Raw genomic sequence first — 72089 nt, 5'->3', positions numbered from 1 at the left:
TTAACATGTAAATGAAGTTAAAATGACCATTGACCACTCGATTGGAAATTTTATAGATAGTTTGGGCATTTTCAACATTGCCCACAACATATGTATTATATAAACAACAAGGGATCAGCAAGAAAGTGTATTCCTATGTTTTTGGAAACAATGCAAGAGTATAGAATAACTTATTACTTCGTTATTTTTCAATACGAATACATTATGAAATCGCCAGGACGTATCAAGCGAGATTATGGAATTGACAGCTGACAACAAAATAAATAAGGTGTATTTGTGTTAGCTAAGTGACGCCGTGAAACCCCAATAAATTATGAAATACCCTGACGTATTAAGTCAGAGAAGGAATCAACAGCAGACAAAAAAATAAATAAGATATTTTTGTTCGCATGGTAACACTGTATTTTATACTTCTTATAAGTGAGCTCTCCTTTTCTCTAGTACTTATTCGGCAACTAGACGAATAGGTGAATTCCAATTGGTGTTACGAACGTTTATCATAAATGGTGATGAAGATCTGGTGTTTCCTCATTATTGTTTAACTCCTGAGTAGTGAACTTCCTTTTCTACAACATTCAATTATTTTAAAAATGTGCTTGAACATTCGTACGAAGCCATCAAAGGCGGCTCAGTAAACTTGAGGATTTGTTACGGAGTTCTAATTTACTTGTAAGTCATTGTTGGACTCAGAGTAGAATTGAGGATTGACATCGGAGTCATTTCTGCCTATATATAATATGTCTTACCAAAATATGGAGTGCAGAACTGAATAATGAAACGTCATTACAGCTAAGCTACTCTCCTCCAACATATTTTTCAAATTTTGGGGTTTATCACATTCATTTTCGGTTTTTCTTTTATTTTTCTAACATATCCAAAATACAAATATTTTCATCACTACTCCATTACATTTCCTAACCAGAAGTAGTTGTAGTGTCCTTAGACATAACTTGTGTACATGCTGAGTGCTAATTTATTACTGACTCTTAAAATACAATAACAAGAGATATACAAAAAAAGAAAGGAAGAATAGATTATAAGCACCAGAAAATCCCCCTATTGATATTAATATAAAATACATATATTACAGTTACTACATACTTCCCCCTTCAATCAGTTTTTGGCTTAAGGTTATATATAAAAATAGGTTTGGTTTTACCGCTAAATAATAAAACTTTTTCTAAACCTCCGAATGACTTTATAAGGTCTACTAAAGAAAGGTTCTAAGGAAGACTTAATAGGGGGATTCAAAACATATACATGAGTAGCTTTTAATAATTTTTTGTAAACAGAAAGGAAATATCTTTTTATGTATTGCTGATGTTATGGTCGGTATTTATTTGTTTTGGATGGCACTTCTCATGATGTAGTAGACCACCAGGCAATTGAATATCTTCTACAAAAACCAATTTTGCAGGGAAATAATTTTGGCCAGATTCAATTGTTGTTCTTATATCCAACAATATATTTGGCAGAACATCAACCGCACCACTACCTGTTTTCAGTATCTTGCAACGCATAGCCTCCTTCAAGGTTCGATGCTCACGTTTTATTACACCATTGGCTTGGGGATGGTGTGGGGTTGTATTTATATTTTGGATATTAAAATAATTTATAAGTTTGTCCCAAATTAATGCCCTAAACTGACCTCCTTGGTCAGTTTTTATGATTTTAGGATAGCCAAATCGACAAAGCCAGTTCTTTTTAAGTTGGTTAATGATGTTTTCATTAATTGTATTTGGTAAAGGACATACTTCTAACCACTTTTTTGCCCTGTCTATTACTGAAAGAGCCATTGTTTACCCTCTGCTTTTTAGAAATGGTCAATTAAATCAAGGTAAATATGATTAAGGTTTTTTGTTGGGGACTTGATTTTTTCAAACGTTAAATAGGCTGATCCTGTTTTCTTTGATTTGCTGCAAACGTCACAACGACTTATGTAGTCCCTTATGTCGGAAGACATCAGTGTCCAAAAAGACTGGCCTGGAATTATTCTTAATGTGTTTATCATTTCCCTATGTGACTCATTGTGGAACATTTTTAATAATAGGGAACTAAATTTTTGGGCACCACAGGCCTAGCAGACTTAATTCTAATCTCACTAAGGATATTGTCCCCATCAATTTCAACCTATTCTGCCATGGGATAAGCAGCTTGCAACTTTTTCTCCTATTGCTCTCTCCGCCGCTGCTCCCAGTCCTTAAAATTTAACTTAAGCTAATTAATTGGTGATAAAAAATCGGAGGGTACATTATTTTTACCCGAAATATGGGTAAGTTGTATGTTTCTTTTGCTCAGCTCAACAAAATACCGATAATACTTCATTGGCCATTTGGGATTCTTAATGAATTGGGACGACACCAAAAGCTTATGATCAGTGTAGCAAGAAGTACTCTTTCCTTAAATAACATGATCTAAATATCTTATAGCTTGTCGTACTGCCAGAAGCTCACGAGCAAAAGCAACCCCTTTCACTTCTATGTCACTCAAATCACGACTCTAAAAAGCTAATGGGCGTAATTTACAATCTTTCCCTTGTTTGAGCACTGCGCCAATTCCATAGTCGGAAGCATCCCCACAAAGCCTTAATTTTTCATTTGGAACATAGTAAGCAAGAATGGTAACATTGCCCAACCCACTTTCAAAATCTAAGTAAGCCTTCTCCACACCGGGATATTGGCGAAACTTTTTTCTTATTTTTAATTGCATGATAGAAGGGGCGTAATAGTTTTCCAAGATTGGGGACGAATCTTCTGAAATAATTTGCTATCCCAATCAATTTGTTCATTCTTTCCACATTCTTTGGTCTGTCAAACTGTTTGTCTGTTTTAAATAATCTAACTTAGTCAAATTGGGTCGTATTCCCCTATTTTAGAATGTAAATCCCAGAAATTCAATATCATTCTTGCTAAATTGGTTTTTTTCTAAGTTATAACTAAGTCCTCTTGGATAACTCCACTGAAAAATAAATGCACAGCCATCTGCAAATTTCCTAAACCAACCACACAACTCCAATCAAAATAATTTCTCGGAATGCTAAACTACTATAACCGTTTCATTCCAAATTGATCTGCTATTCTCGTTCCTCTCTATGATATGCTTAAACCTTCAAAACGAGGATAACACGTTCTACTCTCATGGAATTAAAGATCCAACAAGATTCCCTTCACAAAATTCTCCAACCTTTATTGGAATAAATGCATCAGCCGATGGCATTGGTGCAGTCCTTCAACAAAATAATGGAACATCATGGAATCCTTTAGCCTTCTTTTCAAAACGTATTTATCCTGCTGAACAAAGAACGGGTGCTTACGACCGAGAACTTCTTGAAATCTGCAAAGCTCTTAAACATTTTGCATACTTCATTGAAGGCAGAGATTTTCATACTTTAACTGATCACAAGCCACTTACCACTGTTTACGTAAGGAACAAATCTATTCATTCTCCCACAAAACTGCGTCACTTCGAATTTATTTCCCGATACACCACTTAACTGCGCCACGTGAAGGGTAAAGACAACCTCCATGCAGATGTGCAATCAAGAAACATAATATCTCTCTTAAACACACCTTCAATTGACTGCTATATCCAAAGGTCAAGCAACATCAAGTGAACTCGAGGAAATGAAGCCAAATCATTAAAACAAGTAATCATTCCTGGTACAGAAATCTCTATTTTTGCTGAAATGTCTTCCTCAGCTCCAAACCCTTTTATACTTACAGAGTTTCGTCACAATATAATGAGCATATCCACGGTGTTTCTCATCATGGCTTTTGTGCAACGCAAAGTAAATAAATAAAGATGTCCGCCAATGTGTTAGGACCTGCATTAAGTGTCAACCCTCTAAAGTCAACAATCAGACTGTCTCGTCACTGCAAGCTTTCCTCTAGCGTGTAACATCTACCTCGTTTGCCAGCAGCCGTGCCGATTAAAGGCATAACTGCCAAAACAGTCGCAATTGCATTCATGAGTAGTTGGATTTCACAATTTGGTATACCATTATCACTTACGAGTGACCGACACACGCAATTTGAATCGTCACTTTGGGGAAAGATAATTACTATGTTGGGCATTGCACACCATCGTACGACAAGCTACCACCCCTGTAGCAATGGTTGATTTCACCACCAGCTCAACTCTGTCCTCTACGCCCACTCTGATGCCACTCCAAGTTGGGCAATGTCTTTACCTCTCATACTGCTGGGAATACATACATCTGTGAGGGAAGACATTGGGTTTTCCTCCGCAGAACTTGTATTAAGGCTTTACAATTTGCCTGCCTGGTGAACTTTTAACAAATGCAGAACAACCCAATCTGGTTTCTCCTTGCAATTTTTCTCGCACCCTTCAAGGAACTTTTGTTAAGCTCCGCCCTGTACTCCCACGAAATCCAAAATTATTCAAGACCTTTTTCAGTAAAGACCTTCTAGAATGCTCCCACGTCTTCGTACGAGTCGATGTCATACGAAGGTCCTTACAGCCAACGTACCAAGGTCCCTTTCCGGTTCTACGCCGGGCTAGAAAAAAAGTCACTACAAACCGACATGGTAAACAAGATACAGTCTCCATCGATCTGGTCGAAGCAGCATATGTCCTAGAAACTCTTAAAGAAAATCCTCGTGCGGCACCATCGACAAAGGAAGGTGTCAAGAGAGTTTTGTTCCTCACTCCGATCGTCAATGGGGGAAGTGATGTAGTGACAAGAATATTTTTACTCCCTTCTTCTTTTTTTACCTACATATGAAGGGGTAAAGAAGATGAGGAAAGAAAGAAGTTTTTCTTTTCTACCGTTGAAAGGCGCAACATTCTCAAATTTTACAGCTATCACAATTAATTACATTTTATTATGAAATAATTAGTCTATTTGTATTTTTAACCTTTTTACAAATTTTAGAACCTGTTTTTTAGTCAATATTATTGGTGAAATTACATTTTAGGAGTAGAATTAATTTTGTGAGCCTGAAATGTTTTCTGATAAATTTGATGACAATACTAATGTCTTTTTATATAACGAAGATGTTTTTTTTATCAATAAATAATTCATTCATTCCATAATTGGAATAAAAGTTAGATCTAAGTTCATTTATTTACCGTAAGATCTACACAATCAGTTTGTGATGTTCTTTTTCCGTTTACGAATATAAGAGGATATTATCCACGTAAACAAAGCATCATTGAATGTTCCCTAAAGCCTTATCTATCATTCTCTGAAAAGAACTTGTGACATTTTCAAGCCCAATGGATATCCTAGCTTACTGGAAAAACCCACAAGGTGTTGATATTGTAGTTTTTCTTTGTCTTGTTCAAGGTACTCGATGATATGCTTTCAGCAAACCCAATTTATTGAAGAGGCATGCCCCTAAATTTTTCCATTGAATTTCATGATAGATGGCATTGGGTACCTGACAGGTTTGTTGACATTATTAAATTATCTGTAATCGTAAAGGACGTGCCATCACCATTTTGTTTCTTTACCAAATAAATGTGGGAAGACCAGCAAGAGTTAGACGACTCTATAATTCCTTTTTTTAACAAGTTATCTATTTCCACCTTTATTATTTTCTCTTTTTCAAGTGTGAATTTCCTAGGTCTAGAGAAAATGGGCATCCCAGTGGTTCCGATAGAATGGTATACAGGGTGTCCACCATAAATTGGAACTATCTTAAAATTCAACCTGCTTGATAAAAATGGAATTTGGAGTGTATTTGTTAATATGAAAAAGTTAGACATGATATTAAAAAATAAATTTATTCACCATGTCCTCCCTCAGCAGCCACCATCTCCTCCATCCTGCCCCTAAAGGATTTGCATGCCCTGATGACTTCCGTGAAATCGACAGCATTCACTCCCTCGTAATGGAGCCCTTCAGGGCTGCTATGCTCTTGTGGCTGACCTTGCACACCTCCCTCTCCAACTTCCCCTACCAGTAGTAATCCCACGGATTGAGGTCGGTTGAGTTGGAGGGCCAGGTGTTGCGATCCCAGAAAGTGATGTCGTGGGAGTTGAAGAGGTTAGGGGTCCTCATGGCGATATGTGCGGGCGCTGAGTCTTGTTGGAATATGAACTCCCTCCCAGGGGCCGTATCCTTCATCCAGGGGGTGACGAACTCCTCCATGACTTCGCAGTACCTTATCGTGTTAACCCTTTCCTTGGGATTGAAGAAGAAATGAGGCATCACCTCACCGGTACTGCAGATGACACCCAGAGTCATCACGGAGGCCGGGAACTTTGTGGTGAAGACCGCAGGGTCCTCTTCTCTCTCCTTGGCAAGCTACCTGTCATTCTGGACGTTGTAGCTTCTGTCAACAGTCCAGTTCTTCTCGTCGGAGAAGAAGATGATTCTTCCTCCATGGCTCTTCAGGTCATTGAGGATACGCTTACCGTTGGTGAGCCTGGTGACCTTCATGGATGCCGTGAGGATGTGTTGTTTGGCCATTCGTTATGAACTGTACCCAAGGTCTTCATTCACAGCCTTGGAGATCAGCTGCTTGTTCACTCCACAGGTCTTGGCCAACCGGGACAAGGAAGTCCCCAGCGAAGCCTTGATGGACTTCCGGAGGCCTTCAAGGAAGCGGGGAGTGCGGATTCGGTCACTTCTCATGTTGTGGGCCTTGCGGCAGACCTTCCCCTCAACCTCCCAGGCATTGAAGATCCGGTACACCGTGGTCTTGGGGTAGTTAAGAAGCTTGTAGATAGCAGAGGGCTTGTGTCCTGCGCGACCCAATTCGAAGATGGCGTCTCTCCTTGCTTGTTCCATGATGACTATTGTTTGTTGTCAAAACAATTGGGGTGGAAGTTATAGTGTACTGTTCATGCAACCTTTTATATTAGTATGATTTAACCCCGAATATCCACATTATGGATCTGGATGAAGTTTACAGTAGTTCCAATTTATCGTGGACACCCTGTAGACCGTGTAAACAATCACCAAAAAATGAATGGTTTTTTAAACCAATGTGCTTAAACACGATCTTTTTAAATGCTACACAATCTGTTTCAATTAAAATACTATTTACATGGTCGGCCTTTTGAATTAATTTATTATTATAAACATATACCAAAAAATTATATTACTTAAGAAAATCATATTCCAATACTCCAAACTTTATATGTGACACGATGAAATTCCAAGCATATATTGCCAAATTGGGTAACTTGATTCTTTGATTAGAACAACTTTTCAGGGCTTGGTTATTCGCTGTTAATAATCTAACCTTAGAATCTATAATCTGAATGGATTTGGAAAAAGGTATCAAAGAGCGTTGAACACCAGTATCAACTAAAAATATTAAATATAGGATTATCTGCTTTAGTGAAGGAATCAGTAATGTAGGCCTGCATTTAAATAATTTTGTACTATGAAAATAAGACTAATCAATTTTTTTATTTATATTTAAATTAGGGAAAATATTTCTATTGTTTTTACAACTAATACATTTTAATGGATAATTTTGTGTCGGGAAATCCTGACGCCGTATTAGTTTTTTGTATTTGAATTTAAAATATCAAAACAAATGTTGGGAGAAAGACATTGATATGATCTCTTGCAGAATTTCTCATGATAAATACACAAATTATTATTATTATTATTATTCGTGAAGTCAGAAGAAAAAGAAGTTGAAGAATCTCTATTAGAGTAATTGCCTTGGGCGTGCAGTTTAATGTTACTGTTATAACGAGGATGTTGCTCAGCATTCCTTTTGATAATATTTATTCCTTAATCTCATCACGCTCCTCTTCAATATAACAATTAAGTTTTAAAGAACTTACATTCTACTCTGTTCATGCACATCTTATGAATTCCTCATAGGATAATCCACTAAAGCCTTGTGTGAGATGTTGAAGTGATGATGTGTGAATACAATTCAAAACCATATGTTTTACATGAGTCTCCTTAAAATCCGTCCAGTCATTGGAGATTTCATTAATTAGGTCCCATACCTTTGATTCCATTTCACAAACAAAGATGTTGTCCCTGTTTAAAATGAGGTTCACAAACTCTTTGGTAAGCTTTTGATTTGAACCTACACAAAGTCTTGATGAAAGTACTTTTAAGTCCGAGTAAGGCTGTTCGGTTTTCAAGCATTTGTTTAAAGAATAATCGGGGACTTTGTACAATAAGTCCTCTGGAATTAAACTCAAAAGATAATTAGATTTCCTCCTTTCCTGAGTTATTTTGCCAACTCAAATTGAGCTTCAATACGAAGGAAGTATCCTGTGGGCCATAAGGATGTAAAAGATGGAATTTTCACTGACACGTGACTAATTTCAATCACTTTACAGTCTTGACACCATTTAATGGCTTTCAAAAGGATTTTAAGACGATTGGGTCATTCCACGCCAAATTGATCAAAAAATTGACATTTTTTTACGGCACCATCTCCGAATTTTTGAAATTTGGTATATAGCTTAATATTGAATAGAAACTCAAAAATCTAAACTTTTAGTTTTCTTTCACCTTCATATCAGGAGTTAGAGGCTCCTAAAGTACAAGGCTCGAGGCCAGCACCCATGTTTTTAAACAGGTATTTATCTTGTTTTTTATTGATGTCGATCTAATTTAAACGTGATTGGATAGATATCTACACATTAATTATTCTACATTTTATACTTTTGCCCAATAAAAGTATCTTTGACGTTGAGGTCACGCGGTCACCTTAAAAAGTTCAAACACTTCAATTTTTCTCAAATTTTCATGAAATGGCCATCAACATATATTTATTAATTTCGAAATAGTTTTTAGGCTCTTTTCAAATTTGGGTCAACTGAAGTGATAAGTCTGTACGTCAGAAGGTAACATTTGGACTTGATTAGATCGAACGGTAATTCTAAATATATTTTAATAACAATTATGAAATTGATAATATTTACATTACGACATGCAAATAAAATAATATTAAGTGCTTATGGGTATTAGTTCCCAAACAGTGTGTATTGAGACAAGTTCACGTGTACCACGTGATTTCTGACAACCTTACATTATTTGCAATAGCTTATAATAATCCAAATACTTCGTTTAATTGAAATAGGTATGTTAAGAAATTTTTATTTTATATTTTTATTATTTATAAATCCGAAGATGTGAGCAGGATAATACCAGGACAAAAAGATGGCATGAGTGTATACAATCACGAATTGGTACTCTTAAGCGATAGGCAAAAAAGGGCCACCACTATACCACGAACTCAGAAGTTTTACTCATTTATCTATATGTCAAAATTTTCCTTACAGGTGAAATATTTTACTGCTTCTGAGGTATCGATAGTTAAAATATCACCACACCAAAAAAAAAGTTAAGTATTTATTTAGAAATTATATATAAAATACAGGGGCTGTATGAAAAAAAAAATTATTGTGTGCCATTATAAACTATTTGTGAATTCTTGCTAACAGAAATAAAGTTAGAAATTTATCTCGTGATCTTTTCATTAGCCTGTATTTGATTGAAATTGTAAATTTGGTTGAGTAGATATGAGTAAATAAGTTTTATTTTTGAACATGGTAGTAAAATTTGTAGTAATTTAGGTTTATAATACCCTATATATTTACAACACTTAAGGCAATTATTGTATACTAAATCTATTTAACTTGGATTTAAAAAACATATAAATGAGTGTAAATTTTTCTCGCCACAATTCTAAATTAATTATCTTTTCTAATATTGTACCCAAGTTTTGTACATGGCATTTTTAGTATTTCGCTTATAGTGTTCTTCCAAATTGGAAAGGAGCCCCAAAACTTTTTAGAAATTAGTAAATATATGTTGATGGCCATTTTATGAAAATTTGAGAAAGATTGAAGTATAAAATGCTTGAAATTTTTAAGGTCAAAGAGTTGACCTCATGAATTCAAGGTAAAAGAGACCTTTTATTGGGTAAAAGTATAAAATATAGAATGATCAATGTGTAAATATCTATCCAATCACGTTTAAATTAGATCGACATCATAAAAAAACAAGATAAATACCTGTTTAAAAACATGGGTGCTGGCCTCGAGCTTTGAACTTTAGGAGCCTCTAACTCCTGATATGAAGGTGAAAGAAAACTAAAAGTTTAGATTTTTGAGTTTCTATTCAATATTAAGCTTTATGTCAAATTTTAAAAAAATCGGAGATGGTGCCGTAAAAAATGTTCATTTTTTGATCAATTTGGCATCGAATGAACTGATCGTCTTAAAATCCTTTTTAAAGCCATTAAATGGTGTCCTGAAGCTCAAGAAAGGTACGTAATTTCTTCTCCAGCCAAAGTCATTGAATTATTCTCCAGAAACGGAACTTAAATGGAAAGAGCAGCATATCTTGCTGCTGCAGCAATAGCAATTGCTCTCAGCTCTTGAGGATGTAACACATCATTATTTGTTATTCTGTTTGCTATTAAGGCATTAGAGTTTAGTAAAGCAAAATATCAAGCCTTGATTTTCGATGAAACTCCTCTGTTCCTCTTGGAAATCCAAAACAAAACCATACCTTAAAAATTTAAAGACCTCTATCCAAATCTAAAGAAAAAGACACGTGACTTTGGATTTTGTGAAGAAACGTATAGCCCTTGGATTGAATTGGTGTCTAAAGGAGGCTTTTTTTTTCTCGTGCGAGTTTTTAAAATTTTGTCATATGCCTGGAAAACATTTCAATGCTTTTTATTGGTGCCATGAAGACGCAATTGACAAAACCCAAACTTATTTGAAAGGCTGCATAATCCTCTAATTGAATTATATCCTAACTTTGTAAAAACAAGAACAAGAATTAGAATAAATAACCTAAATAAAAAGCTTAAACTGAATAACGCAAGTGTTAATCTGAGAAAACTTAGAGAGATTGGTCAATTTACAAATTAATATTTATTACTCATGTATGTATGTAAAGAATATGTAAGCTATTATTTTTTACTTATTGCTATTCCTTTATTCACCACTCTTATATTATGTAATAAAATGGCAAATTAGATAATATACAAAACATATTAATATAACCTTACATACAGATAGTTCATTATTATTAATATAAACTCTATGTAAATTAATACTAGTCTTTTTAAATAATTAGTTATCAAATTGATTTTATTATTCCATAAAGTGCCAGTCAAGGATGTCGTCAAGTTATTTAATTATCGAAATATATTATTGGAAAAGATTTACTTTTATAGATAGTAATATAAGTTACATATTTTTGTTTTTTATACCTTGGGCATGGTCCTAAGATTACGATTGTAAATGAATTTTAATTGCATTATCAAGATGATAGGTATCTGTCCGTGTGGGTTTGAACTTCTGAAGTTCTAGTTCTTGGATTTTCCTACTTTTCCGTTCACAACATTGGTTAATGAATGTGTAATGGTGGAGAAGAGCTCGTTCTCTCCCCTGGATGGCCCCATGGGTCCGGATCGTATTTTAGAGAATTTGGATGATTCTGTCAGGAGCAGGCAGGGTGCATGTGCTCCTTTTTTCCCAGGAATGGGTAGGGTGCTCGAATTCCTATTACCTCATTGAGGAGTGTAGTTCTCCTTTCTCCTGTGTGCGTGCTGAGAGCACAGCATGGTGGTAGAGACAAAATGTATTTTTTGAGCCGTCTTTCTGTAGCGTTTATGAGATGGAATTGCCTTGCCTGTGTGAAAGCTAATTATACTACATGGTGTCTGGGTATAAATGTTTATAAACGATTTGTCTGCGCTGGTTATGGATGGAGTAGATCAACATGGTTTTATTTATGGAGCGGAATCTTGTAAAGCACCTGCATGGTGCACCCCAACTTGAAATAATCCTTCCAACTTCGCCTGAAACACTATTTTATACCAGTTTAAATTTCCAAAGCCATCAAGAATGGATTAGTCCCCACACGAAATACACCAGGCATGCCCAGCCTTATCTTCACAGTTATAAGGGTTATGATTTATTTTTTCTAAGGGTGCATCAAGTTTGTGGAGTATTTTATCTCAATCTTGTTGGAAAAGGGTTGGTCCTCCTTTTTTTTTGACTGAGCAATCCATCTGATTGGAACATCATCCATAATTCATAATCTAGTTGTCATTGGAAGTCTTTTAATACCAAGGTATAAAGGATCCATATTATAAATAATATCCATTGCTTTTGTTGGTATTGATCGCATCACTCTACACATCAAAATACAGGTTATTCTATTGACCCTTTGCAACTTAGTCATGTTTCCCTGTTTTCCTCTGATCCACATTACTCCCCCATAACATACCACTGATTCGAAGGATTCCTCTCGAATCCATTTGACGTATATAAGTCGGAGGCCCCTTTTGAAACCAACTAAGTTTCTTGTAGCAAACCATAAATTTTTGGTTTTTTTTGACGATACGATCAACATGAGGATCCCATCCAAGTCGTTGGTCAATTATAACATCAAGGTATTTGTATTTATCCAACCAATCTATCGCGAACTGTTGTTCTTAAAGGTAGTTGTTTCTTAAAAAATTTAGACCGTTTCACACTGCTGAGGTGTCTTATTAGGACCGGCTCCATTTCTAATTTCATTCGGAACATAATATATTTATGGTCCGACATAGTTGCCTTAGTAGAAACTTCCCATAATGATTTATGAGGAAGCACATAATCATTTGTGAAGGTTACATCTATAATCGACGATCCAACCCCTCCAACAAATGTGAATTTTCGACCCTCATTACAAACATTTATTTGTAATGGGGCACACATTCCCTCTATATGTTCACCTCTTTTATTGGTCATTTCTGAGCCTTAGAAAGAACTATGAGCATTGGTGTCCATACCTATTATTATGGGTACTTTTTCTCCCTTACATTTAGTTTAAAGTTTTCTAGCATAGGGAAGCTGCACAAAGTTTTATATCTGCTTAATACAATACCATTATTACTTGCTTTTGTTGAATTCCTATGGTAATTGCTATCATATCTTGACTTCCATAATCCAAAAGCTATATAGCATCCGGATTTTTTGAAACCATTATGGTCACCCTTGCAGCAGTGCCTTGGAAATAATCATTTTTATTTGGAAGTTCCGTTATCAATACTATTTTAATGTTTTCTTCTTTTAGTAGCTTGAGCAGTTCATATGCTGCATCTGCTACACAATTAGCAGATGCTATTTTATATTTGAATATATATTATATTAACTGGGACGTTTGGTCAACATATTTATAAACGTTCGTTCATTATGTTTTTTTTACAAACTTAATTTTTCTATATATTAAACTTAATTAAATATAATATATTAGTCCTATTTTGTATACAGTGGGCCAACAAGTATCTTTTCTATTAGAAGTGTGCTTAGACTCTATGAAGTTGAAAAACCACAGCATTAGAGAATCTTATATCATTCATTGAGAATAGTAATTGGTTTCCGATGGCTATAGTTTATCCCATTTCCTTTTTTCGGAATCAAGCCAATTCTTCCTTTTATTTGTGATTTCGGTAGACGTCGAAACTTTTCCATAGAACGTTCCATTTTTAAAAGATAATACTTTCCTATAAAGTTAGATATAATATCTTTGGAGAATATATAATTCCTTTGAACAGTGGAAATTATATCTCTTTTCGGAAAGTGGCTTCTTCTTATGACAACAATATTTTGGAAATGGGAATGAAAGTAGTCTAACACATCTATCAGCTTAGTTATAACTTTTCCTTCATGAATATTTTTTTAACACCGGGGGGACAGAAAAGCTTGCTTTCTTAAAAAGTTTCTTTAATCTTCTACACGCAAACTTTTCTAACTCAACTTTTTATCTCATCTTGGCCTCAGCAATTTCTGCAGCTCTAAAAAAGAGCAGAGAATCTGCAAAATACGTGCGTGCAAAAATTGATGCATTATTGAGAACATTATCCACTTGACTTCGTTTTGTATTTATCGTCTTCTATCAACCATTTTGGGTATCCTTAATTGATAAGTTTTATAAGGTTTGTGTAATTCCAAGCAAATCAATTTATGATTAGAGGAAGGTTCACGTTTACAAAATATTATTTTACAATATGAGTCAAGGTAGGAGAAATCAAAGCCAAGTCAATTGTGGAAGACTAATTCCCTCTCCTCCAATAAATGCTTTCTTCCATACTTTTTTTTTTTTTGTCAAGACAACGAGATTGAACTTAAGAACTATATTTTGTAGAGCAGTAAGTTTTGGATAGTGTGAATCAAATTTATAAAGAACAACATTTAGATCCCCAATTTGCAAGAATTGAGTTGAACCATTTATTTGGTTATTAAAAATTGCTTGAAAAAATAGAGTAAACTTTTCATTTGGCCCATAGGTATTTATTACACTGAAACTCATCCCATTTATAGAAATTCAAGTTTTATGACAATTGCTTTTGTAGGAGAACTCTTTAACACAGAAATCTTTTTTGATTTTCTTTGAAATAAGAGTCCAGACTCCTCTATTAGATACATTTCCACAAAAGAAACAATGTAATATTTTAGGTAAGTAGATAGGACAGTTTTTATAGCAAGAAGAAGATATTTCTGATTTAATATCCGGAAGACAAACGATGTCAGGATCCATTGACATCAAGTTATTCATTACTGCATGTCTAGATCTTCTATCTTTACCCCCTCTTGTATTTAAAAAAATTATTCTATTGATGGCCATATTCAATTTTCGTTCCTTGGAATTTTTATTAGGAAAAAAGTCCACAATTTGAGTCAGTATTTTTTTGTTTGATAACTTCATCTTATAATAATGTAAAAATAAATAAAAGAATAACAGGAGTGGTCCACCAACTATCAAGAAGCACCCGACTCCGAGCTCTTTGGCTGTTTCTTCTCCCTTAGAGGAGAGAGATATGTATTCGGTTACTTCTTTCTCCCACAGAGGAAGCACGAGTACGACTTTCAATAATTATCTGGACGTCCAAATTAGGCTTTTATTATTTTTGGCTCTCTACTTTCTCCATCATTCTCTTATCATTTTCTAAAAGAGAACCTTCGTTTGCCTTATCTGAATAATTGGTATGTACTTGATCTACATCATCATTTGCCAGATGATTGTTTACTCCGGAAGATTTCCCTTCATCTTTTTCTTCTACAGTTTGGGTCTCACTATCCTCTTCAATTTGTTTTTTGCATAGAAGATCTTCATCAATTCTGGAAGACTTTATTCATATTTTTCTTCTACAGTTTGGGTATTACTAATCTCTTCAAATTTGTTTTTCGGATAGAAGATCTTTATCAATCCTGGGAGACTTATCTTCATTTTTTTCCTACCAATTGGGTCTCCTTATTCTCTTCAATTTGTACTTCTGATGGAAGACGCTCTTGCATGGCCTTTTTGAGAGCCCTTTCATATTCGAAAGTTTTAATTCGTTTTTCCAAATAGTAATGCTTCATTTGTCCAACCAAAATTAAAGCATCTTTGGTATTGAAGTTTCAGTTCAGAAAACTACGGCTTAATTAAATTTCCTTGCACTGGTACAATTTTAGGTATAGACGAAGGATTACTACAATTTCTAAGATGTAGTCACTGTCTAGCCAAATCTCTCTATATCTTTTATATCTTCCTTCCACTTTTTTCAACAATTGTTTTTTTTTTTTTATAGTGATTTATAATTTCCCCAATCTACTTCAACCATTCAACACATTTGTCTCATTTACTCTTTTGAATGTATTGATAAGCGTCACAAGCAATTTCTTCTTTTTATTAATACTAACCTTCTCAATTCCTTTTATTACATTCTGCGCTGTCCATTGTGAGCACAAAAGTATCCCATTTAAAGTTATTATCCAACCTCTTCCATCAATCCTTGATGATTTCCTGATATTATAATCAAGAGTAATTCCGGGAGGTTTAGTAAGCATGTTTTTAAAAGTTCCGACTATTTCTTTAAAATGACTTACTTTATCCTAGGGATCTGAGGAGACAATATTCGACTATCAGAAACTGACCGCCAATACACTGTATTCCAAAATAACGACGGAAAAAGGACTTCAGGCACTTAAAACACTTTTTACATATATAAAAAGGCCAAAATACGTCTTCAACTCACAAAATCCGAATTTAAATTACACAACACAAAAACGATATAACACACGCTTTTTTTACCAATTTTTGATTTATACTGATGCGGGCGCAATTATACCGTTGAAGAGGAGTAGTTCTCAGGCATTAAAAACATATTAATATAAGCTTACATACAGATAGTTCATTATTATTATTATAAACTCTATGCAAATTAATGTTAGTCTTTTTATGTAATTAGTTCTGAAATTGATTTTATTATTCTATAAAGTGTCAATCAAGGATATCGTCAAAGTTTCATAACAATTGAAATAAGTATTGGAAAGGATGTACTTTTATAGATATTAACATTAATATAAGTTAAATATTTTTGGTTTTTATACTTTTTGGCATGGTCCTATGTTTACCATTTTGTAACATAGATGAACTTTAATTATATTTATTTAATTTATACACTTAATCTGTGTTGCCTTACAATGAATTATGTCTGGATTTTAAAATTATTACTGTACAATTTTATAGGAGAAACTGCTATGTGCCTCAACAGTGACGTCATTAAATTTTCCTTCTTCTCTAGATAATAAAAAAAAACAAGCGTAAATTTTCTTTGCTACCTCACCGCTATATATAGTCACCTTGGGGTTCATCATTTTTTGTATCAATGACTAGATTGTCCGAAGGGAGGAGAGAAGTTGAGGAATAGCAAGTGACAATCTTACATAATCCAGACTGAGTATGTTAACTTAAAAGAGACTAAGGCTCATATTAAGGGATTCATTCATTGATATGAGTTCCCCATATGAAAATAAGAATCGAATAAGCTTTCCAGTCTTCGTAGGTGTAATCTTCTCCAGCATTTTAGTCTAAGAACAACGATATACGTGCTTCCAAGGTCCAAAAAACTTACAAAATTTCATAAATAAAATATAACTTCACATGAATCAAACATAAAACTGGGACTGCAGCTGTCTGCTGATTTTTTTCTGTCTTTAGTCCTTTTCTCCTAGTATGCTCTACTGCATTAATGTCATGCTATACATTTGTATTTCCGTTCTACCCTAGCTATTTTAGAAACAGACCCAAAAACTTTAACAATAAATATCTGGTCACCCTGATTCTCCCAACTTCTACTACATATGTTATTTCCTCATCCTCTTTCTGTTGATAGCCGAAACTCCAACTACGTAAAAAAGAGATCGAGATGGGGGGAATTTGAGAAATGTATAGCCACACTGCGAGAACAACCAAACAACTAAAACGGTCCTTACATTTATACTCAAATCCGTTGGAGGAAACTACATGGATGTGGTAGCACCTATACCGGTTACTTAATTAAACGCTGAATTCCTCTACAACAAATATACTGTTATTAAGCTTCCCTCTATCTAATCAGATTTATTGTTGTGGCCGTATTAGTTGATAACCACCCAGTCAACAGGAAGTTTTCACTCATTTTCTTTGTGGTGATGAGCTCCAGACTTCAATTACTCACCCACACAACATCATTAAAAAAGTTTATCTCATCTTCGACCCCGTACACAAATTTAAAAATATTTATAATTGCAATAATACTTCAACACTCCCCTGAACAGTTTAGGAGTTAAATCATCATTACTCCCTAACTGTGTTCATATCAAAGAAATACACCATAAAGAGTCAAGAAAGAGCTCAGAAACTGCAATCGAGGCAGTAGTTGATACACTGTGTGATCAAAGTTACAAAGGGGTAAGCATTCTTGGCATGATTTCACAAATCCTCTTTAACGTGATGGGCAAAAATTTGGTTTCTCGACTCAATAATAACATCCGACAGGAAGGCAGAAAAAGATCATTGAAAACAAGCTCAAATCAAGAAAGATTGCCAAACTTCAATGTTTAAGTTATGAACATTAATTTTTCTGGTGTGTGCATATATTTTTGAAATGATTAATGTAAATTATATTGGTGATATATTGCAGCTTATTTAGTATTGAATTCTTATTAACTGTCCTATTATGTACAAATATATATGTATTTATTTTAACTCATACAATCGGTATTAAAAAAACGTATGAATATATTTTTATTAAAAAAAAATAACATATTAATAAACTTCTTCTAAGCCAGCCCTCGGAGCACATGTTTTCTAGTCTGTTGTCCAGGTACTCGAGACTTCCATGCCTAAAGCTTTAAAACTTTAGATAACCCTAACCTGGGATCTAATAAAGATGGATGAAGCACGGCTCTAAAGTTCTAAATTTTTTTCTATTATGAATATCCTTTCAAAGAGAAGTTGAGTTTTTAATTATACACAACATTTAGGATTTATTAAGTGTTATTATAATAATAAATCAAAATGTATAATTTAAGATATGATGGTCAATTATTGCCAGAGGTGGGAACTTGGACTCGAGTTGGACTTGAGTTCATATTTTGAATAGGATCTCACAATCATAGACTCGAAACTTGACTTGGACTTCATAGCTAGTATATTGCGGACTCAGTAAAAGTGTTTACACTATGGACCCTAAATTATAGTAATGGACTTGAAATGAGCTTGAATGACATCTGAGGACTCGATGAAAATATTCAAGGACTTCGACATTACTTGAGATTCGACGTGGACTTAATGTATAGTATAAGGACGTTTTCCCTACTCATATTAATACTGTGTCGTAAGCTGGAGGAGTGGAACACACACTTCTAAATCTTTGGAGGCTTTGCATTAAAAATATATATAAAAGGATTGGACACCTACTAGAATTCGAGTGTGGACTCATTACATTTTTGAATACGGACTTTGAAGAAGACCTATCAGAAAACAAATCCTCTTGTTCTAAATATCATGGCCTATTAAAAAGAATCAAACTAAAAAACATAGTGTTTTATCAATCTTTGTACCCGAAACAAACTCTTTAATCTTGCGAAAGGTGAAATACGTAAATAATTGTAATAATTTATAGATAAATTTCACACCTCCATTCAAGTCAACAGTGTGTCAGATATGCAATTAAGGTTTTTTTAAAGCAAGAGCTGACTTTTTATTCTTATCAAAATCATAAGAAACTTCCGATGTCAAAGCTTGTTTATATTGTGAGTTCAACTAAGTAAAGAAGGACATAGCAATTTTACTACGCATATAGCACTTATAAACAAGGTCCATAAGTGCTATACGCGTAATAAAATTATATGATGACTTTTAAATTGATTGAATTTATACCTTAGAACAGTCTAATTTCATAGTTAAAAGCAATGGCACCTCTGTTAATGTGCAAAATAAATAGGAAACGAAAGATACATTCTGGAGCCAATAGAAGAGTGAATAAACTGTCAATTGTATCTTAAATTCATTGTATGTGTCAAAATCCAAAAATTGTTGTATTTAATATAATAATTGTATTTATAATATTGTAGTAAGTAAATGTGCATTTCATTTCTGTATTCAGGGTGAATATTATTTATACTGCACTAAAAGTTTTTATGTAACAGCAGTTGAAAAAGTTTTTAACTGGAGTGTTTAATGTATTTTTATGGGTTTATATAATGTTAATAAATTATTTTCTACATTATAGATGTTGTTTTATTGAAGTCCTTTACTTGTTCTGAGAACATAATCTCCATGTATATCAAGATACTTCACTTTGTTTCAAGGCGTGTCTCCAAATCATGCCAAATATCACAGATATATTTATAGATGTTTTCTCCTCAGCAAAAAAGAGATTGTGTGATTGCAATCTCCGTGATTCATACCTCTTCATTATATCCCAGTCCTAACAATTTGAAGAATTTTTTGGAGGAGAGAAAGAATAATGCTCATGACGTTTTATTAGATCAGCTACAACAAGCTGTGACAAGAGAGGAAGGAGAAAAGGATATTTATAAGCAAGGACATTTATTAGAATTACTCCGATGTCGATCTCCAATTATACTCTTAGTCAGGGCCGTACGTCATTATTGCGCTTTGTCCGCTTCAGAGGACCAAAAAAAAAAAACCTTACTCAACCGTCCACCAATCATATAGGTATGTAAATATAGATGAATTAAGTCATAATTAATTATTGAAATCTATTATATATATGTAACTTATGACCAACTCATAATAGTACTGAGTCATTATTACAAAATTACATATTTGTAGCAGGTCCACCCAAAAGGAAGCTAGATAATTTTTCTCAAAATTGAACATGGAATACATTTTCCAACAAATTATAGTTCATTTAAATGAAAAAATGATTCTGATTAATCCTTTGGAGGCACCACAAATTGTACTTAAAGTTGCCAAAATTCACCGGCACATTTATAGAATTAATAAATTATATGTCTAAGACAATATTGGTGCCAAATTAAGTCAAACAGATAAAACGGAGGTCTCAACATGCTGAGGAAGTCGTGAAGTGGCGAGCTTATTTGAATTATTTCAAAAGTATCTTTTTCAAAACAAAAAACAGTTCTGTTGGGTTCATTCTCAACAAAAAACAAAACTGTCAAAAAGTGGATCAAGAGATTGGCTTTTCTCAGGGGCGATTTCTTTTCCAAACTGAAACAAGAGAAAAGTTGACGGAATCTAATGAAAACAATCGAGGAAACTTCTTGGAGCTTTGGTCCCTGTGTTCACACGACAATCATATTCTCAAAGATAAACTGGAGGCCGAAGTCAAAAAATTTGATTCAGCTGGGGCAGGTTTTGCCAAATGGACTTCACCTGACATCCAAAATGAGCTGATAGAGATTATAGCATCCAAAGTGACGGAAAATATAATTGAAGATGTCAAGACTTGTGCCGGCGATGATGACTACTGGTTCTCTGTGATTGTTGATGAGACATCAGATATGTCAAACACGGAGCAGTTCAGTCTGTCACTGGGATATCTGACGAGTGAAGGCATCAAGAAAGAGAGCTTCCTCAAGTTTGTAAAAGTTACCCATACTGACGGCAAATATTTTTTGAGAAGCTTCACGAGGCTGTCAAGGATCTCGGCCTTAACCCCGCCCGCACTGTCTCCCTGACCGCGGACGGTGCTTCCAACATATCCGGCATCAAGAAGGGTCTTGCCGCCAAGTGGAAGGAAGCAGCCCCACTGTGTGTCTACATCCACTGCTACGCCCATGTCCTCAATCTTGTAGTCAAGGATCTTCTCTCAGATATAACCCTGTTGAGAAATACAATGGGGACAGTACAAATTTTATACAACTTCATTGAAGGGTCACCAAAGAGGTCAGCAATCTACAAGTCGGTGAAGATAACAAGTAAAGATGAGAAGCATGCCAAGGTGATGACCCTGAAGAACCAGTCTGCTACCCGCTGGAGTCTCCGCTACGATGCTGTACATGCTGTATCTCTAGGGATGGTCAGAATCATGAAGACCCTCATAATAATGAGAAAAGATAAAGATACATTGTCGAGTTCAACAGCAACTTCTCTGCTCAACAGCATCTTTAGTCACGAATTTGTTTTCGGCATTGAACTGTTGAAGACACTCCTCAGACACACATCTAGCTTGTCAGATAAACTTCAAGGCAGAAAGGTTGACCTAACAAAGGCCCGGAAACACGGCAACCTAGTGATTAGGACTCTTGAAGATCTTAAGAATGAGAAAATCTTTGAATCAATCTGGAAACTTGCTGAGTTGAAGTCGTCTGAGATGAAATCAGTATTTCACCAGGAGGACTCAACTGATTTGGAATTCAAGGAGGCGAAGATTCCAAGGAGAATAAAGTGGAAAGGAACAACTGAATCCTACGTCCGTGAAACACATTTCGATGTTGCAATCAATAAGATGGTATTAGAGCTTGAGAGCAGATTTGCCACCGACGATACAAACATCACAATGGATCTCATTGCAATCATCAATGACAGTGAAGTGGAGACCTGTGTCATTGAGCGTGTCGCCAAGCACTACAGACTTGAACTGTATTGAATTGTATGTTTAAAATTTATGTTTCTCTAGGCAGATATTGACACAGAAGACATGGTTTCGTCACAAATTGCTGCGGAGTTAATAAGATCGGGAGTGTTCCGCCTGATGCCCGAGCTATACAAGGTGATCATTATGCTGTGAGGCGGAGCGGACATTCTCCTGTCTCAGAAGGCTCAAGAACCACATGAGGACCACCATGGACCAGGAGAGGCTCTCCTTCCTCACCCTCTTGAACATGGACAGGGTGATGGTGACAAGGTGCTCCATGAAGACATGGACAGTTTGATTGACACCTTTGCGTCAAGGAAAGAGAGGAACACATCCATTTTTTTCTTCTTTTTTTTCAAACACATCACCACGTATACATGCGAGTTAAGAACATCAAGACTTGTGAACATAATTTATTTTCTGTCGATGTAACCGTTTCATTGTATATTATAATCTCGTTCATTATCTTCATCCGTTATTATTTTAAAAATATTTAAGAAGATTTAAATTGTTTGACTTACTTGTATAGTTCAAAAATGTTCTCTCATTCTTGCACCGTGCATTTTATACTCCATTATACTCCTTCCTTTATGAGTAGGTCGGCATTGACTTTCCGTCTAGAGTTTTTCCTTTTCATTTTATTTTTCTCAATGTTTGCCTGAAGAAAATAATGGTCAGACAGTCCATAGGACGATATTCTTGCAAGATTTAATCTATGCTGTAGCATTTGCCCTGTTTAAATATCCCACGTTCACCACTAAAAATCAACCGTTCACCCTTGTAAAGCGGACCGAAAAATCTTCCTGACATACGGAACTGCTCTTAGTTCAACAAGGACCTATGATTATAACTCTGCAATAAATCCTCAGGGTTACGTACCGTCTTTTATGAGCACACACGAACGTTCAAACAGGTTTTAAATATAATTGAATTTTTTTGAAAAATAACATAACAGGATAGTCAGAGAGAGGGTGCTGTGAAAATTCTTCTGGGCATGCACCATATTTTTTTTAAATAACAAGCTACAAACTGTCACACAACCTTGTCATAATATTAAAAAAAAATCAGTTTTCGCATATCCTATTAATATATTGTTATAATATAATCTTTTGTCTTTCACTATTTCCTTGTAATCTTTATAAAAATGTGGATATTATCCGGATTTGAAATTGTACTTGCCTTGCAGTATAAACTTCACCCGTAATGAGCATACAAATCTTGGAGGAATAAGACAAGGCTTGTTTATAGAAATATCTATATTCTTAATAATACAAAAAACCTACTCCGGTATAAACATAGAATACATAACTATTTATACTTATAAAAAGGTAAAAATAGTACTTTACAAATATATATAAATACAAGAAAATACAATAAATAAAAGAATCAGAGGGAAGGAGACACGAATACATTACAATTAACTACCTGATATCATGAATGGAATTTACTTTCGTAAAATTAGGGCTGCTAATGTAACACTTAACGAGAGAATAAGAGATCTTTACACCATTTTAAAAAGCTTCATATTGCAAGTCTTTCTTAATAAGTAAGCAACTCAAGATTTGTGGGCATTAATCATTATTGTTGGACATCGTGAATCGTGATTTCTTCTGAGCATTTTCTCATCCTAACTTTAAATCCATCGACAAGTTCTGTATCATCTGTAATTAACATAAAAATAGCATACTAAACACTTTTTCCATTAAAATGGATCTGACCTAATTTCTTTTTGAGGTCCAAAAGGGAGTCACATTTGGCATCATTAAAATAACCCTCCACCGGAAACTCATGCCTAAGTTGAAGAGTTTCATTTCTATTTTGAGAGAGACTATTTATTCCTCGAGTTGCAGGAAAAGGTTGGCTGAGGTAGAAAGGTGCATTCAGGAATACATTTGGAATTGACCCTTTTTTCAATCTCCACCGTTGAAGAACTTGAGACTCCCTTTTTTTCTTCCTCTGATTCAACGAATCACCACTCTCGGTGATGAAACAATCTGAATGAAAAATCAGTGAGCAAATTGACTGCAACTTTTTTAAATTCGATAGATGATTCTAATTTTTTTTCACTTTCTCGATTGCTTTAATCCAATTTTTTCTCACATTTGGATCATGAGGAAATCTGTAATAAGGAGGTTGATACTTAAAATAAATGATAATTTTCAGTAGTTTGTTACCTGTTAGACATTCGGGTTTTTCATAATTGGGGTTGCCTGAAGTGCAAGAAGGGATAATACAGCAATCAGGCATTGTTCAAGGATCACAGGGAGGAAGACGATTCACAAATATAACTCTTAAAATTGTCGTAAACAATAAGAGAGAAAAATTATATAATTAATGAAGTCCTAGTATATATTATAAAACAAGGCAATTTAACAATAAAAATTTTATAGACAGTAGGGTATAAGCATATATTACTTAACATTATCTTAATTAATTTTGATGTAATTTGGTACGAAGATTATTTATGGTTACAGTAAGAGGCCATTAAATTTTTAGGGGTCAAGGTAGTATATAACGTTAAAATACGTGATGCATAAAATATGCCCCCCGTTGTTTTATGTAAAAATAAAAGAAACCTAAATTGAAATTAGCTGTGATGACGTTTTATTAGATCACTGATCATCTACAAGCATCCGCGAGAGGAAGGAAATTGAACACAAATTTCAAGAGCCTACAGGCTGGAATTAATCAGATATCGCTCCTCAATTCTACAAGGACTTACACCTAAAACTCCGTGAACAAACCTTCATTGATAATCTCACTGTCTTTCATGAACACAAGCACTTGTTATTACTTTACACTTATATTTTCCTTTGTATATGATTAAATAAAGATAACATTTTGGAAAATAAGAAATCCTGTTCAGATTACCACTTACGTAGAAAAAAATCACTTCCACTTTCTAGAACATATTTTTATAAGCCTCTGGCCATAATTTCCCAGTTTCTCTTACCTTGTAAAAGTGTAACATGAAGAAATTTATCAAAATACAAGCAAGCTAACCCCTAATTTATAAGAGTTATTTACGGAGCTTCTACAATAGCCGTTTAAAACAATCACATTTCATTATGAACTTAGTTTCATTTTTACCCAAAAATAAATTAAATATCTTTATATCAATAAATAAACATATTTTAATAAAAATATATTTTTGTTATCAAAATAAACTTTCCACTGAGGTCAACATAAGCTGAAAATACATAGAGCATAAATAATAATAGTGATAAATTTCAGAAAGTTTAAATCTCTATCATATAAGCGTTATTTTTTTCGATATAAAATCTTTTGCACTTATGGTACGAATCCCTCCTCCAAGAAGAGCAACTTGTCCATTTCCTATTTATTGAAATTTTGACATTAAATATGGCCTCAGTTTCCAATATTAATTCAAAACAACCCAAAATGATCCCTCAAAGAAATAGACTTAGAACTTAAAATGTGGGTTGGTAATAAATCTTTGAAAGAATTCAAAAATTCTACATTTGCACATTCACACAAAACGAGACTTTGTTTGTTTTTTCCTGACACTTTGAAAAGTTTTTTAGGAAATTGATTTGTGGAAAAAGTTTTCCATGATTCTGACTTTTCTTCATTTGCAACTAATGATATTACACATGAAAAACGAGATAAAGAACTAAGAAGTAAAAGGTATAACAAATGACACAATATATTCAACAGCCTCATTTACGTCTCCAATACTAATATAAATAGGTTCTCATAGAGAAATGAGAGACTAGTAAGATAATACAAATTCCTTTTGATGGAGGAATTCCATAAGTTTTCCTCCAAACAAAAACCCTACGGTGATATAATTGGTCCTTATATCTGTAACAAATCTAACTGTACAGTTCTGGTAAGAGTTCCATAATTTTAAGGGAGCAACTTCATTAGAAGATACACATACTCCTTCATCGTGAATTGGAATCTTATTAAGGAATTATACTTTTTCCTATGGACTAACAGAAACTCTACTCTTGTAAGGAGTAGTTAGGAGCTTTACTGTGACACCACTTTTAGTTACTTTTATACATTTGGCAAGGGACATAGAATAGATAGAGTAATGAAATTTTGAGTTTAAGAAAGTTGGAAAAAGGAACAACACAGCAAGATCTGAGACTCCCAAAAAAAGATCTTGAAAGTTAGACAATTTTTGAGCATTCGACAACACTTGTAGAAACAACGATAGAGAAATAAAATTTGAATGTACGAGAACAAAGAGCTTTTTCAACTTCGAAGAGGACATAAAACTTTCCACGTCTGAAATCAAGGCATTGATGGCATCTCCTTCAGGTAAAACATCAAAATTAGCAGATAAATAACTGCAATTGATTTCTTGTCAGTTCCTCTTTGCTAGCTCCAATGGGGCCAATCGAATATTGTTTTAAAATCCTTTACTTTCATCTGAGATCAATATTATTTGTATACCAATCTGAAAAAGACATGTTGAATTATTTGATACAATCTTAAAGCAGAATGAACAAATAGCTACATCTTCTGTATTGCTAAAAACTTTATCACATAACAAATTTGTAGATAAATTATTATTGAAAAAACTTGTCCCGAGTTGATAAATTGAGAGAATCCATAATTTTCTTTGAAACTTTAACATCCTAGTTCATTGCATTTCTTTCCTTTACTAAGGTTTTATCTTGATCCAAGAAACCAAAACGATCAACAATTTGAATTAAGTGTACGTACATTTCTTTTCCCTTTAGCCATGAATAATATATATCCAAATTTTTAATGGAATTAAACAAAAGCACAAATATGTCATATTCATTTTTGCAATCGCACATTTTGAGCTTATTTTTTGTGAATGCCCTCAGGGAGGGTAAAAAATCCATGTGGTGAACTAATGAGGATACATTTCCCTCTGATAATATAATCTAATTGCTTAAATTATAAATTGAGTCGTAAGTCTTGTCAAATTCCGTATTATTAAACGTAAGAACAGCTGATAGAAATTATTTACTTTCTTATTACCATAGTAACCTAAAATGACTTTTAACAGATCGTCTAGAATACAACCAATTGTGTTTCATTTTTTTCAAAGCTTAATACAAACTAAAGGAAACCTTCACATTGTAGAAGATAATCAAAATTTCAAATTACTTTTCCTATTGGATCTCCTTGATATCTTTGCCATTTTTGGATCTGTCAAATTTCAGTGAATCGATAAAATTATTAAGTTCGTTTTTAATTTGAGTATTAGTACATTGAAGGGATATGAGTATGACATCACTCATCATAAATAAAAGCTTCATTCTCTAAATCAGCGTTTCGTTTCGATTTTTATGGACAATGTAATTGGATGTGACTTTTAGAGACACGCCTCTTACATTGAAGTGTTGGAAATTTATCCATTTCAAACGAACAGGCTAGCTAATAAATACACGCGATTTATACCATTAATCATTATTTATCCCACTTTCTTATTTTTTTTATAGGGGTGTCCCGAACGTTTACTATGCAGCTCCCAGAGTCAATTCACATCTGCATACAAGTTCAAGGAGGCCATCTTAACGTGTCATGGTATTATAAAATACTTTGAAGAATTAACAAGTTACAATCTTATACGTATACCTATACTTAGCTGAACTTCAATCATGAATTGCTAAAATATTCCGTCTAATTGCATGTTCATTTAATTTCGACAAATTTTGCTTTATTAATATAGATATATACTGCCCTTTTCGTTTCTAATATAATTTAGCAACCAAAACTTATGAAACATCTTGTTGTTGTTTTAAATATGACATCCTGTGCTTTTATTGTATTGTTATTTAATAGATCAAGTTGTAGCATTCAAAAATGATGTTACTAAGAAAACTGCCATGAGGTAAAATTGCCCTGGAGAAAATTGAAAACTAATAGAATCTTTTGAGATGGATGATCTAGTAAATGTATTTTCCTTTGGTCCTAATTCTTGGAGAACATAAACATCCACTTCTTTAGGTCTTCGTGAATGAAGAATGATCTTAGGCTTCAAATTTTGTCACACTAAAATTGCATTTAAATTTCGAATTCTTCATTTTTTTCAGTTTTATGACTATAACTGTTGTAGTACCTAATTAACAAATTATTATTATTATTTTATTCCACATCTAGAGCATTTTATCTTAATCTGAATGCTGTTATATATTGATGGACTGATTCCCACTAAAGGAAAGAGTCGAGTCTACTCTCGTATGAAGCTTAGCTTTGTTCAGTTTTCTTCTACGGTGGATTTTTCATCCTGTTATCAATCCCGTAGATATTGGCATTCGAACATCTCTTATTGAGGATAAAATATCTCGGGTCTCTTCTTTTGTTCTAATTCATAAAGAAATGTCCGTCTTTAATTAATAAAGATTAATCTAAGCGAATGAAAAACATAAATTTTATAATTGTATTTTATGTATAATATTTAATATGTTCTGATAATACCTAATATTTTACCTTATTAACATAAAGTCTTTTATTTTATTCAATTATAACTTTCGTGTGTGGAAGAAGATGTACGAGTTATGATATACTTCCAAGGAACCCCTCTAATATCAAGAAATACTTCCAAGCCCTCGAGTTGCACGGGGTACTTGAGAATACTCCTTACCAATCATCTTTATCCATTTCTTAGCCTAGTCATGGGCCTTCATTTATTTCCCTTTGAACAACCCTTGTAATAGCGTAGGGGAAATACTGATGACTTAAAATTTTATGGGCATTTTAGTTGCAGATGTACATTAAAAATCGATCTAACGGACTATTAGGTCAAGGTAGTAGATAATATAGGTGTGTCGGTTAGCGTCTGTATTCTGATTGACTGAGCTGAGTTACGTCATATATGTTGTATTCACTCAAAAATTAAAACAATAATAGTAATATAAATATAACGACGTGAACTGGTAATTTGTCAAGGTGGGGGATAATATAACTCTCTTCAATATAATGTATGTTCAAGGGATCTCGACTCATAAGGCGAGATCCAAAAAACAAGTGTTTCACTCTGTAGATCTAATCTCTTTTAATGGAAATATAGTTCTTTGAGCATATATCTCTTCATATCAAGGTGACTTGTGACTTCTGATCCCGTTAACAATCGTCCCTTAACATAAATTCCTTCAGATCTTCCACGGAATCATTGTATACTTCTACATATAAGAACTAAGGAGTTCCATAAAACGATAGAATAATCGACTGAGATACCCAGTGAGGAGCAGGGAGAGTTCTCATTCTCAACTCACAGCTCCTTCTTTGAAATTATTGAAAGTCAACTCTGTTTCGTCTCCTACTCTAAAAAAACGATTCCATTAATAAGAGTCCTTCAGTTTCCTGGATGTATATAACTCAGAAATCACTCATCCCTATCACATTTATAAGTTGGAATTCGTGATATACGATCTATACGGATAATTCTTTAAGCTAGACACTTCAAGCTCACACCTGATTGCTTTATTACTACTGAGTCACTTGGCATTAGAAAATAAGTGGAACATGATTCTAGACAGATAAAGATAGTTTTTCTTTTTTCTCTCGATATTTTGGTCTGCAAAGTATATTCTACTCTGCTACTTCATATAAATAGTTATTCGGAGCTGTTAAGTGATTATGTGTTTTACAAAATATTTAACAAGCCTCTTAACTTCAGTAGACTTATGTTGAAATATCTGAATGTCATTAAAATTCCCAAACTTATTGAGTCGGGAATCTTTCTCTAAACAGCCAAATTCCTTGTCACCGTATTGGAATATTACTTTTGTAAAGATCTAGGATCGCAACACGAATAAATAAATTATTAAATGTTTTCTATACTAGATAATTATAAGTTGTTTTACTGAAAACAATGTTTAAAATGTAACTATATAATAATACGATTGTTTTAGTATTGATTGAAAAAGTAATAAAGTGTCAATAATATTCTTCAAAATTTACATTCCCTATTTATGAGTTCTCCGTTATTTTATTTTTTTTATCTTAATTAATCAAATTCGGTTTTATTTTGAACATGCAAATACTATTTATTATTGTGATTGTTGTCAGGCGTGTAGAAATTTCAAAATCCTTCCTATACGTTGTAGAACTATTATTGGTCTATATTACAAACTACTGCGAGTAATTTAAAAGTGGGAAATCTTTTGAAAATTAGATTTCCCGAGTATTATTCAAATTTTTACTATAATATATATCTCTTTCTGGAGAGATAAGTAAAAATCACAAGGCAACAGAGGCTTATTCAATGCATCATCTTCAGTTCTGTTAGCAAGATATACTCTATATCAACATAAATAAAAAATTAAGATCTAGTTATAAGTTTATTGTTTTCACATGATCGGTTCATGTTAAGAATAAATAATATCGACTTATTTTTCATATATAATTGATATCTTCGATATAATGATTTTTTTAAATTATAAAACTGTACCTTATATTAAGATAATTGTTATATCCCCTATCCAAAGAAAGTGGAAAAATATTCACAAATGATTAGATGCAGTTGCTCAAACTTACAGGCAACTAATAGTAATAGTTATCTACCGTATTATATTCATAAACGTAGATAGATGTTCACCTATTTTTTTATTTTCATACCTACAAGGTTATAGTATGAAAATAAAGTTTAATTCCCCCCTTATATAGTGCCAGGCCCAGTTTGCAAATAGAAAATCTTACATTTTGAGTTAGATTCCTTGTAATCTTAGAGCAAAATACAAGTACGGGCTAGCGTTTTCGACACATATGTAACGTCATTAAAATGGGATGCTTACATCTGTCAAATGATAAAAGTCGTGAGCGACACACCTTTATAATACAGTACCTTCATTAGGAGGGGGGGAGGCTATCCGTTAAACTCGATAGTCCTTTACAAAGAGGGGGGCGCGTTCCAATAGTATTTGCACCCACTAATGCTGAAAATTTAAATTCCAGAATTCTTGCGTATGGTATGGCAGCGACCTCCAAAATAAAGCGGGTTCGTCAGCGTTATAAGCATGATTAAATGCAAATCTTCTTTCTCATTAATTAACTCTTTTAATTTAAGCCTATAAGGTTTTAATACAGCAAACCTCCCGTGCCAACAAGCCGACAAAATTCTCTGTTACATCCGAAATCCATAAAAATCGAGGTTTAATTGTAGTAGTTTAATCCTATTTTAATAATGCTTAAGTTTGAGATTCTCTATAGATCAAGCTTTTACTCACTTTTATAATCTGTCAACAGATTAAGCAAGATAACTGTATAAAGGAAGTAAAATAATGCTTATAAAACGCTTAAATGTCGTCTTCATTGCAAATCTCTCAATGCCTAAATCATTAAACTCAATGAAACTCTGTCAATATCAACTTCTTAGATATATTATTGATCTTCATTACCTTAAGTTGAGCTAAACTATAATAAAATGCTGTCTTTTATTTAAGATTTCATTCAACTGCAATTCTGAAACAGTTTAATATACATATTATTGATATTATATCAAAAACCTCATAATATATATATACTATGTGTGAGTAAGATGATTAATAAATACAAATGGTACATATTTTTCATCATTCACAGTTCTCTGTGATACTTTGTCTTGGAAGTGCATCGTAAATTAAAATTACAGATGAATAAACTGCGAATATTACGAATAGTAAGAAAATTGTTTTCTGAATAAGTAACAAATTACAGAATACGATTCCACTGAAACCCCCAACACAGAACCATAATAATTTGATTCTTATGAAAAAAATACAAAGAACGCCCACTTCTTCGACAAAAACCACGTGGTTATGAGAATGGCTCCTCCCGGTCTTTACATTATTAAATTTAAGCTTTAGTAATACCTTAATGTCATGATGCGAAAAAGAATTTCAAGACGAATAATTACATGAATGTAGAATTTTAATTATTTATACGTACATATATTAACACAGGCTATTTATAAAACATAAGTATTTTTATCTGAAGCCGCACAGTACTTCTAGAAGTAATGTTCGATATCATAATAGAGGGAGCAACTCATGTTTTTAAGTAGTGTTATATTTCATTAATGAAATTTTGTTCTCTTTAATATTATACAAAGCAAGGTTTGAACCTGCACGCGCCACATAACTAATCAACAGCAGACTTTTTTTTCTCGTTGCTTTTCTTTTTCTTACTCTCACGCTCTCTGCGCCATTATTTACTACAGACTAGAGTGAATCACGAGGAACAGATCCTACTACAAATCCGTAAGTATCGTGGAAATCCCAATACTTATTGCCTTATCCATCTCCTCTAATATTAACAAACGAAATTCATTTTTGTCCACAGTACCCTAATCATGCCAGAACAAACTGAAGTCTTAACTAAGAAACCCCAAGAGGAGGTTGAAGATGATAAGGAATCTGGATCCGACTCCGATTCTGAGTCCATGCCTGATTTAGATGAATCCACCAATGCTGCTACTGGACAATCTCCTTTGGCTGCCGCTGCTGGTGTTGAAGAACCCACAAGCAAGGCTAAACAAAGTCGTGGGGAAAAGAAGGCTAGAAAGATTATGTCCAAGTTGGGATTGAAGCAAGTATGTCGTTGAAAGAGTGTTCTTGGTTCTAGTATTTACAGATAGAATCGAATTTGACCTCACAGAATTAGAATGTCAGGTTAATGTTTAATTACTCATTTATTGAAGCCTTTTTAATTCCAAATATCCCAATTGATCCATTTATGCAGATTAAATATCGTTTTTACCTCAAAGACGAAACATTTTCCCAACCATTGGTTATAGTGGTGTAGCATTAGTCTATTCCCCTCTTAACCCTTTTGTCCGGATACGGGTTGTGCTGTGTTGGTCCATAGTTATTCAGTCCAGTTTTAGGATCTGCCCCCAGTAACGTCGTCTTTGCGACCTGTCCTTAACTTTAGGACCTTGGAATTTTTCACAAAATTTCGATGGTTTATTCAACTTAATAAGATATATGAGATTTGTATTATGAGCATTGAACATATCTGGCTAAAAATATTGATATTTCCATTATAATTCAATATTACAAAAACATATTAATATTTACTTTTGTTATATAATTTATTCTATTATATAACAAAATAATTAAAGAACATTAAGTGCTTCTAAATTATTGTTACAGATCTGGCGTCGCAATAAGAATCCTTAATCATAACTTAAAGATTTGAGCGTACCTCACATCCACATCAGTTTCTTTTCCCATGAACATTGTTATATTTTTACTTGACAGTTTTGATTGATAACTGTAATTAAGTATTTATCCTTAGCATACTTTGTATTGAGGGTAAAATTGTCGTAACTATTAAATTGCAATTATTAGTGTTACTGCATGCCATCCTAGAAGTCTTAATAAGTCCATATAAAGAAATTTAGACCGTTGAAAATGAATCTCTCAGATCCATTGTATTTGATAACATTCATAATTAAAGAATAGAGTTTCCAAGCTTAATTCTCTAAAGTAAATATTTCGAGTTCCAACTATTTCACTCTAACCTATTAACAACTTCGATTTTCTTCCTATGTTTATTCTTTAAATTTTTTAGTTATAAATTCATTTTAATTGATATCCTCTAATAGTCATTATTTGTGATATCACGTAATAACTTGTTTTTGTACATGATTCCAGGTTGTCATGTGATGCTGTTCCTTTGAATCAAGTATATAACATGTAATTCATAGATACTTAAGAAATTAAATTAAGAAATAGAATCTTGAGAAATGTATTAAATTCAATTTTTTATAATTATTCATGAGACAATTTTACCCTGTAATCTTCGAATATAAAAATCTACAAATTATCTATCAAAAAGAAAGATCCTCTCTATTTATAATCCTAATTATTTTCCCTCATGTATAGTAATGAACAATGTACTACATTTATATTTTTTAGGTCACTGGCGTATCACGCGTAACGATCCGTAAATCTAAGAACATCCTCTTTGTCATTAACAAACCCGACATATATAAGAACCCATCTAGTGATACTTACATTGTCTTTGGTGAGGCCAAGATTGAGGATTTGTCTCATCAAGCTCAGATGGAAGCAGCACAGAAGTTCAAAGCAGCTGAAGCTCCACAACCTGATGACCTCTCTGGAGGACAAGGTACGACCTCAAGACGGGCTGTCATTGCTGAAGAAGAAGAGGACGAGGAAGTCGATGCTACTGGAGTGTCTGAAAGTGACATTGAACTTGTCATGTCCCAAGCTAGTGTTTCCCGGGCCAAAGCAATTAAGGCTCTGAAAAATAATACCAATGACATAGTCAATGCCATCATGGTGTGTATTTTTTTTCCTTTCTATGTTTCCAATGCTTAATCCTCACATAAATATTTATTATTATTTCTTTGCAGGAGCTCACGATGTGATAGGTATTTGGGATTTGTCATTCACTCTTCTTTCTTCTCAGGAATTGCTTATCAGGGTTAACTCGTTTGAAATTAAATTATCGTATATTATCGAACAACTCGCAGATGATGTGTTAAAAACAATTATTTTCTCAGATGAAATAAAGTTTCATATTGTCCTCAAAATACCTTCTATTATGTTTTAAGGCCTTACTTTGTCTTTAGAATAGTTTTTTATTTATGGTACTTAAATAGCTTGTGTTGAAGCGTCTTTCATTTTCTTATAATTGTATCGTCTTCAATTATTTATTATGAGTTAGTCTATTTGAACTAGTCTGAGAAGTTCTTATTTGTTTAATGAACTAGTTGTAGGGGAGACCGATTATTTTTAACATAATTTCTGGGAATATCTTTAAGATACAGCCATAAAATTTACACTACAGTAATGCTAATTGTGCTAATGAACTCATTTTGAGGGATATTTTTGGTAAGCAATGTTGATGTATATCATTGTTTTTACTATAATTTATACCATTTGAATAATTGATTCTGTTCAAATATTTGTATCAATATTCACAACTCACTCATTGATGAAAATTTTGATATACACGGTGAGGACTAATAATACCCGTTTTCATCTTCATATTTTTTTTTGGCAAACTTTTGAAGCAAAAGTTGGTAATTCAATAATTTACTACACTTTATATCAATATGTCTCCCTCCATTGTGAATAAAGTTCAATACGTGGACGAGCAGAAGCAATACTGGCCTAGATCAAGTCTGATGACAAGTTGTTCCACTCCTTTATGATCGGGTAACGACGTAGGCCAGAAATCTGGCGACCAAGTCAAGTTCTCCCTGCTGAAATGCTTCACCTTCTTGGACGTGTGTGCCGGGGCGCCGGTAAACACATAATTTTCCCTGGGGAACTTGCTCTTCAACCATGGGAAGACATGGTATCTGGAGACCTTGTAGTAGACGTCTGAGTTGATTTTTTCGTTATCCTGGAAGAAGTAGGGAGGCATCTTGCTGCCGTCAGGCGAGGACCATGACCTGAGTTGGATGTTTGGTCCTGAAGGCTCCCTCCACCTGAGCTCTTGATTCAGACAAGAAGCGATCATTTATTTTTTTTCAGAACAGCGTCCACTGTTAAGATCTTCTCGTCGGAGTTGCGGAGTCAGAGTCGGAAAATTTGTACCGACTCTGGATACCAAAAATTATTATAATTTATGTAACCAAACCTAAATTATAATCTATTGAGTATTCTTAAAGTTATTTTCTAAATGGTTATAAATTATAGTTATTTAGTACTATTAATTTATTAAACTTATAGTTAACTAATTTATAAGGTTACTTAACAAATTTCCAACGTGCTTTATAGTCCATTCACTCAAGATTTCCAAACACTTCTGAAGACTAAATTATTATGTTGGGTAGAGGTTAGCCATTAGCCGTACAATTTTATTAATTTGACCTTTGAATAGTCAATCTCATCAGATAAAAGTGTAGCATTGCAGTGAGATGTTGTGTGTATTGTTGTTCATGGGTTACTAGTGCATAAATTATGTTCAGAAACATATGAATGTATTATTTCTATTTTATATCTATTGTTTTAAAATATCTTATATTCCAAATATTTTCTTCATATCTGGCACAATTGTTTACTAAACATAACTTATAACTTCCTCCAACTATAAATTAAATTTATAGTCTATAGACTCAATAGTACCTATATTGGACCCTGAAAAGACTGGCTATTTTAAAAAATAATTTTTAATCGGTGTTGTTGATTTTAAAAAACTGTTTTAGGTCGGTATCGTTGTATTTTATAAATTTTTAAAAGTGTATTGTAGCCCTTGTGAATGATACAAAATAAATGATTTTAATTAAAAATATTGCTATACATTTTTCATTTGCCAAAAAGAAAACAAACATGAATAATACTTTTTGTCATCATTTTCGAATGGTTTCAATTACAAAATTTTCTGACTTTAAGAACTGAATGAAAACATCTTCACTAAATAATTCTAATATTTTAGTCCTCGATGAAATATGTTTTTAAACTTGACCTTAGTATTTTAATTTGGCCATGTATAACCTAAAAAATTAAGTTTTATAACAGTTTTTTAAAGTTTTTTTTTTTCATTAATATTAAGGAAAAGAGTCAACATAATAATATAAAATAGTGAATTAAGGAAAATGTCAAAATTGTTTCAACAAATTAAATTACTAAAACATAACTGTCTTTCAAAATTCTATCCCTATAATGCCAAAAACAGGCTGTATTGAAAACTATGCTGCAACATTAAATATATCTTATTTTTACATTTTAGATAAATTAAATTCATGATTACATTGGAAAGAGTAAGATCTTTTTCTTTAATTATCCAATTTTTTGAGCTTTTGTTCGATCAAAAAAAAAAAAAAAAGTACAAATTAGCCAATTTAAGGATGGATTTCAGTACATGTTACTTTGATTATATTCAAATATCACTTGATCATTTACATTATGTAGTATTCAATGCAAGTGTCAAGTTTTGTTTTATTCTTAAAGCTATTTGATGAAGTTTCATCAATGTTTATTGAAAATTTGTTCACTTTATGCAGTAAAAGTATCAACTTTGAACTTCAAAAATGGCGTGTCTTTCAACTATGATACAATGTATGATGTCAGTAAAAATGTAATATTGTTATATTCGGTACTAAATCTGTCCCTCTATTGTCTAGTTTTATTGTATATCAGACCTTAATACTAAGTATTATCTTGTAACAAATTTTGCAGTTTTCCTCGTATTTTCTAAATTTTTCAAGATTTTTTAAATTTATATATTAAGACTTCAGCAAATATAGTTCATTATTCAATGCAAGCCATTGAAGAGATTGGTACGGGTGGTTTATCCGAACTAAAACACTGATCAAGGATCTATAATATAAATTTTACCATATGGGAATCCGCTATATTACATTGTATGTTAATTATTTAACACTATGAAAGATCTAGTTCAAATATTAATTAGTCTAATTTTCTTAATTTCTAACTCAAATTCGGTTTTTTAACTATTACTACCGTGGGTGGCTATAGGGTTGGGTACAACATTTGGCGGCAGTATTCAAGTAATATTTGTGTAAAAACTACTCATTTAAATATATGTAAAAAATAGAATACATTTTTAAACAAAACTAAGTGCTATAACTCTCCTCGGTCTCCCCTATTTATTACTAGAAGAGAGGTTGCGTTGTTTCTTTTTATGTGAAACCCCCTTTTAACTGGTCTGACATTAAGAATCAAAATGGCGGATGGGGATGAGTCGAAATATTTTTCGGATACCATGAGAAGTAGTTTAAAACGCTCAATATCGGACTGTCCAAGATCGTCATTGACTCTCAATGACTTTTATCCTTGCAAGAAGTTACGAAAATTAACTCCTGATAATAAACTTGAAATTGGAACCCCAGAAGTGAACAGACTAACGGAGCAATTCAGGAGGAAATCCTTTTTTTTACAGGTTTAAATTGTTATAACTTTTAATAATTGTAAGCATACCTCATAATTGAAGTAAACGCCATCTTGGGGGCTCTAAGTTGATAAATAAGATTTTATAAAGATGTATTCACATATTTTTCATACATTTTAGGGTCAAATATATATTAAAATGCAATAGAGTGATATTTTTTGATAATGGGTAAAGGTTTAAATCTTTTAATTTATTGGTCCCATTTTGCAATCCAATAGTTCACCCTTTTCCTTAAAAATTATGAAAAAAGTCGTTTTATTGTTATAAAAATTGGTTGTTTAGGCCCCCAAATACTGACGTTACGTGAAAACGCTCTATGTGGAGATATACTTAAACTGATTTTGTATGATTCTACCAATTACTAATATTTAAAATGTAAGTGTTTTTTAAAATTACTCTTAATTTTCACAGAAAGATTCCCCAAATGCAAAAAAGTCTCTATTTAATGATGCCTCGTCAAAATTAAAACAAAGAATAGCTCCTCAGAATTCAAATTCATGCCAAACAAAAACCTCTTCCATAGATAATGTTGTAATTCCAACTAATTTTAGTCCTGGAGGGACTGTTAAGGACCGTATCCGTCTTAGGAGTCCACAAGAGTTACCTCCGCAATTTCACAACATATTTTCATTTCGATTCTTCAATATAATGCAATCATCTGTATTTGATAGAATTTTAGACTCAAATAATTCATTAGTTGTCTCGTCACCCACTGGATCTGGAAAAACTGTAATTTTTGAATTAGCTATAGTTAGAGAAATTGCAAAAAATTCGAATGGGTAAGTTATAAATCAACGAATATTTATATGTATGGTGTATTAAACCTGATATTTAGGTTCAAGAGTAAAATAATATATTTGGCTCCAATAAAGGCATTAATTGCTGAAAAATTCAGGGAATGGAAAGTCAAATTTGAAAAAGTTGGAATCTCGGTTCTTGAATTTACGGGAGACTTTTTAGGTAATGATGAACAGCAACTAATGGAACATGACTTGATACTAACAACTCCTGAAAAATGGGACGTCATCACTCGAAGAAAAACTCATAAACTAGAGCTTTGTCTAGGTTTGAATGATTAAAATACCTTAACATTTTATTGAAATTTTTTCTAATTTTCTTATATCTAGTATTAATTGATGAAGTTCATCTTTTGAACGACAAAGATAGAGGACATACATTGGAGGCGGTTATTTGTCGAATAAAACTAATTTATTTTGAAAGTGTGAGATTTATAGCTGTAAGTGCAACTATACCTAATGGAGAAGATATTGCAATTTGGTTGAATAAAGGAAACTATGCATTTTTTGATGAAGATAAAAGACCTGTTCCACTGAAGAAAATTGTGTATGGCTATCCTAAAAATAAGGCAGTAAATGACTTCTTATTTGAAATGAGATTATCCTATAAATTAGCAAATTTGATACGAAAACATTCCAATGGTAAACCTACCCTAATTTTTACCAATACGAGAAAATCTACACAAAATACTGCAAATGTGTTATTAAAGGTAAAAATGTCGTTTATAATTGGATAACAACTGATATGCAATTTGGCCAATTTCCGATTAATCGGCTGTTTTTACTAAATACAATAAAATCAAACCCCAGTATATGGCAGTAATACTTATAACATTGTAAAATATTCCTGGGAGTACTGTCTTAGTCTAGCAACTCTGCATAATAAATGTTTGAAAAAATTATTGAAGCACTGAAATTCCTGTTGTATACGACTACGAAGTAGGGATGTGAATATTTACTAAATTGCTGTCATTGTAAATTTTAAAATGTATATGCTGGTAAATTCTAATGTATCAGCGTGATAGAAGCACTATAGTTTATAGTGATATCTATAAGTAGATATGTGGTCTTTCAACGATACTATATTTTTTATACATTCTCTCATGCTTTGTTTTTACACTCACCACAATTTAGATAACATTTCCAATCCTACAGAGGTCATAGATGTAAATATTGCTACATAGAGTGATTATGAATTGAGTCTTATCGAGAAAAAAAATCACCTTATGAAACCTTTTGAAGAAATTACTGTTAAAGTGAGCCACTTACTTCTATGATAATTCAAACGATGAATTTACTTTTATCAAGAGCTAAGACAAGCATTGTTCTAAATTGAATCGTTACTATAGAGGAAAAACTACAATCTTCAGATATGAAAAGATTTGATAGTTATTTATAAAACAAATCTTTTTGTCTTTTTCTTAACTACAAAAAACTTAACTACAAGCATTTACCGATTAATCGGATTATCCCTTGAATAGCATTACCATTTTGAATATCACTCTCTTTCTATACTTTCAGGATCTCAAACTAAGACCTATTCCTCAATTATCATACTATGCAAAAAATGTAACTGATACAAAACTAAAAGACTTGCTTCAAAGAGGCATTGGATATCATCATGCAGGTCTGGAATTACAAGACCGACGAGTCATAGAACAAATGTTTTTGCAAGGAGATCTTTCTATCTTAGTATGCACAACAACATTAGCGCAAGGCGTTAATTTGCCTGCACATTTAGTCATAATTAAAGGTACATCGCAGCTAGCAGGTGGGACGACTAAAGAATACGACAGTGGTCAGGTAGATATAAGTATTTTCATTAAATTGGTTAGTGCTGGATTCGACCTATAACTATTGAGTTCGAGTGATTAAAAATTGCGACAACAATCAAAACAAATAAAAAGATTTTTTAATTGAATTGATAAAATCTATGTTCAACAATTAAGGCAGTTTAACTACCTCAATAAGACAGTCAATTATTTTGAAATTATAAGTTTGGAAAGGCCTTTTTCCTTCACTGTTCCTCTGCTTCAATGGATCTTGTGATTGTACAATGCAGGGAAGTTGTAGAAATTGATCTAACTCCTTTTTGTATTGTTTGTAGAAATAAACATGAGATTAATATATACTCGAATGTTTCAAGATTTGATCATTCAAGTTTAGTCTAGTTTTGACAATATTATTTCGGAAGAGTTCGAGTAATTTTCAGAAAATTGTCGACTTTAGTATAGTAAAGTTTTTTTGAGTTCGAGTAATAATCGTATCCAACACTAAATATTATATTCCTAATCTTAATTTTTAAAATCTCTCCGATATTTACAGATTCAACAAATGATAGGTAGAGCTGGAAGGCCTCAATTTGATACAAGTGCTACAGCTTTAATTTTAACTCAAGCTTCAAATCAAAATTACTATGAAAAACTCGTGACTGGACATAATACTATTGAATCGTGTTTACATGCACGATTAGGAGAACATCTCAATACAGAAATTGTCCTTAAAAATATCAATAATAAATATGAAGCAATGAAATGGGCAAAAATAAGCTATTTGTATGTTCGAGTATTTAAAAACCCTAAACCTTACAATATATTCGAATGTAGGTTCTTTTGATTGTTCAAATTATATTGAATAATATATGTATTCTTTTATTTAGCAAGTCAAGAAAAAATTGAAACCAAGTTTGAAGAGTTGATACTTAGAACCCTTGATGAATTGAATAAGATTAACATAATTTCCTTCAATAAATCTAATGGGAAACTATCATCGAACATCATTGGTGGAGTCATGTCCCGTTTCAATATCGCATTTAAAACAATGAAAAATTTAAACGACACAAACGGAGGAGAGGATATCCCTGGGATATTGAGTATGTTTTCATTGAGTGAAGAATACTCTAGTTTTGTTTTGAGACGGAATGAAAAAGAAGTTTTGAATAAATTGAATAAATCGAATAAAAGGCTCAGGGTCCATCAAGGGGATAAAATATCCTTTTAAAGGCAAAATAAAGACTCCTTCAATGAAGATCAGTGTTTTGATACAAGCCTCACTGGGATGTCTTCAAATATCAGGAAAGTTTATTTTGATAGTGAATATATATATAATTCATTGATTGAAATTGTGTTACGAATATGTATATGGCATTTAGCGAAAAATTTAAAAGAAATATATCAACTCTCATCTCTTCTAGATCCATCTTTGTCGAGAGAAGCCTCGATTTATATCAATATAGGACAGCGTATATCCAAAGCATTCATGGAACTTTTATGGAACTCTTGTGATTCCAAAAAAAGGTTCTTTGTTGATCAATGCTATAACATTGGCACAATGTTTTCAGAGTGGACTTTGGGGTGATTCTCCTTTTGTGGCCAAACAATTTTCTCGCATTGGAATTACATATAGTACTTTACTAGCAGAAGCTGGTTTTACTACTTTTGAAAAAATAATGTCAATGAGTGCAAGAAATATTGAATTAGCAACAAATCGTCCCCCTCCTTTTGGTAATCATGTGATCAACTCAGCGGCTAAGATGCCTCTATACGATATGATCTATCAGGAAGATGGCAAACTAACAATTGATATCAAAAACTGTTATTCTGAAGAATTAATTAGTGGTCATATGGTTTTTTTAATTTTATTCAAAATTGAGTCAGACAAGAATATAATTATAGCTAAGCAAAGAATAAATGACTCTAATATGCCATATTCTTTAAACATACCCCGACAGGGTCTAATAAATACCCAAGAAATACATACCAAAGTAATAAGTAGTACTTTTTGCGGATTAGACATCGACAAACAATTCACAATTAAGGCAAAATATACTACTCCTGTGAAATCATCTAATACTAAGAGAGCTCCGCCATCTATATCAGATTCTTTATCAGTGTCATGTTTGAATCAAAGTTTCATTGATATAGACACAATGAAAGTAACCAAAAATCCCAAAATCATTCGTCCTAAAATCCCAAATGCTATAACATTCGATATCGACTTTGATGAAAGTATGCCGGATTGGGATAACGAAAATTTACTAAAAGAAATGATCACGGATAAAAATGTATCATTCAAGAAACAGAACTCAATCGATATGAGTATAAGCCTTGATTCGTCCTTCAATACTCAGTCTAAAAATACCTCCAGCGTATCAATTATAACATTAGACTCAAATATGAGTTCATCAGTAGATAATTCTATTAATTGCTCATTGACGTCTCACATGAGTACTTCTAACGATAATTGTATAGAAGAGTCATTAGAAAATCAGGAAGTCAAATCTCCATACTTTAAAAGTAAAATATTTATGGATATATCACTTGAAAGACGATTAGGATTAATTTAGACAATGTATATTGGCCTAATTTTATATAAATAACAATTAATCTAATTTATTTATCATATTGTTTGTTAATTATTTTTTTTTCACCATAATGTTACTGTGAATAAAATAAATAAAAACTTCAAATAACTCTTCAATAAATTTTGTAATTGTGTCTTAAATTATTCACATAATTAATTTAATTTTTTTTATATTATAGTAGAAAATTAAAAATTATTAAATTTCTGATTATAGGAGTGCGGAATTCTTGAAAGTAAATAAACACTAAACCTCTTGCTATATATTTGTGAGTCACGGCGTTATCTCATTATTATTGATTTGTGAATAAAGAAAATATAATTATATTTTCTTTGCTAATGAGTCATTAGCGCAAATTTTTCCATGTATATTGTTACCAGCTGTCGATGTTTCCAGCCCAGTGCTAGGATTTTACAATAGGGTTTCAAAATTATCTGATTGATAAATGATATCCCATTTTCCCCGATTCTTATGACTTTTTGCAGGATAATGTTTAATTTAATTTTTGAATTACCTTTTTTGTCATCATGACAATATTTAATTAAATTACTTTTTTTTACAATATAAAAATAAATTTTATCTCCTTCTAAAAACTTCTTTGTTATATATAAAATAAGGTGAATATGATTTTTTCACAGGACTTTCAAAATTAGTTCTGTTTATAATGTAGAGATATTAAATTTTTTTGGTTATGTAATTCAAAACGCAACTGTCAATATCTTGTACGAACAGTAGATTATTTAATTTGTACAATAAATAGAGTTGTGTAAAATATTACCTACCGGCATGCTAAAGAAGAAAACAAAAAATAATGTGTTAATTCTGACAATTTTTGAACATTTTTGAGGAAAGGAACTTAGATGTCATGACGTTTTATTTAATTATCTGTGAGGACACATGAGAGGAAGGAAATAAACAAAAATCCCACAAACTCTTAAGACTCGACTTTTTGCATCTGATAAGAATGCGACCTTACAATTTAGAACGGGAACGGAAATAGTGGGGTTGATACTTCATTTATTTATGACGCATGACGATTGAGTCCAACTTGTTAGACAATGCAGCACCCATTAAAAGGGATTTTTACTTTTTTCTCTTCTCAAGATCCTCAAGGCTTGTAATTTATATTAATACGGAAATATACGGAACGTTTAAAAAAACGAGGAAAATAAACCTGCCCACAAAAATTGGCGAAATTAGTTGGGATCAGTCTTCTGGTTGATCCTTTGAGATTAGGATGAGTTTGATTTTGTATTTATGTTATGGACTCAAAATTCAAGTCTATGCTGTGACTATATTGTGAATCTATCCGGTTAAAACTTTAGTCTATGTATTTCCCTCAAAAATATTGAAACTCAATTTATAAAAGGTTAAGTTTAATTTAGTTCTGTTAAAGGTGTTAGGCATGGAATGAAGAATAATTATTTAGTGTCTATCTTTCAGGAATTTCTGGGGCAAATACTCTGAACAATCTTACTCCAGACTTTAAAAGTTATACAGAACCTATCTGAGGGCGGATAAAGAAAATGATGTATAGTACGGAAAACATCATTCAACGTTCTGATAAGACGACCCTGGTTTGAGAATTTCCTACCAGCAATACTATTGGAATTTCAAACAAGTGGACTTGAAGTTGCTGCTGAAACTGCTCATTCCATATCACTCATTAGCAATATGGATTTTGAGTATGACAGAAGTATTTTTGGAGAGTATAAGCCTGTTACAATGCCTAACATTTCCTTTCAAATGCGTTTGGCAACAATTTTGACTTCAACCCTGAGAAAAGCTTTCCAAGAACCAAAACTTTTATCAATTATTTGAAGAGAAGAAACTTGGATCTTCCAACAGCTTTTGCTATTAAAGTTATAAGAAATTTTATGCTGTCCTTCTCTGAAAAGTAATTCAAATATCGTGTGCTCTGCAACAGACTCAAAGTGAGCTAAAAGTTTTTTTTCTTGAATTAACATTGTCTTTTCTGCACCGAGGATTAGTTTAGTGATCAATTTCTAATCAATTGTAAATCTTTAAAACCTCTTTATCAATCAGTTGTTAATCTTATACATGATAATTTTAAGTTTTATATATTCAAAAGAAACAATTTTATTTCTTCTGAAGCTAGAAAATATAATTAATGCGATCATAACAAAACAGAAAATGTTTCTTCTGATTTTAGCATTTTTAGATAATTTATCAATAGTTTAAAACTTCACATGAGATTTTTAAAGTAGACAACTTAATGATGTCCTTTAATAGCATGTGTTTTTGCTTTTATGTGACTCCCCTTTAAGCATTTCCTTCATACTGTACTATGGATTTTATCGATTGCTTTTATTATTTATTGAAATGTAGATATGCCTTTTGGCCAAGAAAAAAATAAGTAATAGAGATTAGGTATCATTTGAAAGATATACGAGGGTGGTCTGAAAAGATTTAGACCTCAACGTGAAGATGGAAGCACTCGTAAATAAAAGCTAGTCAAATCTATGTAGCATCTGTTGACCGTTACTCACCAAAGTTTCAGCCATTTTGGACGTCAGCTTACTCAAACGACTGTTACATAACAATTTTGCATCCAAAATGGCGGAAACTTTGGTGAGTAATTGTCAACAGATGTTAGATCAGGGTCGGCAACCATTTGGAGAGTAAGGACCAAACAGCTATGTAGTGTCATGAAAGAGGTCCAAACAGCTATCGCTGTAGAGTTATGGTGGATTAGTATGCCTATAATTAGATGACTGTCCATGATAAGGTGGCATGCCGGTCAAAATTCACTCGCAGGTCGATATGGCACGCGGGCCCGGGGTTGCCAACCTCTGTGCTAGATGGATGTGACTTGCTATTTTTTACGAGTGCTCCATTTATCAAGTTGAGGTCGGAAACTTTTCAGATAACCCTAGTATTTACACTCCTTTAAATGAAGTAAGGATTGGCCTTTTACGTATTAAAACTGTCAAAAAATGACTAACTTTCGTGGGAAGGTAAATTTGCTGCAATTTTTTTTAGAATGTACTGCACTCTTTATTCAATAATGTGTAAGTACCAACAAGGTTAGCAGTTATCTCTTTGTTTTATTAGATATCTGAAGCTATTTCCTTCGAACATACCTACTTAAATTCATGGATATATGTATATAATATAATATATAGTATAATATTTGGTATTTTCAAGAAGTTCAAACCATTTTTACTTATTGTTAGATGTTTATCCAACCATTTTTGGAATGTTTTTTTTTTATCTATCTAGTATCTACATACCTAGGTCATTTATCTATCTATCTATTTAGGTATAAGGATATATAGATCTTTCCAAAAAAAAAAAACATATTATAATCTACATTTATGTGGATAATGCCTCGTAAATAGCCAAATGGGCCATTTCTTTAACCCTCTGAAATTCTTCATAAAAATCTTAACGCGAGTACTTCACTGTAGTTGTGCTTGTCAGTTCAACATTTAAATAAATATTTTAGCTATAAAAAAATTTTTTTTTGCTCTTATTTATTACTACATATTCCAGGGGCGTCCACAGGATTATATAGAATTATTATAAGATTTTTTTTTTTTTTTTTTTTTTGGGGGAGGAGGGAAGAGTTACTTAGTTTTTGGATTTTTAAAATAAAAATCTAAAATTAAATTAATTTTTTTAAATTTCAAAAATCCATAGCTATTCACAAAAAATTATAATAACTTATTCCCGAAAATAATTTCGAAAATTAAATTTTTTGAAAAAAAATTTTAAATATTAAATTTTTTCAAAAACAAAAAAAAATCCTCGGCTATTCACGAAAATTAAATGTCTAATACATACAAAAAAGTTCTTAAATCCACTGAAAATTATACTTCTTGGAAAGAAATTTCAAAAATTTATAGCTATTGAATAAGAAAGAAAATTTCAAATTTTTTGGAAAAAAAATTTCAAATGTAATATTTTTTGTTCTGCTGCATTATTTGCCCGAATGATTTTTTTTATGAAAATAAATCTCTTGAAAAAAAAATTTTTACCCCAATTTTCGTTAATTTTTTTCATCCTCACAGAACAAATTCTAGTAAAAAACTAAAATTCGTTATTTTTTATTATTTTTTTTTAGGGGGAGGGGGCTACATCTCTCATTTCACCCACTGCGGACGGCCCTACATTATCATACTATATGTATTTTAAAAGAAAGAATGAAAAGTTTTTTACCATTATCTATATTAATAGTTTATCTAATTTGAATGAATGTTTGGATATTTGAAAAAATGCATTTTTGATCTAAGAAATAACAATTTAGTCATACCAATGAAGTCCCATAGGTGTTTTGCATGAAATATGTAGGGTGCACTATGTATAGTACTTCTTGATATATCATGTACGTATTGATCTAAGAAATATCAATGTTTTAATAAAAATAGGCAGCAAACTATAGAATCTTTATTAGTGGGAAACGTTATCAGAACAATGATTTGGAAAATAATGAACAAAAAACCAAAAAGAGCAAACGTAGCGACCATTTTTCCTTTTTTGACCTAAAAACAGTTGTTTATTAATAAATATGCTCAGTCTTAATCTTAGTTCATATACATTTATAGTATAATCTAAGAGTTGTATAAAATAAACATTAGTCTATACACTAACTTTAATAAAGTCTCACAGGCTTTAGCATGTAGTATTACGTGTGTATAAAGTGTGGACTGTATATAATGTTGCGTGATGTATATCACCAGGGGCGTCTGCAGTGGATTGGTTGGAGGGGCAGTAGCCCCCCTCAAATGAAAGAATTTTTGCTTTTCATCAGAATTTTTTTTGGCCCAGGATAAAAAAGTTTTACGCGAAAATAGGGGTAAAAGTGTAATATTTGAAATGAAAAAAAAAAAATTAAACCTTTTGTAAATTGGCATGGATTTTTAAATTTTTTTAGAGCAACTATGGATTTTTGATATTTAAAAAAAATTAATATTTGAGGCGTAGATAAATATATCAAAGATAGACATTCAACGGCCTCTCACAAAATTACGACAGTATGGGTTGAGAACGTCAAGGGTTGTTATCTGTTATTCCTAGTATAATAGAGGATCAGAAGACTAGGTCATACATTGGAGTAAATAGAGATAATTGAATAGTTAATTATTTGTAATCTATTTTTTTCTCACATTTCCATCATAAAGGAGTCCAATCTCTTAGAAAATTCGTCAAAAAAAAGAAAAAATAATAATTAATATTATGTATAAAGGGACAACTTAGAGCTCTCACCCAATCCCAAGTTGTTCTTTTTATAAATGTAGAACCAATAACGATTTTTATTTAACTCTTCATATTGAACTTATTCCATAATGTAGTCTCGTCTTCTCATAATTTTTCTTCCCTGATTGTATGCAAGACTGAGCCTTTGATTTCATCTGACTAAAGAGGTATTTAAAAAATGTTGCTTCATAGATTTATTCAATAATATTTCATTTCAATGTGAATACAGCAATAGATCGTACAGTCTGGGCTATTGGTTTCATTGGTCTCTCTAAATCTGAATGTTAGTGTGCAGCAAATTTGCATGATCGAATATTTAGTAATGAAAAATCTTATTTCAACAAAAACAGGACTTATAGATTTCAAACTAAACTGGATGGAGTAACATAGCTCAATGGACAACGCGCTCGGGAGAAATTATTCTCTTGAACTCATTGTGCATAGGTACGATACTCCCTCGATCGGTCACAAAGAAGAAAATATACATTATGTACATATATGAACTTTGAAGACAGTTCCTAGGATCAGATGAAGTCTTTGTAATACTATAATGTTTACCTAGTCATAATCAGTGCAACTCCATCTGAATAATCAATTGTATATTAAAAAACAAAACAAAAAAACAACAACAACAAACTATAATAGGTAATACAGCCCCAGTTTTCCGAACACTAGACAAGATAAATCAGGCCTAAGAGTGGACCTTGGCAAAACAGAGGAGGTTCTTACGTCTAATGAACAAGTATTCAGAACTAGCTTTTCACATTTGAATAATTTTTACTCATCCCTTCAGCTGATTCTCCTAGAAAGAGTCAAGGTTTTGAATAAAATTATTGTTCCAAAGGTTATACATCTTCTTTGATTCATTCCATATAATGAGGATGCCTGTCAAAAAATTAAAGCACAATCTTGATAACTTCTTCAGGAGTAAAATACATATCAAAATGCCGAATTGAGGCCTCCATTCATGATTGGGGTCTAGGATGTTTTAACACTGAAGCCCTATGGAAATACTTAAACTACTCGTGGTTTTCAAGGCTATTGGAAAGTGGGGACCAATGTGATTAAAGGATAAAAAATAGCTTCTGTCATGGGAAAGGATATCAGTTGAAAGAAAGAATTCATATGTGTCCAGTAGAACTAACAAAAAACAATATAAACTTTGGACTCCTTCTCGGACAAAATCGTGCATTCATGGAATTCTTTTTTTCTCTTGGCCCTTCCTTTATTAGGTTCACACGAATACCTTAATTACAATAAAAGGTTACATAGTATGAAGAACTCTAAAAATTGTTGGACTGCACAATAAACATATTTCCTACTATCAATTTATCAACCGATGAACTGGACCAAAAAACGTGGTCTAGTCCAGTCCCCTCTGATCTTGCCCAGTTTAGTCCCACTTGATAGTCCTTATAAATGTAAAATTGGTCCTTTGTTACGTCATTAAGGGTATTTTTCTTTTTTTAAATTGTACAATGATATACATTTTATATTACAAGATTGACAGTTAAGGAGCGGTCATAAGGATTGTAGCGAAGAAATTGGTACCAACTGGTACTGTTGTCAATTTTGCCGATCTGATAATAAATTTCTCTTGATTCCTCTATGTTTATCTTTCAATTTGGGTACATCCAAAACTATGAACCAGTGTTTCCCAAAGTGGGCGATACCGCACCCTGGGGGTGATGCTTTGATGTAGGGGGATGTTAATGGGGAAAGGGGCGATTAGGGAGGCGGCAGAACAAAAAATTATTCTTATATAAAACAAACATATTGATCTACAAAAGTAAACAATGTGATTACCAATTAAGTGGCAATGAATATGTTGAATATTTTTCGTTTGATAGTATAAAAGTGCGTTATATTGAGATCGTATGATTGTAATTCATTATTGGTGCCTTTATATCTTATCGTATAAGAATATACTCAATATTCTATTATTGCCAAGTACAAGCAAACTACTTAGAATAAATAAAACTTTAGTTAAAAGATGGGATTACAAAAAAGTAAGATCCATAAACTAAAGGCCAAATTATGTACCCTAAAACTTCAGGTAAGTACTTAAAGGACGTGCAGTAATTATAAAACTGTATTAAGATATTTTTTGCATCAATAATCCTTTATTTCTTCAACTATTTAAGCCAAAAGTCCCTGAGAGTCATGAAACCTATTTGTCTGCTACTTCGGGAAAAGTTCAAGGCACGAAAAACTATTGGAAATATGTTTTTAATCAGTTCAAAACAATTCACTAACGGTTTGCGTGCTTACTAAAACATTTTTTGCCGATTGCTATCTCTGGTAAGGCTTTCACGATTGGGCAGTAGGAAATCTTATGCACACAGTTGGACATAAGTTGCCATGTCAAATTATGAATTTTATACTTCTCGCTAATAACTCAGTTCAAGGAAGAATAGATTAAATGCCTGGAAATATAGAAAATCAATTGTAAAGCATTATTACTGAAACATAATTTATCTTGTAGTTAGATGAGTCCATTTTACTAGGAACTGAATATGTGCTTCTCGGTTATGATAGTAGTAAGAAATCTTATAATAAATACAAAAGGAGAATTGGTATTTGATATCATTGATAATTATTTCACAGAGAAAAACATTCCACTTGCTTCATCAGTTTTTTGAAAAACCTTACCTGATGTACTTGAAGTGCTTTGTACAATCTACAGGCAACATCTGATAGGATAAAAATCTTAGTTGTCGACTTCATAAATCAATTAATACTGTTATCAAACCCGTAAATAAGATCTAGGTAAATTCTCTCAATTCCAGAGTGTTTCGAAAGCCTTGGTAGTTTGAACGTTTATTCCTACACACAGAAGTTACATGGTTATCAAAATGATAGTAAATGGAAGGTCATATTATAAGGAGGAGTTTATTCGTGGACTGAGAGATGAGGCTGCAGGAAATCACATCCTATTAAGTCAAGCACCACAACTTTTTCTTGCATCTACAGTATAAATATAGGATGAATGTAATTGGTATCATGATGAGGAATTCCTATGTCATCAGATCCAATCACTCTTGTAACAGGTAAATAATATAAACATACATAAATAGAAATGTACATTTCAAACGCTAATGATCCTCCAATCTTACGTGGAAACTTATTCGAGCAATTATGATCAATTGAGTGGATCTTGAGATCGTAATAATTGATTTTAGACTATCTGCTGTAGCTGTCTCTGATTTCTCGAAACAAAGAAAAAGTATGACATGCGGTCAAACTTACATAATGTACCCAAAACCAGATTGATATCATACCAAGATTTTTGGCCTCACCAAAAAAAGTATCTGACCTCTGTCCAGTATTATGAAATAAGGTGAAAATATATTTTATTGCTTTTCCATCATCATATTTGGTAGAAAGGGCCTTCAGTATGATTTCCTTGATTTTTTCAATCAAATAAACAAGCTTAGAATTACCTAACGTAGTGATCTACGTCTTCTTTTTATCAAGTTTAAGCCTGATATGGAGGAACTAATATTACTATCCCTACACCGAATACACCCATTCCATTATTTTCATTTTAGAAGAAAAACAAATATATATTAAAGGGGGGCGGGGGCGCTACAAGTTTATGTTGAAGCTGAGGGGGTGCCAGCCTTAAAAAGTTTGGGAAACCCTGCTATAAACCAATTCGTGAAATGTGCTTGTCGGCTTGAATAGATTCCGATTCCGAGCCAGCTTGAAATTCACCCTGCCCCTCACCTACAAGACATCTATTTTTATGAAACTAGAGTGAAGTTACTTTATAGTTTTGCCTTATGACAATTGTAATTTTTTCCCCTTACGGAATTCACTTTGTTAACTCGATTAGAAGGTTGAACTCATGGAGGCTTATAGAAAATATTTAACGCCTCTATTGAACAAATAAAAGTATCCCATATATTACTACTTTGCACAAATAATGATCTTGTTGTCTTCATTTCGCCACTTGGTTCATAGCTTTGAGTACAACAACATTCACTTACTTAGCTTCTTCTTTCTATAATGTGAAGATGTAATTCATTTGAACATTAAATGAAACTTTTGATCTGATTAGATTTTAACATCGTCTCCTAGGCATACAAATCCATATTTGTTTACTGGAAATAGATAGAAACAAATAAAAAGAAGTCAGATAATGAGAGATATTAAGTAAATGCTGTACTACGGCTAAAAATAAATTATATCCATTAATAATTCAAGAGTCGGTACTGAGATAATTAAGGACTATTGGAAGCAAAGATTCGGAGTAAAAGCCGCGGATTCATATTTGATGCATTACTTTATTTTTCGGATCAGTCAAAGGCTTTACATATACAATCTTTTTCACTATTAAAATAAGAAGAATAACATTAAGGAAAACGAATAGATAAGCGGTTGTAAATTCTAAGCATTTTCTAGTGTGCAAGTTTTTTTGTAGTTGTGTTTTTATTGGTTCTAGGACACATTGCCAAATGCAATTTCGCCAAACAGACACTTTGACGAATGACCCCATTGAGGAACATAAACTTTGCCAAATGATTACTTAACCAAAAAATATAAAAATATGTTTGATGATGATTCATGTTGCAATACTATGTGATTAGACTACTCCAATGACTAACATATCTTGATAATTATAATGGCAGATACAACCTCGGGATGTAGGAATGTAAATAAGTACTTGACTAGATACAGAGGAGGTCCAACAGATTCGATATAAACGATTGATTTATTCGAATTGACCATTGAATCTCAATTATTGATTGATTTATATCCTTCATCTATTCTTTAAACATTTATTTCTCTTTCTAAGTTCTTTGTTCAATTAATTATATTGGAGAGTTGTCATGAATTTTATTCTAATAGCGGTTTGAGCCAACTTTTGAAGCATCCTTATAACGAAATGAATCAACTATTAATTAATCAATACTTTTTCATTGCAATTCGTGTAAAATAATTGAATATCTGGTCTTCTAAAATTGGTGTAACATAAATGGGAATCATTAATGCAACTTGAATCATGATCAAATTTATTGATTATTTTTTTCTGCAATGTATACGTTCAGGAAAGGGTCATTTGGTAAAGGGTCTATTAGTCAAAATAGCATTCGGCAAAGTGTCCACACACGATTTTATTTTCTAAAAACATTATAATTATTTTTTAATTCTTGGCGAGAGAACATCCATGTGTAGGTGTATGAGACGGAAGGGAAAGGGGGTGGGGTACTTGTTGGCAATTCCTATTTTTTACTTTATACCTCGATGTTCCCTTCTCAAGAATTAAATAATAATGATAAAAAAATCCGTTCTGGTTGCAACTACAATCATTTGCTCCTACTTTCTAGGACATATTTTATACAACCCTTAGAATAAAATCTGAAATAAATGTCGTTAAGGGCAATTGGCAGGCACTTACATTTATAACTCCTTAACAAATCCTCTGTGTTACTCTTCGTATTCAATACACTAGTGTTTACTTTACACTTAGATGTTCTGTCTTCAATAATAATGCTAACAGCTGTGCAAAATAGAAAAACAAAACAAAAACACAAGTCCGATTGCAACTACACAAAGTCTCGAGTTCGTCTAAGTGCATATTTTATACAATCTTAGTTTTAAGGGTAAGTCTTTGTAGGCCTCTGTAGGTAATTGAGAATCGATTCTTGCCTAAAAATTCCCTTGCTATATATCAGGGTCGTCTGGAGGGTTTGGAATTTTTAAAAATCCGATTTTTTTAAAATTCTAGAAATCGAAAGGCATTCTCAAGAATTTAATTTTTTGGAAAAAAATTTGAAAAATTCAAATTTAAAAATTATATTTTTTGAAAAACTTCTAAAAATCCAGAGCTGTTCATAAAAAATTTCAAATATTAAATTTTTTCTAGAAAAATTTCCAAAATCCATAGTTATTCACAGAAAAGAAATTTCAAATAATTTAAGTATTAAATTTTCTATTAAAAAACACATTTAGGGGGTTTAATTCCTTCCTCTTGTAGCTGATTGTATGTAATCTCATACCAGCTAAATTGCTCTTCTCCAAAACACTCTTCAAATATTCATAGCTACCATGTAATTTTTTTTCTACCAAAAGTGTTACAAAATTATTACTCGATGCATAGAGTCTTTGTGAGACAACTTCACAGAGTAATTATCTCATAAGTAAGTGACTCACAGCTTTATCTCTTAACCATTAATTTATTCAAAATGTATATTAAACGCCTTTTTAATGTGTAGATAAATATTGTTTTGAGTATAATTCAATCTTTGTTTAATTCTTCTTCTCAGAATACTAATTTGATCCTAATCTAATTAATCACATGATATAAAATAAATTAGCATAGCTATTCTAGTATCTACATACATGTATGTATAGTGTAATATACCCTATTCTATGTGCTATACCTACATTAGGGAAATAACTTTTCTATAATCTTATATAACTGAATAATTTTTGGATGGTTTCTATGTAAAGTTGGAATAAAATAAATTTAGTAAAAACTTCACCCATGGAATGATTTCCAATTTATGTAATAATTTATATATAGTTACATAATGCGACCTCTATCAACTAGCACGATTTAAAAAAAAGGATTTTCACCTAAAATAATTATCCGATTAAAAAATAAAAACAAATGCCAATTGAAAGTTGAATCTTCTTTTATTATTATTATTCAATATAATCACATTTGGTGTCAGTAATAGTCTTGAATTGACCTCGGAAACGGGAGCAGGTCTTGCTTAAAATGTGGCAGATTCAAAAATTCCTCCCGTATCTTGGATATAAGGTCAGATTTTGTGTTGCAGTAGGATCTATTGGTGTGTCGCTCAATTTTGCACCATACAAAGAAGTCAATGGGTTTGAGATCGGTGAGCCTGGAGATCAAACACTGGGCCCAACAAAGTAAAAAAAAATCCAATAATCAGGTCAACGTTTCCTTTGCAATGTGGCAAGGCATGTGAGGCATTTACATTGTAAATCATCTGCCACATACTTCTTGATCAGCCTCTTTAGGACAGTTGAGATTTCAATCAAGGGACACAATCGATTTCGATGGCTCATCGTCTATGATTTTTTGCAAATTTGATAAAAAATCCTGATTCATCTGGCAGTCTGACACCCATCTTGTGATCAGGATACCTTGTTGTTGATTCATAATCACCTCTAGGTTCTTCCGGTTCCTTCCTGCCTCTCCAGGAAAAAGACCTGTCTACGTTTAAAAAGGTTGCAAGCTCAATTCCCTTCAATAATCGCAACAATGAAAATCTACTTTATCCACGATTTTGGAATAAATAATTCATTGATCAATTCCATTTTTTTTTAAACTGAAGCCAAAAACTTCTGGCTAGGCACCAAGACAAAAACCCCATCCCCCTTATACATTTTGTTAAACAAGAGCAGTACGCTGTATATAGTTTTGGATATACAATTGAGATTTTAATACAAACTTAAGAATAACATAAATAATAAATAAAATCCAAATTCTCTAATCCCTCAAAGAATTGAAATTACTTGTAATACAGTCATCGGATAGAATGCATCTCAGCAATGAGCTCCCTTTTTTACAAATGGAAATTTAAAAATCTTATATTAATTTAAGGCAAGATTAATATTAGAAAAGGGGAACTATTAAGATATTATGTTTCACTCTGCCAACCATGTTGAATAGAGGCTATGTTTTGTTTGTAACCAAGATTACAGAAAAGTTATAAACGAGTTTTGTAAAACTTTGGCCAAAATTCGATGTATTTTTTTTTTTTTTGTTAATTATTTAATCCGTCGTCGTGATGTTCACTTCTCTCTCTTAAGTAATTATTATTGTCTATCTTTGGTCCATTTTTTATCGAGTTGGCCACCTGAAGGGTGAATTTTCATTTCTTAAACAGCTATAAAAAAATATTTAATTCCTGAGGAGTGAACGTGTATGTCCAAAGGCCCTATCAGACTCATAGTATAATTGAACATTAACGTCAGCGTAATTCTTCCCAATGATGCTAATCGGAGGCATCTGCTTATGTTAAAAAAAACCTGACACTTTGAAAATTGTTTTGGAGTAGAGCAGCTTAGCTGTCATTACGTTTCATTACATCATCTACAAACAGCTGTAAAGAGGAGGGAGGGAGAGAAGGAAATAAACAAGGACATTGGCAAGAATTACTCTGATGTCGATCCTCAATTCTACACTGATCCTAACATGGACTTTGGACATACACGTATAACTCTGAAACCAATCCTTGGATCTACTCTCCGTCTTCTATGAGCATACCCAAATATTTCATTCAATGATAGTAAATTTATTTGTGAAAAAGGTAATCTATATCTTCATCCAAAGTGCTTTAGAGAACATCTTCCTCCAAATTAAGCATCCCTCAGTTATGTAATCATTTCTTTGTACAGAGTATTATAATAATAACTTCTAAGAAATTAAAAAAATATATACTTATGAAAATTGTGCACTTTAGTGAAGGGATATTTAAATATACATCTGATATTTTGTAAATCCATGTACTAACAGCCCTGAATTTTCAGGAAAATATCAGCTATGGCAAGATCTAAGAATTTCCTAAATTTCAAACAAATTCAGAAACTTTCGACATTAATGGGTAAAATTCATTTATGTTTATTTTAGTTGTTGTTTATTGTAGTTTTTTTCATTACAAACTACTCAGCTCGATCTACTTATTAAAATAACAATAATATTTTTTTTTGTTGACAACTGAAAAATACAATAACTACGGTCTGCAATAATACGTTAAAGTTATAGTAAGATACGTATCAATAAACTTTAAAATACTTTTTACAGATTTACTTTTACAATTTTAATCAAATTAAGCCTATTGATGCAATTTTTGGATACAAAATGGTACTATAGGAAATTAATTGCAAAAAAAAGTTATCATCATTGTCTGAAAAAGTTCTGAAGCGTACGCAAATATTATGTGTAATAGAGAGGTTTGATTTTCAACTTTTTTCGAATTTTGATTACGGAAAAGTTGTCATAATGTATGAAAATTACAAATGCAAAATTGCATACTCCTACGAAGTGATCTTTAAGTTTCACATCTTGATCCAATTTTGAAAGAAGGGAAAATCTCTTCCCTTGAGGAGTATAGAATATTTTTAGTTGTTTTGCATAAACTCACTTTGACAGACATAAATGTGTTGAATAGGTTTTTTTTCTATAATTCTCCTATGAAACAGAAAAAGAGAATAAAGTTAGGAAAATTTGAGGATTTGTATAGTGAGCATCCTTTTTAATATTTTCAGAAATGAAAGATAAAATTTTCATAATATTTTCCTCCCTTTTTGCTCCATAGGATGTCATTTAGGAAAAAACTTTATTTCTATTTACAATAATGTTTATCATCATTAATTAATGCAAAACTTTAAACTAGATATTCTACTTAAGGATAACATTATAAGAAAAAAATCTTTTCTTACCCGATAGCAGCAACATTTTTACACTAGCCGTAATCGAAATTCGAAAAAAGTTAAAAACGAACCACCCTAGTGTACATTGTTCTTATCGTCGTTCTGCCTGAGAAAATGATTAAGATCTATGTATATGTTGCCGGCAATATGTATAATTAGCATAATATAGAATACCTAGGTAACGTATGTATATGGTGTCTGATGGTGTCAGGCAAACTAGTTAACAAATGAAATGTTTTTATACTTTTCCTAGGTAATCTATATAATAACTAGGTATTTTATATAATGACCAGTAACTATTTAGCCAAAGTATTAAATGTTGACAAGATGGGATGATAAAACTTTATGATGAATTAGGTATTTGAAATAATCAACCTTAAAAATAGATATTAATTTCAGACAAAAAATGATAGCAAAACTGAGACTCAAAATGTAAAAGCTGGAATGACACTAGTTAATTTATTATTCGCATAAAACTATCCTGACGCTATGATATAATATACACATACATCTTTCGATGAAATTTTTTTGTTAAATTAAGAGAAACTGACTTAAGCACATTACTTATTTAAACAGGAAAGACTACCATGACATTTTGAATTTCCCTTAACTGTTTTTTTTTACCGAAAGGCACCTAATACTTTGGCTTTTTGGTAAGTACTTTCCCGCTTCAATTATCACCAAATTATTTCTGATTTAATGGCTTAACCACAATACCTTTTTTGGCAACTTTTTGTTTTTTCTGGATGGTTCACATAAATGAAAAAATACTTCAAAATCCTAATTTTTAATGCTCCTGTATTTTTTGAGTAAGCTCTTTCAACATTCTGTCTCTTCCACCATGAGCCATAACCGAATGAGTCTTATCCAGAATGTCAAATAACTCAGATTCTGAGATATAAAATAGAATATTACTCGAATTTTCTTTCACGGGATTTATTAATTTGAGCTTATTTTCACCAATATACTTTTGGTGTCTTCCTCATGATTAGAGGGGGGGGGGTGTTAATTCATAAAAATGAACAAGCTCAATTTTAACCCAATGTTTCGAATGCATAATGATTTTTTAAGAAATCTGAAAAAAAAAACATTCTGGCCAACCCTTTCCCCCACCCCAAAAAAAAAAAATTACTTTTTTATCCATTAATATCTAATTTTATAATATTTTTTCAAAGTAATAAAAAGAAACTTGTAAATGTCGGGATGATGAAAGCCTTTTTATGCTTGAAGCAATAGTTATATTACATTTTAAGTTTATAAAATACAGTTTTAAGGTGATAAAAAAGGTCAACTCTTCCTTAATTTTATTTTAGCGTGAGTGCTAGGGTGTCCAATTTTTAGCGGGACCTGTTAATTCAATTTTCTGTTGTAATATAACGAAAAAATTATATTTTTAAAGTTTCAGTCTTCAAAGGGCGTTTTTTTTTACTTCTATAGCCATTTTAAAAATGACTTTTTTTAAACTACATTCTCTATTTGTAAGGGGATTCAGATATTTTTATTTTAAAGGTATGTTGCTGAACTTTGTAAGTTTTAATTTTAAAGTTATGTTGTTGATTTTTTTAAATTTCATTAACGATCATTTTCTCAAGTGATATATAAGAACATAATCCTTATTTTTCATTTTGAAGAAAAACCAATTGTAGCCCAACAAAATACTTTGGATACTCAAACGATCAGAACAACTGTAGTTTCTTCCGATTTATCAGGTTGCTGAAATACATCTTGATAAAGTGCTAGATTGAAAGTGTAAAGTTTTTTTTCCCTGCATCCGGTATATTTAAAAGTATAATATATGAGACTTTTAAGGCCAAAACTACTGAGATTGAAAATGTTAATGAGCATTTTTGTTTCTATGGCTTAAATAATTTTATTAAATGTAGATTTTGGACCCCGGACGAAAATGATTTTGCATAACTTAATAGACATTTTGCTTAAAAAAATCCTATCCTTTTTCGATCACTTAATTAAATAGGATATTCATTACTAGTACTAGGGGTTAGTTGGACTTTTTTTGACCTATAGTTGTCAAAAAATTTAAGTAAAATTTTCTTAACACTACAAGTCCTTACCTTTATTTTACTTTGCAAAATGTTCGTCAAAAAGAAAAATCCCCAAAATCAATTTGTATTTTTATATTAACTATAATATAGTATTAATTGAAATATATAAGGTTCTAATTTCTAGAGCAAAAACATAAACTTTTATCATATGTGTAGCTACTTTCCTCTACCAGTGCTCACCCATATGCCCAGCCATACTCATTAGTTATACCATCAGATTGTGTCCTATTTTTCTTTTCTTTTTAGAGAAAAGGTTGTGAGATACAATAAAAGTAATGAGGTTATAAATGATTAACTTATTTTCGAGAAATTAGGATGAAAATGGGTTTTTAATGTTAATTAATGCTATTTATTTTTTAATAAGTTTTTATGGTATTAGCAATAAATAAATGGTAATTAAGGTTCAAGGTTACAAACACAGTGTTTACCACTTCTTGGATTAATTTTTTCATTTCCAAACCACAAAAAACAACACATTCTTCTTCTTCTAATAAACAAATTTCAAAACAAAATATATTACTTTTCAACTAAGCAAGAAAACAATGGGATTCAAATAAAAGATCTCGAGGGTGGATTATTAGAGTATTCAAAAGTCTGTCTTGTCAACATAAAAACAATCTTCAACAAAAATCTAGAAAAGGAAAAATCTTAATTTATTATTTTACTTCATATATACAGGGCAATATTGCATAGACATATTTAAGTCAATTATATACTTTGCATTCATGAATGGATGAGTTGATGCACCCAAGAATTTGAGTTAAACTTTAAAATCTTTATTTGGTTTAGAAAACTTATATTGTCCCCGATATGGCGCCTTTGAAATTTAATTTTGTCAATGTATCATTATTTTATTGTCACGACCAACTTTGGCTTCTTTAAGTTCAATTTGCAACATATTTAATTTTGAACAAAATCCTCCTAGCTTGCTTTTGCGTTGAAGGACCCCAAATAAGACCAACGAATCAACACAAAAAGTTTGTCTACCTGTCTGTCTTTTTGTGTGCTGTTAAAGAACTAGCGACTGCGTAGATAGTTTATATAAGAAACAACAATTCAATCTAGTGTGCGTGTCATATTAAAAAAAAAAAAAAAGTGGAAGTACATTATATAAAATAAAAATAATAAATGAAATTGTGTACACTCATCGTTTCATGTCGAAAAAGAAAAGAAATTTGAAATACAAATATATTTATTTGTCAATCCAAAGTATTTTTAGCTTGCAAGTTTCTGCTAGTTGGCAACCTGAAAAATATTTTTTTATTTTCTCAAGTTGGTATCATTATTATTTCATGCATGTGGAGAGAAAATCTAAGTATTAAATAATTATATGTGAATATAAAAAATGGGGAGTAACACTGGAAATTCTTGTTGAATTCTGGGGAAATCTTATATCTATATTAATAAAGTAAATTAGGTCTGTTCGTCAACGCTTAATAATTCTGGGCTATCCGAGGTACTACTGCTGGTACTAAAATATATATAAAACTTATAATTTATATATGGATCCTGTTAATCAAGTCCCTTTCCAATATCTTGATATTCTATTGATTTTACTAGATTCTACCAAACTCGCCAATTTATAAAAATTACTCAAACTCGCCCAAAATTTTATTTGAAAAACTCGATTAAACCTGAACATGACTTATTAAAACCCCAAAATATTAGAATATATATTAATTTCATTCAAAAAATCACAATTATATCCAAGGGAATAAATATATTAGGTTAAGTTACGACTGAGATGTTCATAACGAATATACATGACAACATAAATTAATTTTATTTATTCTTTGTTGCAAAATACTTTATTTAAATATTTTTCAAAATTACCTACATTATTTGATAAAAAATCAACTGCCTTATTTTGGTTGTCGAACTGATTTAATTGTTGTACATATATTTAATCAACTCATTAAGTAAAAATATTTTACTTTGCTTGGACACCTTTACTCAAATTCAACTCGATTTAATATTCAAATGTATAAATCAAATCAAAAACTAACAAGCATATACTTTCGATTATGCTTAAACTATTTGGCGTTTTTGATATCGTGTTCTGACATGACGTGAATTTAACATTCAAACCCTGTCAAAACGGAATTGTTTGGATGTCCAGGGGCCCTTGTAGACTTCTTTTTGCTTTTTTTGCTTTTTTTTGAGAAGAGGGTGAACTCAATTTTTGTTCTGATTAAACAAAAATTAATTATGTTGAAGAGTTAGGCCTGTTTCACATTAGAGATTTTGCAATAAAGAGCACACGCACCAACAGATTTTGTTTTTCTAATCCCATCCCCACTTATATATGTCCATGAATTTTTTAGAAGGTCCGTTTTTTTTTTGGAATTGGTAATCTCTAGAATGAATTTTCTTTTCCTTAGTAGTTGTCATTATTATTTAACTCCTAAGCAGTAAACATCCTTCCCTAAATACCTGATTGAACATTCCTGTGTACTCATAAAAGACGCAGCGTAACCCTGAGGATTTGTTGCAGAGTTATAAGTGTAAGTCCTTGTTGGACTCAGAGTAAAAATGGAAATCGACATCGGAGTAATTCTAGAAAATGTGCTTGCTTATTTACTTTTCTCCTTCTTCCTTTGTCACATCTGATTGTAGCTGATCTAATGAAGCGTCATAAGTAGTGATGTCCAAATAATGTATAACAATTGAGCTAAATATAGAAATAAAAAACTTAAAAATGCAGAAAAAGGCCAAAAAATGCAAATAAATCTGGTAAAATAGGATGTATTCCGGTAAAAAAAATCTATAATTAAATTTTTTCAATCAAGCAGGTATTTGTTCCATTGAATTATCATCTGGTGAAGCTAAGGATCGTCTTCTTAGAGTCAAGAAGTTTTTAAACTCCCTGTTGTTAATCTTGGCTAGGGGGATATTAGCAGAAACCAAGACCTTCACTAGGTAAATATTGAATACACCATCACTATTATTGTTGTCATGAGCATTATTCTATCTCTCCTCCAAAACATTCTTCAAATTCTCAGGGTTACCATTTTGATTTTCGGTTTCTTTTTTTAATGTGCCCATTATACACAGGATTTTCATCACCACTGATCCTTATTGATATCCTATTTTCTGAAGGGAAATATTTAGAATTTCTCATCTTTTCCCCTACTCTGCAGATTTCTCCTTAGCCCTTTAAAAAAATCAGCTTACAGGCCTTGTAGGAATGAATTTGTTCCAATATGAAGGGGTCACCACCTATAATCTTACTAAATTTGTGGGGGGATATACAATTAAGTCCTACATGCTTTTGTGGAGTGTCAAGCGATATCGGAGCTGCTGTGTTTATTAAGGCATAATGCTAAGTTGTTGGGTTTGGAGGGTTTGCCTTCAAACCATATGAAATCCCACATTTTGTTCGGGATTCCTATACAAAGAAATTCCAGCCCAGAAATTCGTGCGGTAAATTATGCATTAATAAGCTCTAATAGCAAATCGACTTACATCCGGGAATGAACTACGATTAGGGGAAATTAGGAAGATACTTATTGCATCTGCAGCAAGATATGCCGGATTTTCTTTGCGTGTTCCTAGGGGAAATTCCTTAGATTGGGACTTTATCTAGGTTTTGGTTCGATATTTTCCTTCTTGGTGGGTTAGCTATCATCATAAACTAAAGACTATATGATAGATTCTGGAAAAGTAAAGAATGAGAGGAGCATCGTCTTTTGATATTATTATTATGAACGTTTTTTCGTACTTTTTTGTAAAAGTTGATTATGTTACCCAGTTGTGTGTGTATTTTTGATTTTAGAGAGTAATTTTAATCAATACTTCTTTTTGTAGCTATATCAATGTTTGCATATTTTTTATGAAAATTATTTTTTGATGGTTTATGTTTCAAATGAATACAAATGGGATGCTGGGCTTTAATTAAGGGGGAAAATTTGAAACTAGTATATTTATATATGATTTTTATTTTTGGATTACCTCTTAATTTTATTTTTCATGATTTTACGGATGTTTGTTATACATTTTGTGAAATAAATCCAATAAAAAAAATGGTTAGGATAATTTCTGTTCTGTGAATATACATACTCAAAAATGATTAAAACAAACGTTATTTTGAAGAATTTGGTATTAGAGTTCATTTGATATAAAGCCATTAGTAAAAACCATAATATACATAGTTATTTATATATTATATCAAGTTATTAAACTAGGTATTATCATGGTTTATTATATGCACAGAACTGTGTTGGTAAACAGAAAATAAGCCATAAATTAGTTTGATACCTTGCTTTATACAGAAAATTATTAATTATACTATGCACCAAAATTTTTGTGCCGGGGTTTTAATGATATAGTTGCTTTTATCTTGAATGTTCTTTCCATGTTCAAATTTGAGGGGGGAAAAGGAGAAAAAAAAATCATTTCACTTCTGGGACTTATAAGTTTTTTATTTATCTATAGAAAAAAAGGGAGTCTGGTATATTTTAATGACGAGTTATGATATGATACGCATTGAAACCATTGAATAACATTTTTTATTTATTTATTCAGTTACTAGTGTTTAAATTCGGTCTGGACCAATTTCTCCCCCCTGGTTAGATCTTAAGTTATTTTTATACCAATTTGCACCAATATTTTGGACCTGACCGTGACCTCAAACCGTAGAACGCCATTCAATCGTGGACCAATTTTTAGGTCTCCATTTATCGACCAATTTTCTCCTTTATTCTGATTTATGAGTTGTATTTTATGATTTATTATTTTTTTTTGTTCATGTGTCGTCATTTTAACGAATTTCACAATTTTGTAACATAAATGACGTCATCATCAATTAATCTATACAATTTTAAAGGAAACTAATCTAGACTGAACTTTTCCTTGAGGCAGTCTGGATCGAAGTTCCTTAAAGGACTGAATTATATCAGTTTACTAAAAATTATAACGGTCTAGGATTTTCAGACCTAAACCTAATCTTGTAATTACCCACACTTTTGAACTATATTTAATTATAGTTCATAATATTACATAATTCTCTAATCACTATATTCCTCGTTTTTTGAATTTTTCTCCCCTTATTGGCTACCAAGTTTCAGCAATAAGGCATGAGTAAACTAAATATATATATGATCTGCAAGGTTGTTTGACAGTCTGTAGCTAAAAATATATCGTATGCTCAGAATAATATAGTCAGCGACCTCTATGAGATAATGTTATTTTTTTATTAAATGATATTATTATTCAGGTAGATTTATTAATTCCCACAATACGATTCCACCCTCTGTCACTTTCTTGGCCATCAACGCTTATACCCCATTAAGTATAAGTAGTAATGCAAAGATAGGCAATAATACATACTTGAGAGGGAGAAGTTAACAACTCGACGATCTATTAAATAATGAACAAAATAGTACACGCAACTCGCAGCTATTTGGATGGGTTACAGAGATGGGGGCATCCCCGAAAGAAGTTTGTAGAGTTACAAGGAGACTATGTTAAAAAATAAAATAATCAGAAAAATGTATTTCATCTTTGTTAGATGTGAAACTTTTCAGACCATCCTCGTATAGACGGAGAGGAATCAACAAGTAGCTGTAGTCCTGTCATTTTGGTAACGGAGCATAATCATAATATAGCTTGTTACTTTGTTTATTTATGAAAAAGAATAAATTATGCAATAACATTTTTACCTAAAAACTAGGAAATTTAAATAATTCAAGGGTAATGTGCAACGACTAAACAGTAATAAATATGGCACCTATTTATATTTCTTCATTTATTTCTTTACAAAAGGGATATTTCTAGACTAGGTCCTCCCAACATTTAAAAAAAAACACAAATGTAGTGGTTCAAACTCAAAACAATCTTGAGCAGAAACCTAGAATATAAGAAAATCCCAATTTCTTTCTTTAATTTATATATATTTAATTTGTGTACAAGTTGAAACCAAAAAAGGATTTGAATATTTTTAAATGTATGATTTACAATACTTGGAATAAGGAAAATACATTAATTGAATATTCTTTGGATTATCAATGTATTGATGCTGTAATTTTTAATATTTTTGTGTAAATAACTGAAATATAAGTAATCAAATCCCCACAGTTATAATACACATAAATACATAATAACCATGTCATTTTAAAAGATTAAAATGAAATTATAGTACCTATTAATAATTTTTAGTTAAATGACCAATGTTGTCATTAAATGTTGCATTTTAAGACGAAGAAATTGCATAATACAATTTGCTTGTAAAGGTTGGAACTTGTAGAAACATTACAACTTCTACCCAAATTAATAAGTGAAGTAAAAAGTTTTAAGGTTTTTTTTTTTTGGCTTTATTTTGACAATAAAATCAACACTGTTAGGATTACCTGATTTAGATGGTTCCAAACAGTTTTTTTTTTAATAATCTTCAGTTCCTGGGCAATGGAATATATGTTCACATGCCGGTCCAACTCGACAATTTCCATTATTTTATCGACAAATCATTCTCGCTTGCTTTTGTATTGACAGTCCACAAATTTAAGAGCCACTTTAATGTACCATATCTAAGTAAAAAGAAGTGAAATTCTAACATATTCCATGAATATATAAAAGTTATTATGCGATATTTTCAAAAAAATAAATAAATATTTTTTCCGTCAAACAAATGGATATGTTGGAAGAAAAAACAAGTCTTCAAAAAACAATATCATTAAATATACATTCATATTACCTATAGGTACAATATACAAATATGTTTTTATCTATAAATTTCTGTCTTTCATATATAAAAATATATGTATACATAAGGGTTACATTGAAGGAAGCCCTTTCAATCAACAAACCTTGAAGTAATAAATGTATGGATGTAATAATGAAAATTGAATTTTTTTTATGGAAATAACATACAAAGAGTTGAGTAATTCTAAGCACTTTCGGTATGTAGAAAAAGAAACGGAAAAATGATATGGAAATGAATGTTTGAGAGGAAATGAGCTAAACTGTCATGGCGTTTTGCTTATTAGATTTGTCAATGGTAAAACATTAATATTAAGTCACGAAACGTGACCGTTAGCTTGAGGAGATACAATGGGCGTTAATCCTTTTTCACAAAATGTTGCTTTTCAGATTAAGTAAGTCGGTTATATTTCTAACTGATGCAGATAATTCATTTATGATTATAACATAATCTTCTTTCTTTTCCTATTTCTTTGTAGCCTGCATAAAAATGTGGATTATATACGGATTTGGATATTGGCTGTGCAATTTACTTTTGATAGAATAATTTGGAACCATGATTATAGACTTAGATTTCTTGGTCGGGTTGAGCGAAGGATGAAGAGTCAATTTGGGTATCGCTATGGCAGGGTGAGTAATTCAAAACATCAATTATATTATTAAAGACCTCAATTCCTTCGTATCTCTTTATATAAGTGAATTATGACCACCGTGTTTCCTTGAAGTGGTCTACTCGCTCCCATTCTAAGCAAATATAGCTTCTTACACTATTATACAAGTAGCTCGCGATACATGAGGAATAAATAAAATTAAAACAGCATTAGTAGTAAGCCACTTAAGTAATAAATAAAAATTGACAAATGCTGATATATTCTTAAAATTAGTTTCATCATTCTCCAATGAAGGACTGATGAGTTTTACATCTTTTAGATAGTATGCGAGTTCTTCATGAGACAATTCTCTGGGATGGTAATACATGTCTGTTCTCAGATGTTAGTATCTTCCCATAAATGAATCTGATCCAGTAATAATATCTGTTTGTTCTAAGTTTATCTTCAGTAAGGCATAAGACTAAGCAATAAGTGCATTACGAAAGAGAAAGTTCTTGAATCTGAAAATATAAAAAAAAACTAAATCTTAATTATGTACAGTAATTATAATACAGTGCTACTCATTCATGAAACGAAGTTAAGATATCTCATTCATCGCCAAAAATTTCAATTTATACATATCGGTCGAAATCAGTTCCTGCCATATATATAAGGATGGAGAACAACTTCAGACCGAGGTTAGGATGTTTGAAACGAAAATCAAGACTAAGACCATAATAAAATATATTATATACCATAAAGAAGCAGCCTCAAGACAAAACACGGTTCGAGAATCACAGCACTATTACATGATATGTAATTTTGTAGCAATGTTTTATTTTATAAAAAAAAATCGCTTTGTTAATTAAAACACGAGGTTTTTTACTACACTTGTGGACTTTATCAAAGAAATATGGTGTAGGGTACTTCAACTAAACCTCAACTCATGGTGGAAACTGATTTTGGATTAGTAAAAATTGGTTTCCGAAGGCACACTCTAATAGATACGGCATTCGTCGTCTGTTTGTAGGCGTGTCGAGGATCTTATTGGTTTTGGCGGAGGAAATATTGAATAAAAAATATATCTAAATATAGTATTTATACATCTCACCAATTGGCTTCGAGTTTTTTTTCTTGATTCCATAAAAAACACGTTCTTCGTGATTTAGTAATGCTACTGCTAGTTTTGCGTCACCCTTCCTGAGTATCAGAGAAAAAATAGTTAAACCGAAAAGCCTCAAATTTACTTCACTGGGTTTTTGGTAACCTTGTAAAATATTTTTTTTTTTTGCAATAAACCCTTAAATTAGTAATATATTCGTTGATGTGTGTTTTTTTTTTTGACATTTTACTAACTTTTAAAAGGGGAATCAAATTTTACTAGGTAGGAGTGTTGACTATTACTCTATAACTAGAGATGGGATTTTTGTAAGAGCGCAAAAAGAAGGTGGGAAAGAGACATATGGCATAACTTAATTAAAAACCTTGTTAATATCAGGCGCTGTTATGTATATATACCAATTTTTTTTTTTTTTGGAAGGGGGGAGAGAAAATGAATTACGGCTATATACAAAAGGAGAAACTTCTACAATTAAAATGGTGTTAGTTCAGGGAAAATATAAAAATTAGTTCTACCAACGAAGTTGAACGGAGGAGGGTATGTTTTTACCCTTGTTTGTTTGTTAGTCACCAGAATTCGGCAGTTCCCTCCCTCACTGTCAAAAAATATCTCTTTTTTTCTAAGATTCCTCACTCCCAATTCAAAGAATTCCATCTCCTTTTCTGTTTATAATAATAATTACTTAAATAAAACAAAATAATTATTATATCCCATGTTTTTTTTAAAGCTATAAGACTATTTAACCTACAGCCTTATATGCTTACCTACCTATGCTATACCACCTACATTGAATTAATCACCATTTCTGTTATGTTCATGAAACGTATCTCTTAATTGATTTCTTGTTTTTTTTTCAAATGAAAACATGAATAAAGTCATGTTATATCTTGCTCAAAACTTTAATAATGTCAAAAACTGAGAAATTAACGTTTTTACTCAACATGAAATCTATTAAAACCCCATTTCTTATACATAGTGATGTTTAACCACTTTTTTCATACATTTTGGGTGTTATGAGTATGAATATTGATTTGTTTTTTGTTATAATTTTGGACGGATACGATTATTTAACAAAATTAAATAAGAATTTATTCTTAACTCATCTGAATTTATTGTGATTTTGTTCGGTAAATATCAAACTTGGAATGTTAAGAAAATAAATCAAATATTTACCATTAAGTTTGATCTCCTTGGAAATCAAAACAGTGCTTACATGACCTTGAGGCTAGACGATTTCCATTATTTTATCCGTATTTTTGACAATTGTCTTTCCCGAACGTGGTGCATTTTTGACATTGAAATTACTGGAACAGAATCGATGAAATCAAAATAACACATGATTGACTGAAACAGTATCAGGTTAATAAACCTTATTTACATTTTCAGCTGCTTAGCTTACGTTATTACCTTAATCTAAGAAAAACAAAAATATGACGTATTTGCTCTTTACTAATGAACAATCACAAAACTGTCTAAAAAGTTTTTTTTTTTTTACAAAATCTAATCTTTCTAACACCACCTGGTGTATCCAATCGCACTTGTACACCGAGATATACCATTAATAAAGCCATCAATTCGAAAAATAATTGGTTTTTACTTTTACTAAACCTATTATCATATCTAGAGAAAGAGACAAAGTGATGCACCCATATACGGTACATAAACTGTCTTTTTTCCCCATTTTTTTTTTGTGCCAAGAAACTATTTTTATGAGTATTTTCTCAAAGTTCAGACCTAAATAAAATAGGCTAAAGTTACGTTTGTATTGATTACTCATGCCAAAAAATGCATAACTAAACGTTATTACTACTTGAATAATATTAGTTATTATTAGAATCATTGGTATAACATTCAACAAATCTTTGACCTTAATGTATCTCACAATCTATTATCTTTACAGAATCAGAAAAACGCCAAAATTCAGTAGGTATCTCTTTACAATCCATTTTTAATTAAGTAATGAAGAATCTGCTGATAGAAATGTGAAAAAGGTTAAAATCCCAATTAGGTTGATAACCGAGCCTTAGATTTGGTATCGATATTTCGATACTTTTTTACTAAATATATATTAAACAAAAAAGGGCAATTCACATGCACTTGCGTCTTTTGTATTGGGTATTGCGAAATGAGCTTGCTAAGAAATTTGAAGATTTTTTAAGAAAATAAATTCATTTTGATTATTGTTTTTTATGAAGGTCATGGTTAAGGGGAAAGGGGTCCAGTTTATAAATGTTGACGTTATATCATCGTCAGTTCAATACTGCAAGTTCCTTTTTCAATATCAATTTAGTATAATACTATTTTAAATACGTCAGTACTTTGGTACTACTATAACACCGTTTAGTGTCTCTTATTTCCTAGAAATTTTTTTTAATAAAATACAGAATCCCGGGAAATGATTCAGAATATGCATCGATAAAAAATGATGCTGAATGAAGCATCGAAATTTTCTTATAATATAACTATAATTATATAACACAACAACTCTATCTGACCAATTAAAGGAACATTAAAAAAACCGAAAAAAACTTGTTTTATTGCCTTTTGAAAAAAGAAGTCATGTTTGCGCACCCTCTATATAAAGCTAGAAATTATAGAAGTATATGTTTTTTTTTTTTTGGTGAATAACAAAGTTTTTGTCCTTTTATTTGTCATTCTCCATTTTGACATCCAAATATACGACAGTAGTTTATCATTTTCCTAAATTTTAATGAAAATAAGCTGTGTTTTTTTCTTATAAGATTTAATTGTTTTGGCCCTCAAAATGACTGACATCAACCATTCATACGTCACATGAATATCATTATGTTTAGAATAAACTCTCGTTCTAAATATCACCACCAGATAAAGCTAATAATGAATCATTAATAATAATAATCATTTAAAATTCCAATGTTTTGTGGATCAAACACTCATAAGTATTTACAACTAGATGCAAAACGCTTCCCATAAATAACAAAGTAATTGTGCATTATAAAAATTGTATTTTTAGAAGCCATAAAAGACTTGTGTATACAAAGGTTTCTGAATATATTAATTGAGGAACAAAATATTGTTTTTATGCATCATAATTTATCAAAAGTTGTATTGTGTTGGTTTTAATTTTGAACTTTGTTGGTTCCAAAAAGATACATATATCCTTTATAACCTCATAAATATTTTATTATATCATCTTTATCAAACAATTCGTTAACTTTGTTGTATACCGCAAACAGTTATCCTACAAGAAAAAAAAAGAAGAAGGAGAAGATGGAAAAAAAGTTGGTACTAAGCAAATTTTTCCCAACTTTGGCATAATTATTCAAATATTGCTCAGAAATATTCACAGCTTAAAAATAAGAACTTATTCAAATTTAACCAATCAAAGTTAAACAAAACAACTATATGTACGAGGGTGGTCCCAAAAGATTCCGACCTCAATGTGAAGATGGCAGCACTCGTAATTAATAGCTAGTCACTTCTATTTAGTATCTTTTGACAGTCACTTGCCAAAGTTTCAGCTATTTCGGAATCACAATTGTTATGTAATAGTCGTTTAAGTGAGTTGATGTGAGTATTTTTGTGTGAAAATGGACAATATCGAGCAGTTGGTACAATTTAGGGACAATAAATCAGAGTTGTGGCGCCGAGTAATTACTGTAGATGAAACTTGTATAATGTATACACCATTATACGGCCGAAACAAAAATACAGTTTAAACAGACGACCGCAATGAGGGGGAGGGGGTGCTCCAAAAAAAGCAAATGCTGTTTTTGAGACTATATTGAAAAATAAAAAAATAAAATTAATAAAAAATGTATTGTATCTTTGTTAGGTTGGAAACTTTTCAGACAACCCTCGTATGTAAGATTTTGTCTTCCCAGATTTATTTTAGGTTTTACAACTACAAGAAAAAAATGAACTATATAAATTTGCCCGAACGCTCTACATTCTCTTCCTATCTGGAAATTGTGGAACGCGTACGCTGAAGTTGAAATTCAATTATCGCAACATTTAAATATTAAGTTGTGGGTTATATATATGTATATAAAATTTACTCCCTAAGCGACTTCATCAATATTCAAGAAGAAAAATGCCAAAATAGATTAAAAGAAAGAGAGATTTGCACACGATGACTCTAATACAAGGTATTCCTCAGTAAATTAATTAGACCATAATGATTCATGATAGAAAGTCG

General features: G+C 31.8%; 2 protein-coding genes and 2 long non-coding RNA genes across 6 annotated transcripts; 3 read left to right on the top strand and 1 right to left on the bottom strand.

Moving 5' to 3' along the window:
* The first annotated feature begins 19009 nt into the window (after positions 1-19009).
* On the top strand, positions 19010-22295 carry LOC139905843 (uncharacterized). The gene is made up of 3 exons (XR_011780923.1): positions 19010-19276; positions 19497-20002; positions 20228-22295. It is a non-coding gene; the product is annotated as an uncharacterized lncRNA (long non-coding RNA).
* Positions 22296-23068: 773 nt separating this feature from the next.
* LOC121120689 (uncharacterized) lies at positions 23069-31716 on the bottom strand. Of its 3 annotated transcripts, none has more exons than XR_005865151.2 (4): positions 24784-31716; positions 24005-24120; positions 23549-23949; positions 23069-23491 (listed from the first exon to the last, which is right to left on the bottom strand). It is a non-coding gene; the product is annotated as an uncharacterized lncRNA (long non-coding RNA). The 3 variants fall into 3 exon arrangements; XR_005865152.2 differs by lacking the exon at positions 24784-31716 and adding an exon at positions 24575-24700; XR_005865150.2 differs by lacking the exon at positions 24784-31716 and having other exon boundaries at positions 24005-24752.
* A 144-nt stretch (positions 31717-31860) lies between these two features.
* On the top strand, positions 31861-34320 carry Nacalpha (nascent polypeptide associated complex protein alpha subunit). Its single transcript, XM_040714609.2, has 4 exons — positions 31861-32017; positions 32100-32349; positions 33680-34066; positions 34141-34320. Exons 2-4 carry the CDS (start codon positions 32110-32112, stop codon positions 34153-34155), a joined length of 642 nt encoding a protein of 213 aa, XP_040570543.1. The 5' UTR covers positions 31861-32017; positions 32100-32109; the 3' UTR covers positions 34156-34320.
* Positions 34321-36621: 2301 nt separating this feature from the next.
* LOC121120491 (probable ATP-dependent DNA helicase HFM1) lies at positions 36622-42929 on the top strand. The gene is given in 9 exon segments (XM_071889361.1): positions 36622-37640; positions 38061-38428; positions 38485-38714; positions 38777-39156; positions 39968-40249; positions 40772-41048; positions 41106-41434; positions 41436-41552; positions 41682-42929. Coding segments are annotated over 9 exon segments (3309 nt in total). The 5' UTR covers positions 36622-37424; the 3' UTR covers positions 42792-42929.
* Positions 42930-72089: the final 29160 nt, after the last annotated feature.

The sequence above is a fragment of the Lepeophtheirus salmonis genome, chromosome 6 (assembly GCF_016086655.4).
Source record: "Lepeophtheirus salmonis chromosome 6, UVic_Lsal_1.4, whole genome shotgun sequence".
Classification (NCBI taxonomy): Eukaryota; Metazoa; Arthropoda; class Copepoda; order Siphonostomatoida; family Caligidae; genus Lepeophtheirus; species Lepeophtheirus salmonis.
The sequence above is the reverse complement of the archived record's forward strand: the minus strand, read 5'-3'. Positions and strand labels throughout refer to the sequence as shown.

Bases quoted from the DNA above. Each gene is read 5' to 3' on its own strand.
- Nacalpha (XM_040714609.2), top strand. From the start codon at position 32,110: ATGCCAGAACAAACTGAAGTCTTAACTAAGAAACCCCAAGAGGAGGTT. The intron at 32,350-33,679 runs GTATGTCGTTGA...TATATTTTTTAG, and splicing joins CCAAGTTGGGATTGAAGCAA to GTCACTGGCGTATCACGCGT.